This window comes from Juglans microcarpa x Juglans regia, chromosome 6D (assembly GCF_004785595.1).
Source record: "Juglans microcarpa x Juglans regia isolate MS1-56 chromosome 6D, Jm3101_v1.0, whole genome shotgun sequence".
In the NCBI taxonomy this organism is placed as follows: domain Eukaryota; kingdom Viridiplantae; phylum Streptophyta; class Magnoliopsida; order Fagales; family Juglandaceae; genus Juglans; species Juglans microcarpa x Juglans regia.
The window spans coordinates 9,181,670-9,253,758 of record NC_054604.1 but is presented as its reverse complement, the minus strand read 5'-3'; the positions used below and the strand labels follow the sequence as shown (position 1 = coordinate 9,253,758).

General features: G+C 35.0%; 3 protein-coding genes across 7 annotated transcripts; all 3 read left to right on the top strand.

Moving 5' to 3' along the window:
* Positions 1-10,003: 10,003 nt before the first annotated feature.
* On the top strand, positions 10,004-21,941 carry LOC121235172. 3 transcript variants are annotated; one of them, XM_041131454.1, is made up of 11 exons: positions 10,004-10,448; positions 11,021-11,170; positions 11,428-11,595; positions 12,054-12,206; positions 12,332-12,484; positions 12,992-13,156; positions 13,335-13,520; positions 17,076-17,262; positions 17,371-17,569; positions 19,170-19,365; positions 21,646-21,941. In XM_041131454.1, exons 1-11 carry the CDS (start codon positions 10,244-10,246, stop codon positions 21,681-21,683), a joined length of 1,800 nt encoding a protein of 599 aa, XP_040987388.1. In that variant the 5' UTR covers positions 10,004-10,243; the 3' UTR covers positions 21,684-21,941. The 3 variants fall into 3 exon arrangements, with proteins under 3 accessions (XP_040987388.1, XP_040987389.1, XP_040987391.1); XM_041131455.1 differs by having other exon boundaries at positions 10,005-10,448; positions 13,335-13,505; XM_041131457.1 differs by lacking the exon at positions 10,004-10,448 and adding an exon at positions 10,569-10,735.
* Positions 21,942-36,741: 14,800 nt separating this feature from the next.
* On the top strand, positions 36,742-47,240 carry LOC121235985. 2 transcript variants are annotated; one of them, XM_041132456.1, is made up of 7 exons: positions 36,742-36,958; positions 37,649-39,014; positions 41,327-41,536; positions 42,440-43,319; positions 43,495-44,144; positions 44,223-46,114; positions 46,793-47,240. In XM_041132456.1, the coding sequence occupies exons 2-7, from the start codon at positions 37,763-37,765 to the stop codon at positions 46,820-46,822; spliced, it is 4,914 nt and encodes a 1,637-aa protein (XP_040988390.1). In that variant the 5' UTR covers positions 36,742-36,958; positions 37,649-37,762; the 3' UTR covers positions 46,823-47,240. The 2 variants fall into 2 exon arrangements, with proteins under 2 accessions (XP_040988390.1, XP_040988391.1); XM_041132457.1 differs by having other exon boundaries at positions 36,743-36,958; positions 41,327-41,530.
* Positions 47,241-51,547: 4,307 nt separating this feature from the next.
* On the top strand, positions 51,548-62,723 carry LOC121234709. Of its 2 annotated transcripts, none has more exons than XM_041130769.1 (7): positions 51,548-51,679; positions 58,524-60,140; positions 60,233-60,314; positions 60,470-60,536; positions 61,288-61,473; positions 61,586-61,646; positions 61,939-62,723. In XM_041130769.1, exons 2-7 carry the CDS (start codon positions 58,913-58,915, stop codon positions 62,172-62,174), a joined length of 1,860 nt encoding a protein of 619 aa, XP_040986703.1. In that variant the 5' UTR covers positions 51,548-51,679; positions 58,524-58,912; the 3' UTR covers positions 62,175-62,723. The 2 variants fall into 2 exon arrangements, with proteins under 2 accessions (XP_040986703.1, XP_040986704.1); XM_041130770.1 differs by having other exon boundaries at positions 51,554-51,679; positions 61,294-61,473.
* The last annotated feature ends 9,366 nt before the right edge of the window (positions 62,724-72,089 follow it).

The following is a 72,089-nucleotide window of genomic DNA, read 5'->3' as shown; positions in this document are numbered from 1 at the left end:
CAGTCAACATCTGGTCAGAACCGTGGATTCCTTCTATGGAAAATTTCAAACCAAAGCCATTTCAAGGTATGGACCAAATCCACCCTTCCCTCACAATTTTGGATATAATTATAAACAATCCACAATCGTGGGACACGCCAAAAATATAAAATCTCTTTGACTAGGAAAGCATCACAAAATTCTAAAAAATTCCGCTGCCAACAATCTTTCAAGGGCAAGACAAGATCATTTGGACACCAAACCATTGTGGAAAATTTTCGGTTAAAATAGCCTAGCATGTAACAATCAACTACCAAGATTCAGTGTAACAAAATACCATGATGGCGCTTTTCAAGCCTCTTTGGGGTCTAAGAATCTATGACCGTCACAAGCTGCAACTCTAGAAGCTACTCTAGAACATCCTCCCCACCAAATCAAGGCTCAATACAATTGTTCCTCAACTTGAATCAACAAAATGTCTACTGTGCAATCAAGTGGAAGACACTTTGCTACATCTTTTTATAGAATGTCCAATAAACCGGTTACTATGGCAACAAAGCAATTGGCCATTAAATTTAACAAACTTGCCCATCAGCTCAATCTCAAATTGGATAAGGATGATCATACACCCTGAATAGGTCTTGGGATTTCGAGACAAGGAAAAACACCACTTCCAATTATTCATAGTAATTATCAAGGATTATATCTGGAGAAAGTGAAATGATATCGTCCATAATCAAACTATCATGTCCCTGGAAAAAGCAACTAGTCAACTGAGTCAGATTTATGAGGAATACAAGTAAGCATAGGAAAAGAAACAAAAAAGACAATAAGAAACTTGGAAGCCTCCATCTCCAAATTTTTACAATTTCTCCTTTGATACCGCAGTCAAAAATAATTTCTCAGTAGCATTAACGATTTGAAGGAACCACGATGGGGATATCCTAGAAATCCGAATGGAAAAAATTCAAACTTCAAATCTTCTGGTAGCTGAAGCCTCAGCGGCACTACTAGCTTCCAAAATGGCAACTCAATAAAATCTAGCAGTTATTGAAGGCGACGCCCAAAATGTCATCATAGCCATTGAAGCCTGGACTCATCCCTATTTTGGCAAATCGACCCTATCATTGCAGATATTCAACAAATATTTTGTCATCACCAAAGATAGAAACCATCAAAAATTCATCGACACCAAAATCAATGTGCACACTTAGTGGCGCAATGAGCAGCAATTAATCTCACTTTTGGATGCCTACCCTAGATAATCTCCCTAGATTTTTTTGTTTATTGACAGTGGGAAATATCCACCTTAAAATCTTGTAATTTTGCCTTTTATTCAATAATATGCTTGATTAGAAAAAAAGAAAAAAAAAAAGTAAAAGTAAAAGTAAAAGTACAAAGCTTAAAGAGATAAAGAAAGTGGCAGCAGGTAAAAAATGAAAAAATTGGATGTAGTTGCATCTATCCACAAACCATGTTCATGTGATGGATTACAGGTTTTCTCTTATCCATAAGCCTCCAAGTATCCTTCAGACTATGCATTAGCTCTGATACTCGAGACCCTAGCCTACAAAAATACAGCATGTCGATTATAATTTTAGAAAATATCTTCAAATTCATTAATCAATAATACTTTATCATAACCCACTTATTTTTTTTCTAGTATCACATTGGGCTTTTTAACCCTCTTTGACCATACTCTTTTGTTTGGGGTTTGAGGTTTTGAACACTTCCTACCATTATGCCCCTTTCCGCCACAGTTCCCACATGTCACTACAATTTTCTTGCACTTTATTTATACTTTTTCTTCTGACCTCTTTTGGTCTCCCACTCATGGCCTAACAATTTGAGTTAATATGGTCTTTTTCTTCAAAATGGGTCATATATCAGGTCATTGCATACATGCAACATCACGTGCATAGCTCTTCAAATACATATCCTTCAAGTACCATTGATGGACCAATAGCTTAGGACACCAATGTTTAGCGTAAATGGCCGCACAAGCATGTCTACATGGAATTCCATTTAGTTGCTAGTCTCCACAAATACATGTCTGCCTTATCCAATTAACAACCCTCTTCTCACCATATGAGTTCTCGAAGTCATTCTTACAATGACAAATCAAAATTCTCAACTTCGCCTTATTTCTCTCCAACTTCTTCATTATTTTCGGACAAATGGGATTATTCACATCTTGTGCCCCCACCCTCTTCATTTTTATGCGGTTCATGAATGCATGTTTTGACTATAGATTTAGATTGATCGCATCCAAGTAATCAAATGCTCTCACGTTCATGTTTTTGATGACATCTATATAGTAATCAAATTGTGTTTTATTTGTTGGCTAAGTTGCATTCCACAATGCATCTTTGAAGGCCTTGCCCATAAATCCCCTCATCTTGAAATTAGAGTGAAGATGTTTAACGCAGTATCTATGGTCCATGACCAACAGTCTAGAGTCAAATCTCAACCAACCCCTACAACCATGACAAACAGTGGGCAAGTGTTTATTATATATCATGCATGTTAAAAAAATTAACATAATTAAAAGAGTCAATAATAAATGCATCTTTTGTCTTTCCGATTTAAATGTCCGCCCATGATCAACATTGTCAACATCATCCATAAACATGTTAAAAATCCTAGGACACATGAAGCCCTACCTTGCACATGGCAAATGCTATTGGGAACATGTCATTGTTCCCGGCCCATCTCTCCCTATCACAGCAATCAGATGGCCTCCAAATTGACCCTTCAAGAAATAAGCATCCAACGATATTATCAATCTACCACCATCCTTGACTCATCTTTTGCACGCAAAAAGACATACATATATCTACATGAAGAAATCCTAAAAAACTTGGTTTTGTTTTTAGTTCTTTGTGATTGTGTATATATTAATTATAATTAGGTATCATAAGCTAGTGTTTGGGGTCTGGATCTCTGTTCTGTTGGAGGTCATATCATGTGGCCTTTCGATCATGAAAAGAGATATAAGAAGTTCAAATCCTTAACCTTGGGACAAAGGAAAAGGATCATGCAGTAGAGAGAGACCAGTTGATCACCTCCTACGTCCACGTACTCAAGAAAACTGTGGAGGTTTATAAAAATCACATACAAACTCATTATTTGCTAAAAATAACAGGAGAGAATTTTGAGGCACTTCGCATTCACTTGCCTACATGATTGCTTCCTAAAAGAGATGTTCTCAAAAGTTCTCTCTATCATTATCAAGAGTGGGGCACAAAATTGACAGCTTTATATACTTGAAAAATAAATAAATAAAAACATACGAGAAGAAAGTTTCATTTGAAAATACTTAAAAAACCTCCTCTTTCACACGTGCACATTTTCTATTAATGTTTTTTAAATTGATTCTATAATATGAAAAGATTTCTAAAAAGATCAAATCTTTAACTTTGGGATAAAGGAAAAGAGCATGCAGATGCTGTCAAAGTAGAACAAATATTCAAATATTCAATAAAACGATTGGCCAGCCACTTAACAGAGGCTTTCTTGTTATAATAATGCTTGACACAATTTTGAACAACTTTACTCTTGTTTTTCAATGACACAACCAATCACCATCCACGTTTCAACTTACACAATGCGGTTACCCATCTTCTATCATTTTGCATAATTAAATCTTGTTGTATTGCAAATGTTCTTAATGAAGCTTTATAGACACTACAGTCCCTAAACTTCATCCCTACAGAAAAGGTGATGTTACTCCTCATGTCACGCTTCTTTTTAAACTCAAGGTACTTCTTCTGTAAACTATGATCATCGCTCCTCATCCAAACTAAGCAATTCCTCACTATCACCATATTATGATTCAACCATGCTAGGATCATCCTCCATAGCCTCATCACCATGCACTCGAATATGTGGGTCGGCACTAGCAGCAAATGGAAATCACTGAGTTCCGACTTCTCCAGAATTAATAGCCTCATCATCCCTAACCTCATTTTCTCCATCTTTCTGCCCCTCTGCAGCATATAAACTAAGATCATCATCGTCTTACTCGTTCAAATCACTCAATGGAAGCTCAGCCTCAAAGTCTTCCTTGTCATCCCCATCATGTTCTCATGTTTACTTTCGGTGTCCTCAATCTTTGGTAATGGTCCAATCATGTCATATGCTATGTCTGATGATGGTTTGACAATACAGGAATATCGGGCAATAATGTTAATGGTTCAACAATGCATGGTTTATCCACAACATGGTTGATGTATATATACATGCCATACATCCTTCCCTTCCACTGTAATTGCATGCAACATATCGTGAATATTAGTCTTTATACTGGCTAAATATCAACATCTTCATCTAATTAATAACGCATGCCACTCGACTATCTATAACCCAGTTATTACATTGTGCTTTGGCACATAGGTAGTCAGTATCCCAATTTTCAAGGTAGTCCATTGTACCTCCTATGTATGGCATGGATTGGCTTCTTAGAGATCCTTCGTGATGGAGATAAACTTTAACCATATTTATAGGTGGACATAAATGGTTGAAAGTTATAATTCAAATTATTTCTAAAATAGACGAATCATGTACCTAAACCATGCAAGGAAATGCACTAATGAGCTTGTCAAGATTGAATACAAATTCTGTGTAAGTATGTTGAGAATTGAGTTGCATAAAATGAACCAAATTGAGTCAAACTTTTGCAAATGCACATACAAAATGAACATAATTTTTATCACAATGGAGATAGACAATGATATTCAATTATGTTGACATATTATATGCTATGTTGATATATCACATGTTACTTTTATCACAATCTCAACCACTAAAAGTTATATGTACAGAGAACCCACACATATATATAATAATCTTTACATTATGTTATTATTACAACCTTAAAATTTTGAGAAAAACCTAGATTGTTGCCATCAGTGAAGGATTCTCAGCCATTATAATCGTTAGTGATGGAGGAATGGGGATAAGGAGATTAGTTTTCAAGAAGTTGGGGTTTGAGAGTGAGAATTAATTTGGGGGTTGAGGATGACTAGAGATATAATTTCGATTTGGTTTTGATCACTATAAATGTTGAAGATAGAGGAATAGGAAAAGGGATGGGTTTTCAGGAGGTGGGGGGTTTAGGCTGGTTGATGATTTTAAGAAGTTATGTTTAGGTAGGAGATGATTTATGAAGGTTATGCTTTAAATGATATGGGCATTTTCGTTTGTTTATCATTAGTGGGCACATATCTCAATCTTTAGTTGGTGATGACATGTCACACTTGACACATAAATAGTTAAATGCACGTGTTGAACCATGATTCATTCAAACGTGTTTGATTAGCACTTAGCAGTTTAGTCCGTTAATAGACTTATGTGAAGATTGATAGACGTGGCTAATTGCAAAATTGAACTTTGTTACGCATTAATATTGCGAGTCATTAAAATCAATGTGACTTTTTGCACACTGATGAAAAAGAAATGTATTGAATTTGTAATTAATCTTTAGAAATGAGTGAATCTAACATTTCCTTCAAAGCCTTCCCCCACGAAGTAATGCTACTCACCATTTTAATTTTTATCATTTTTTCATCATCATATGATGTGGTATTAGATAATTAGAAACTATTTATTATATTTTACTTGTGAACCTATCATCTAATGATACACAATGAAATGATGAGAAAATAAATAATGAATAGATTTTTTCTCCCCTACGTTTTGGATCTCCATCCAAAATATCTGATGTAAGAAATATAATCTTGATTTGTCTTCTACAAGATATAATAACCCAAATTTTTATTGTATGATTTGGACTATACATAAACAGTTGAGTTCAAAAATTTACTTGGGAAGTCTTCAAATGTTTGATATGATCTTTTTTTTTTCTTTTTAATTTCATTTTTTTTTTTTGACAAATGACAAGTTGAGAATATTCTAGACAAGTGATTGGTCCAAAGCTCAACTAGAAAAACCATGATTTGTTTGAAGTTTACTTTTCTTTTTGACATTAGTCAAGGCACAAAGTTTTTCTTCAATTCCATAACAATACATTTGTTGCATGTCCCTTGATTGAAAGAAAATAATGTGTTTCTCATATGTTTAATTGAGACATGAAAATTTTTTAAATTAGACTTTCAAAAATCTATGTCCTTATCACACGCTCAATGAACACTATCATTTTTATAAATAGATGTTAAATCCTATTAGTTAGGCCCGCTATTAGAAATAATTGAAGGAATAATTGAAATTAAATAAAAAAAATTGCTAGACAATAAATGATTTGGAAAGGAGTTAATGAAATTAAATCTATAAATTTTATAGGTTAAACGGCTACTCTTCATTAAAACAATGGTCAAACTTTACATAAAAAGTAAAATAAGCTATTAACTCATTATAATTGCTTGTCTAGCCATTTCGCATATTAAAGCAACATTTCTGTCAAACTAAATTATGTTTTCATATCACGTAATGATTCACTTAGGTGAGTTTTGAATACTGATTTGAGATGAAAATTGAAAATTAAATAAAATATTATTAAAATATTATTTTTTAATATTATTATTATTTTGAGATTGTAAAAAGTTGAATTGTTTATTATATTTTATATGAAAATTTAAAAAAATTGTAATGATTAGATGATATGAGATGAGTTGAGATCAACTCTGAATCCAAACGGGACATTAATTTTACAACGCATTTACTACTAGTCAATACAATCATGCCATTTCATCAAAAATATATTTTTAATTTTCTAAAACTACACAACATTTCATATAAAGTGAGTAACATATAAGTTGTATAAAAGTTATAACTTAATAATTTTCCCTCTCTTCATTAAAATATATAACTCCCACCAAATGCAATTTAAAATAAGAAAAATGCTACAAAATATGAAGGATTTTTGCACAATGAACGTGTGCTCTATATTGAATTTTCACTTTGTGAAACAACAATCTTTACCTTAGTGTTAGTAAAAATCTCAAGTTTGATATATAATTTCATGAGGAAAATAAAGAATTACTCCTTACAATAACAATCTATGTTAACAACTTAACATGAACTTTATTAGATAACATATTATGACTTTATCTACTCCCCATTTTCATTAGGGTATTTGAGAAGAGTTGTGCTACATATAAACCCCACACTCTGCACACCATTTAAAAAATATGTGATTTTACTCTTTTATTCTCATGTTTCCATGAAACATGAGGGTAAAAGAATAAATTCACATATTTTTAAGTGGTGTGCATAAAAGTTTAAGTGGTGTGCATGAGTGTGATGCTTATGTATAGAATTTTTCATTTGAGAATAAACTAACTTCTAATAGGGATTAGCGCCACTCCAATACTCACATAGATGAAATCTTTCAAGCATGTTCTTGGAATTCTAGCATTCTCTCTAAGAGTTACAAATTTTCATTAAAAAGTTTTTAAAGGATTCATTTTATCAAATATTATAGGATAAATACCAATGTTTTGAATACCGTACCGGACACCGTACCGGTCAAAGCACTGGAACGAAATATTTCGGTACCGGTACCGTTTCGGGATAGCGTTTCGGGATAACGTTTCGGGATAGTCGATCTATAAATAAATTATATATATAAATATATATAAAAATTATATTCTAAAATAATAGTCTATATATAAATAAATTATATACAAATACATATATATATATAAATTATAAATAGTCTAGTCTGAATTGAGAGTTAAAAAATAAGTTTGTAGTTTGAAAAAACGAAAAAAAAAAAAAAACACAGGCCGAAATATCGGTCGGTACAGGCCGAAATTTAGGCCGGTATGACCGGTACCGGCCGGTACGGCCGGTATTTTGGCCGGTACGGAACAGGTATAGTATCTGTACCGGCCGGACGGCCGAAACGAAAAATTTCGGCCGTACCGGCCGGTACGGTACGAAATTTAAAACTGTGATAAATATACTCACACCATAAAAATGGGAGAAGATAAGTAAATAAAAAAAAAAAAAGTGATTTTCTTACAAGTGCTACATGATTTGCTCTTCTCATGAAAGTTGATTCTCCGGATCTTTAGTCCACAAGTTGGTATCCTTATAAAAAAAAAAAAAAAAGAAATTCTTATTTAGTAAATCTCTTAATCAATTTGTCTCCTCACTCGCTGAAGTAAAGCTATAAACTTAGCTTTCATGTCTGAGTTAGCAAAAATGTTTTTTTTTTCCTTCAGATTTTCAATACATAATCAATGGTAGAAAGATAATTACCTAACAAGTATTCCAATTAATTTGACTAAAACCTTCAAGTACAATTTACCTCCTCACTCACTCAATTGCATAAAGCCTCATAAATGGCTTAATAGCCACTTCATATACAAGGCGTAACGCCTGCCATAATGACTAGGCGTTACAACCTTAAGTAGATGGTGCGAGAGTATGCCTACATAGATGTTTCTCTTTATTACACTTTCAATAAACAATCTCTCACATATCTATCATAGAAAGAGTGGTTTTTTTTGTTGGGTTGTATTAATGAGGATTAACTTTTAAATTATTTAGGTATTTCAATCACAAATTATCAAAATATCTTTTGTTTTTTCACATAGATTTTTAAAATAAAAACCTATGATGACACATAACATTCATATTCCTGACCAAATTGCCATTTCAATTTGGACTATTGGACCTAAATTAAACAAGGTGGTGTTTGGAAATTCCAATGTCTTACTCTTTCACCATAACTTGGTTTTTCTTCTTTTACCTGTTCTATTAGGCAATACTTGAAAAATATGAACTAATTTATAACTAAAAACTCTTAGCTTTCAAATAACATTATCACTTTTGTTGGATAACTGTAATTGAATGTTTTTAGGTTTACATTTCTGGTAAGAGTATTCATTAGGTTTTATCCAGGTTAGCATATAGATCAAATTAAACACCGGCCTATTGAATACAATATATGTTTATGAAGTTCTTATAAAATATGTAGTATGTTTTTAGTTTTTTAAAATGTAGGATATTGTATCAATCGAATATTATAGAAAAGTAAAAATAAATATAATCATAAGGTGTGTAAGTATCGTATACTTTATTTGAAAAAAGTTAGGTCTATTATTAAAGAAATAATATTTTCATATAGAGCTCATTTTAAAAAAAATAGTACCCGAGATTTACACACTTTAAAAATGTAAATATTAATTTTCATTATAGAAAGAACATATTTTATACGTAATGTTCTTTTAATTTTTAAGTTTTTGAAAAAAAGTTGAGATATGTTTTATATTAAAATTTATAAAAGTAGATAGATAGGATGAAAATTTATAATTTATTAGGATGCTTTATTTTTTATATGCTTTTTTTTTATTATTATTTTAACTTGTGAAAGGGGAAAGTATAATTGTTTATTAGTTGTTTAGATATATTCTTTGTAAGATATATTTTTTTGTGGTTATTGTTTTGAATAATACTAGTTGTCCCAAGTATACTTATCCATAATAAGTTTCCATACAATTTTTTTTTATTTAGTAATTAAGAAAATATTTTTTAATGATGTAAATTTTTTTAAAAAAATATTAAAGAGTATAAAAAAAAAAAAAAAAAAAGCTTATCAGGAGAATTTGTCACACAATTGTTTATTCCCCATAAAAAACACTTAAATATTAGATATTTTTAAAGATGTGATATTTTTTATATTTAAAACATAATTATATTAAAATTAAAAATTTTTCTAGAGAAACCAAACGTGAATATCTAAATTTACGGGATAAACATCTGAATTCTGAAGTAAGAAAAAAAAAATATTAATAAATTAGGCAATTATTAATATTTTTTTCAACGTGACAGAAATTTTTCATCTTCATCTGCCACGTACCAAAAATATACTGACTGTCCTCGTGATGGTCCATCTAAGATGAACCCTACATCGGACCACTGTCTAAAGAACACGTGGCCGAGCTTTTATCTGATTTGAAACACACTCTCTCCCCCCTTTCTCTGACACTTCACTCCATCGTTGATATGAACTTAAATAAATATATCTAATGTCCTTTACAGATTTCCAAAATAAATATTTATTTTGCCTCGTCCCGACACTTGTTTTGGCCGTTTTTTTCTTTTTTTGGTTTATTTTTTTTCCCTTTGCATGAGCTGAAAAACACACCTCCAAATCCACTCAAATCCCCAAAATCTTCTCTCTCTCCATTCCTTTCTCTCTCTCTGATTGCGTTTTTCCTTGAAAATTTTTCACTTTCTCGTGTCTTCTCCCCAACTGGGTCTCTCTCTCTATTTGGCTGTTGATTCACACAAGGAAATGAGGTGGGAAAGGGTCGGGCTCCACCCCAAACAGAGCCTAGAAGGAGCTCAACAGCAACAACAAGAAGTGGGTGACATATCTGGGCCAGGAAAGAGGTGGGGTCACACCTGCAACTCCATTAAAGGAGGCAGGTTTCTCTATGTCTTCGGGGGCTATGGCAGAAATAACTGCCAGACCAACCAAGTACATGTATATGACACTGGTGGGTCTTCCAAATTTTGGCCCCATGATTGTTGGGTTTCTCTTACACTATCTTCATTTTCACCGTTTGCTTATTACAGGCTTTGTGAAATACTGGGTTCAACATTGTTGTTATGATTGGTTTCTGGACAAAGTTTGAACCTTTTTGATATACCCAGGTGTTTTTTCTTTGTGGGGATGGCCTTAGCCTAGTTTGTTAGGGTTTCTTTTTGGTTTATTGTAGCTCATTTTGTTTCGGATCTGTGTTTGCTATTAGACTTGATTTTGCCAGGACCTTTTGGTGGTAAGGTTCGTATTTTTGTTGGGAGGTGGCTTTCTTTTGAGTCATTCAATGTCCTAGTATGCCCACGCCTTTAGTATAGTTTATTAAAACTCCATTCCATCACAGCAATTTAATAATTACTACTTTCTATGTACTTTATTTATTTATTTATTTGGGGGTGGGGTAGGGTTATAGTGATTGGATTTACCCTTGATTTGTATTTCAATTTGTTTTATTTTAATTCTACCATTTGATTTGATGTCCTTCCATGTTGTTATAAATATTTCTCTCATCTAGTAGCTGATTTGCAGCTAATCAGACATGGAGCCAGCCTATGATTAAAGGCTCACCGCCCACCCCGAGGGATAGCCACAGCTGCACCACAGTTGCTGATAATCTTTTTGTATTTGGGGGTACAGATGGGATGAATCCTCTCAAAGATTTGCATATACTAGATACTTGTAAGCTTTCTCTTTTGATATTAACCTTTTCGCGCTAGCAGTTATTTTGCTGCCTAAGTTCTGACGACTAAACATTTCTATCAACTAGTGAAATTTCATTTTGCATTTGTGGTTAGGACAGGAAGCTAGAGAGTCCTGTTATTGTGATATATAGGTGCTGATGATTCTGAAGCGTATTACTGAATTGTATTTTCTTGATTTCTTAATTTGCAAATACCCATGGTTTCATGCTTGTTAATGCATTAGCATATTCACAGCTTCACATACATGGATTTCTCCAAGTATAAGGGGTGATGGACCGGAGGCACGGGAAGGTCATAGTGCAGCCCTTGTTGGTAAACGGCTTTTTATATTTGGTGGCTGCGGGAAATCAGCAGATACTAATGATGAAATATATTATAATGATCTTTACATTTTGAATACGGGTAAGTTTTCTACCTAGACAGGCATTGACTCTGGCAGAAATTGTTTTACCTACTCCAGTCACTAGCTCACCATACAATCTCAAAGGGTGCACCATACGGGTTCACTTATAGATGGTTACTATAAAATTGAATTGTCTAGGGTTTGTTATCTTCCACAAATATTTTTTTTTGGGATCAGGTGCTGGAAGCATTTAGGGTGTGAAAATAACAGCCAACTTGATTACGAAAGTCTGTAGGGTTTTTTTTTTAGATATCTATGATTCAGTCCCACTTTCATTTTTTCCACTTTATTTTCCTTTGTTTTTTTTTTTTTTTTTCTGAGTTGTGGGGCAGGGAGTGCTTAAGTCATAGGACCAGTCAGTCATATACTGTTATGGAGCTACTTTGGAATCTACACACTATATTGTTTGACGGTAGATAAAAAAAAAAGATACCCATCCTTCTTTTTTCTCTTGTAGAGACGTTTGTATGGAAACGAGCTGCAACATCAGGCACTCCGCCATCTCCACGTGATAGCCATACTTGCTCATCTTGGAAGAACAATGTCATTGTGATTGGTGGTGAAGATGGAAATGATTATTATTTGTCTGATGTGCATGTTCTTGATACAGGTCTTATAGTTTTTCCCAGTTTAGTTTAAAACTGTCATCAAAATTTTGGTGTGCCTAGCTGAGGACTTATCAATTCTACATTGCATGTCCTTATTGGTGTTGTATTCTTGCGTTTATTTAATTAGATACTCTAGTTTGGAGGGAACTGAACACTTCAGGCCATCTGCTGCCCCCTCGAGCTGGTCACGCGACTGTTGCATTTGGCAAGAACTTGTTTGTTTTTGGGGGATTTACAGATGCTCAAAATCTATACAATGACCTTTATGCACTTGATGTCGGTATGTATCTAAATTATTGTATTTGCATGTTTAAGAAACTATTCAGTTTTCTTCCAAGATATTTTACTGTACAAATCTTCTTCTAGATATCCATTGTGATCATTGTGGGGACAGACTTACAATCAATGTTGAGAGTTCTCCTGGGTCAATGGTGAATCTAAAGAATGGCCATAACTGACATTTTCACTGCATTCTAATTTACAGTCCCAAGTTTGGTAAATACTTGAAAAGAAAAATGTGTCTTTAGATAGCTGAAACAAAATAATTAGTTGACATCAAATTTTAGATCTTTGTTATTTGGCAAAATACACACTCACACAGCTGTATGAATTGCTTGATGCTCTGATAACTGTTCTTGTTTGCTTACTTTGGAATAGGTAACAATAAACTGACTATTTTCAACCCAGTGGCTTATTTAGGAGAGAGCCAGTAATGGTTTCTGCATGCTGCTTTATATGTTTTATATATATGCTCCATATGACCCATCACCTTCTGTAATTGGTGCAGATACTGGTGTATGGTCCAAGGTAATTACAAGTGATGATGGGCCTTCTGCCAGATTCTCAGTGGCTGGCGACTGTTTGGATCCAGTGAAGAGTGGTGTCCTTGTATTTGTAGGTGGTTGCAATAAGAGTCTTGAGGCTCTCGATGACATGTATTACTTATACACAGGTCCAGCATATTCTTTCCTTTTAGCTAAGAACTAACATTTTTTCCTACTTCTAGAAATGTATGGGTCTGGGATTAACTTAAAAAAATAAAAATAAAGGTTCAGAGAATTAAATAAACCCCTCCAAGGAAAATGAAATCTAAATCCTGTAACTGATCTTGTATAATTTCTAATTTTTAGGACTTATCAGGGAAAAAGAATGGAGGCTAGATAAGTTATCTCTGAGGAAGCAATTGAAACTAAAGTGTCAAGAGCAAAATTTCATTCATGCTCATGATAAAGCTCTGGTTAGGATTGGGACGGGCTCTGATTTATACCAACCTATCGTTGTGCCTAGTTTTGGCCAACCAGGTAAACATACCTCTTGTAAGTATTTTTTTTATAGGTCTAGCTCTTATAAGTATTTCTCATAATATCCATCCGTAAAATTTAACTTCTATATATTTCCTTAGAACTTTGCTGACTTTTTTAGAATAAATAGTCAAAGATTTTATTAGTAAATATGCCAAATAAACTGGAGTAGATCTTGGCTAAATTTTACAATGTGGAATTATCCACTACTATTTTAATCCAGAGTAATCTGTGAATATAGAGGAACTCAAATCTTTGAGGACCGTGAATGATGTTGGAAGAACTCAAAACCTTTTTTTCTCCATACTCATTTCTCTTGGACTGCTTACATAAGACTTAAATGGCTAAATCTACATGAATTGTTTGTTTGCTGGGTGGACCAACCAATGTGTGCAGCTAAAGTGAGAGAAATATGACTTTCTGTGATACTAATTCGTGCAGATTAGTGTTGGTGATAGTGTGCTTAAGCACAAAAACACGATGTCACAAAAGCTGAAGCGCTTCACTTTCCAAAAGTGAATGCATTTACAAAAGTGCATTTTTGGAAACTTTTTGAGTGAGCTTAAAGGGCAGAAAAGCATGTTTTTGCAATTTTTTTGGGAAAAGATATAAAATATCGGTTGAAGAACTAGTAAATGATGTAAACAAAAATTCTCAAGGACTTAGTTGATCTTGAAGATCATTTACATACCATGGTACCATGTTTTACTTTGTTTTGAAGCTGTGTCAGGCCTCAAGGTAAATTTGGGTAAGTCGGAGATGGTTGCGGTGGGAGAGGTGAGGAATATTAACTGTTAGGCGGAGTTTTTGGGGTGTAAGATGGCTGCTCTACCTATGAAATATCTTGGCCTTCCACTGGGGGCGTTTTTCAAGGCTAAGACTGGATAGTGAAATTATTTCATCTCATCTCATCATTACAATTTTTCTAAATTTTCACACAAAATATAATAATCAATTCAATTTTTTCAAATTTCAAAACAATAATAATATTAAAAAATAATATTCTAACAATATTTTATTCAACTTTCATCTAAAATCATTTCATCTCATCTCATCATCCAAATTGCACCTAAGTCTATTTGGGATGGTGTAGTTAAGAAGATGAGTTGGAAGAGGTTATATCTATCAAAAGGGGGTAGAATACTCTTATTAAAAGTACTATTTTGAATCTCCCAACTTATTACCTCTCTTCATTTCCTTTGCCTGTAGGGGTGGGAAACCGAATTGAAAAATTATTTCGTACATTTTTGTGAGGAGGAATGGGTGAAGGGACTAAAATCTACCTTGTTAGTTGGAATAGAGTTTGTTCTCCTATTTCAAATGGTGGTTTGGGGGTCTGAAATTTGAGTAGTTTTAACAAGGCCTTGTTGAGAAAATGGTTGTGGAGGCATCAATTGGAAGGGGAGTTGTTGCGGAGGGAGATTATAGATCGGAAATATGGATGTGATTTTTTTTTTTTTTTTTTTTGGGGGGGGGGGGGGGGGGGGGGGGGGGGGGGGTTATGCTTCTATTTCTGATGTGTTAGTCCATTCTAATGGAATCTTGTAGTAGGATGTTGGTTTTACTAGAGCTGTACAGGACTGGGAACTCATCTGATTTTTTCAGCTTCCTATATTCCCTGCGGGTTGGGGGTAGTGAGAGGGATAAATTGACAGGGAAGCATACAGGTAGTAAAAAGTTCTCGGTATGGTCTTATTACAAGGTTTTGACTGTTCAACATTGTTCTCCTTTTCCATGGAAGCGTATTTGGAGGTCTAATCTGCCTTCCAAAGTAGTGTTTTTCATATGGACAGCATCACTTGGAAAATTTTTGACGATCGATAACTTGAGAAAGTGGGGTTATGTTATTATGGAGTGGTGCTTTATGTGTAAGAAACACGGGAAATCTGTGGATCATTTACTTTTGCACGGTGAGGTGGCAAAGGCATTGTGGGATGGTGTGTTCAGTAGAGTTGGGCTGGTTTGGGTGATGCCGATGAAACTAGTGGATTTGCTTGAGTGCTGGATGAGGCTTTGTAGTTCTAAACAAGTGGTTGCGGGGTGGGAGATGGTTCCTTTGTGTCTCATGTAGTGTATTTGGTGGGAAAGGAACGAGCAATGCTTTAATAATAAGGAGAGCACTATGGAGGAAATCTGGAAATTCTTTGTATTTTCTTTATTGCAATGGTTTTCTGCTTTAGGGCTTGATGGAGCTTCAACTCATGATTTTCCGTCTTCTTTTTCCCCTTCTTAGAATGTAATTAGGTATTTTCTTTTATATACTTCCCATGTACATGGGGTTTGCCTATTACATTTGTTGAATAAAATTCCCTTATAAAAAAAAAAAGGTTTTCATATGTGATGTATATGCTTTGAATCAAATGTATAGTCCAAGTTGGCTTTCTAAATGGATTGATATTTGATTGCTTATGTGCATATGTGCATAGGAGTCAATACTAGAAATCGTGAGCTTTTTTGGTAATGGCCTTTTTGGTATATTTTTATTCAAACCTGTACTATGAGTTGATTATGGCTATCAAATATCATAGATGTGTATACACTAGTAAAGCACGAGAGAATTCTATAAAATGCTGTTTAAAGTGTGTGATTAGATGATCAATTGATTCTCATTTTACATTATACTCTAATAAATTGAGTTAATAGGCTAAACATTTTACCATCTTGCTTTTTAAACCTTTTTTTTTAATTGTGTTTTATGGATTTTTTCATGAGTAATGCTACATGCAGTCGTTGAGTGTGCAAGCACCGTACTGTCGCTTTGAAAAAGAGTGGAGTCCACTATTAAAAAATTATTATTTTTTTCATGTGAGTTCTTTATTTATTCACCTTTTTCAAAATGATTGTGCAACGTTTGTACACTCACGACTGCAAGTATTATTTCTCTTTTTTCATTATTGTAATGTTTTAGAAAAAAAAAATTTGCTTTGATTTAATCAGATGTGTGCTCGTGCTTTGCACCTAGGCTCTATACCGCATTTGCTTATAGGTGCACCTAGCACTTTCAGCAACACTAGTGCAGCTAAAGTTTTGGGAGGCCATCCATCACGGTTGGACGTCAAGGTGGTTGTGCGAGATGGCCAACGCATAAAAAAAAGGGTGGGGGGGAAGGAGGGAGAGAGAGAGAGAGAGAGAGAAGAATGAGGCAGTGGGAATAGGAAGCTTGGGGAATTAGAAAGGAATAGTGAAACGTGCCAATTCTCTCTTGTTTCTTTCTTTCTTTCTCTTTTCCATGGGCTTGGGTTTGGGTTCTCATAGGATCTTTTTATCATGCTTCAATCATCGGCATGCATTTTGTCTGCTACAAGTGTGCACGCATGAGCTGCTGGGATTATCCAGAAATTGGAAGAGGTGTGGGCTGTGAATTGAAATTTAGGTCCTGAAATTTCATCAGAGTTCTACTTGTATGTATTTTCATCTGTGCAAGTTCATGTTTGTGAATAGGACTTTGGCACTTGTAATGAAATACACATGCTTTTCTATTTATGGTTACTTGATGAAACTGGTTAACTATTCAAGATGTGAATTGTGGCATGAAGCTGTGTACCTAAACTTCTGGTTCTTTAATTTTAGGGAAACAAAATTCCCCAAGGAAAGAGTCCCAACCTCTTCAAGGGAAGAAAATGTTTCAAGCAAAGGTTACTGAAAACATCCCAGTTGGATATACTATTGAAACTATCATTGATGGAAAGCCACTTCGTGGAATTTTGTTTTCCAACAAGTCAAACTCTTACCTCACGGCTAATCATGATTACAGTAGGTGAGGATATTGTCATTTTGTATTCACGTTATTTTAGTGTTAATAGCTATGACCCTTTTTTTCTTAAGCTATCTTGGTTTTAAGTTTTGATACTGATTCTCAAAACAGGAAGAGAGCTTCTGGGGAAGTTGGTGTGTCAAATGGAGATTATAACAGAAAATCGAAAATGCCCAGAATTCCAAAGCAGGACACAATTGATCGCAGACAGGTAGATGGCGTTCAAGAAAAGTCCACATCGCATGAGCCCAGGACAGATGCTCCTGCTGCTCTTGTTTTAAAGAATCTAGCATCTTCTGATGCATTGAAGGTGTGATCTTCTTTCCATCATGTTAGACAAAGACTCTTAGAAGCTACTATAAACAGAACTTGAAAGAAAAATGTTTGGAAAGCAACTTTACAAACACCAACATCTGGTTAAAACTTTTTTCAAAAAATGCACTCGCATTACATACTCTGACTTGATAACTTGAGATCATTGGAAACAGAAAGTTTGACAGAAATATAGCTGCAAATTTGACTATGATAAATTATATTGTGGTTCTTGTTTTTTTTTAATTAGTAAAAGAATATTGTGCTTCTTTGTTATATAACTTATTCTGATAACTTAATGTGCACTGCTCATTTATATAAAAATAAAAAATAATCTGTACTGCTTACTTTAAAGGGATGGTTCATTCTTATATGTTTTATTTAATCAATTAAAAATTTGAGATACTTTTGGGTAAATTGAAAATGGTTTTTTTTCTTCCACTGAGGATCGATCCCATTCAATTATTCTTGTTATGTGACATATTTATGCCTTTCCCAACTTCATAGTTTGTTTTATCTAGGCTTCTGTTTTATTTATTTATTTATTTTGGGGGGTGGGAGGGGAACTTGCTGCTCTGGGTATCGTGTTGAGGTCAACTGTGACTGAAGATGGGAAAAAGATGAGAGGCAAAAATTAAACAAAAAGAAATATCAAAAACAGGTTTCAGACGATATAAGCTTGCTTCTTTTTTCCATGTATCACTCGTGAAATGTTGTTGTGCATGCATGACAACACTTGAATCATACATAGGTTCATAGCTGTTATTCAGGATGAGATGACTGGTTGACCATGCATTTTGGTACAAGATGTTTTGGACAATATAAGCTTGTTTGTTTCCTTATCACTCATGACATCTTGTGCATGCATGGCAACACGTGAATTCTACTTAGGTTTGTATCTGCCACACCAGATGCGATGACTAGTTGTCCATGCATTTGCTATGCACACTAGGTTTGGCCTGATGTGGGATACCCTAACTAAGGGTATAAACCGACCCCCTTGTTTCAGTGAGGGGGTTGGGTTAAGGGTATAAACTGACCCTTACTTGAGAGGCAGTTACCCCTACTGGTGATATGAAAATGAGGGACAAACCAATGTAGATGAAGATTGGGTGAGACATTGCTTGCAGCAGCAGAAGGCAAGGCATTAGTTGGTGCTTGGCGGAAGCAATGACTGGTCGCAGCAATCACATCAGTGAAGAAGGAAAAGAAAGAAAAATAGGGCTCCAATGAAAAAGAAGACTAAAAGTGGCCTGGGTGGTTCGGGCTACTGTAGTTTCTTTAAAATCTCGGCTGATTGGCATGGCCAAGTTAATAAGTAGTTTTTTTTAAAGCCCAAAGGCCAGGTGGTATAGCCCATTTGTAATACATATAATATTAAATAGCTATGAGCCGGTTTGGTTCGGTCTTGGTGAACTGGTCTCCTCAGTCCGAGAACTGAACCAAAGTGATCTGTTCAAAGGAAAAAAAGACTGGAGACTGACTGGTTCCAGTGAAGAACCAGCCGGTTCCGGTCGGTCTGTTCGTTCCTTTTGTTTTTTTGTACATCCCTAACCCTAACTTCATCTCAGCAAAAATTTGCATCTCACTTTCTGCAGGTCAACTCAAACCCAGAAGAGTCAGTGCCTCCATCTTTGCAAATGGAAGATGATCTGCAAAATGATGCACCCAGATCCAACAGTGAAGCTCAAATAGAGGATACGACAACTAATGATCCAAATTGCAATCCTGAAGTTCCAAAAGAGAACACATTTGCGGCAGACAAGGACCTTGTCACTTCTTTCTCCTGCCAGGGTATGCATGCTATGAGCAATCAGTTTCTTCTATGACGGGTTACCTTCAATTCATGCATGTTACACAGATTTCTTTCATTAAATTTATCAATCTAGCTAGCTTGAATCTTAAACTGATGATGAGCCTCTTGTACACAGTAGTTGCACTCCAAGATTTCACCACTTTGTGGATCTGATAGTAAAAAATTGTCAGTCACTTGTTTAATAAGTAACCTGGTGATGTTACTCACTCTTATATTCAATTGATTATTTCCAGTTAAGCGATTTCATTTTGACAATCATATGATTTCAAATATTGGTCATGTGATAACTATAAAAAAAAATATTGGTCATGTAACGAGAAATTTGTTTTCGATTAGTAATTAAGAAGTTTTATTCATAGAAATAGGCAAAGCCAAGTACATAGGGAGTATACATGAGAAGTACCTAACTAGAGTTTACAACAACAGTAAAAAGTCATCAACATTTAGTATGTTACAAACATGGCCCTCACCCATAAGAACAATGCTTTAAAGAAGAAAACTTTCAGCTCCTCCATTGGCTCTCTCGCAATTTTCGAAGCTTCTATCATTTCGTTCCCACCAAATATACCAACACATACATATAGGAACCATTTTCTAGATTGCTGCAACTTGTGAATTATCTCGGAGGCCTCTCCAGCTTGCTTAAAATTCCACCAATCTAAGAGGCATGACCCATGATAATCCAATTCCTGCAAAAAAAATCATCCCACATGGTCATGGCCACCTTGCAATATAAAAGCAAATGATCTACTGATTCACCATTCTTCTTACACATGCAACACTAGTCCAACACAATTACTCGATGTTTCCTTAAATTATCTGTAGTGAGAATTTTGTCCAATGATGCTGTTCAAACAAAAAAAACTGCTTTTGAAGGAGCTTTCGTTTGCCAAATACTCTTCTATGGGAATGTGGGCATGCCTGGGCTCGTTAAAACTTCGTGAAATGATCTGACAGTGAATTTACCTTTCTTGAAGTGCTCCAGATCATCTTTTCTATGTTACCCTTTGTCATACTTACGGAATATAGTACTGCATAGAACTCTGTGATAGCCTCCAACTCCCAGTCTTGGGTTGCCCTAGTGAAATCAACATTCTATTGAGGGGAGCCACTAGAAAAGGCCAAGAGGTCTGCCATTGCTGCATCATTTGCTCGTGCGAGCTCGAATAAGGCAGGGAAAGTGTCTTGGAGGCTTCGTTCACCACACCATTTGTCATACCAAAATCTGACACAAGAGGTATGTTGGCTGGTAAACAAGATCCTAGTGTCGGCCATATGTATGGACAGACCAAGGGGTGTCATAGATCTCGGCCCGTTGTGACGAGAAATTAGAAACACCAAGGCATGCGATGATAACCTTATCATCATCTTATACATTGATAAAGGTTCAGAAATTTATTTCAAATACTATAGATAGTAGATAGCAATAAGGAGATGAAATTTAAGTACTTAAGTGTATCATATTATTAGGTAGTCTAAGAGTACAGACTCGTGGTATTCCATCCTATACAATATAGGATGTCATTAAAATTTAGTGCTCATGTAACCAATTTTGATAGCATGACATCTTGTGATAGGATGAAAGTACCAAGTCATTTCCGGGATTAGTTTGGACCTTGTTCTTGGACACCCGGTGCTAATAAAAAAAAAAAAAGTACCAAGTCATTTGTACTCCTGGACTATCAAATAAATTTTCGATCAAGAAAGATTTGATATTCTGTATGTAACTCAGTGAGTGCTTTCTACGAAGGGCTCGGCTTGGAAGAAGATACGAACCACCATGCTGGTCATAATAGATCGACTTTCATGCTAGTTCTTGCTCTAGTTTGAAAGTTCCAATTTCGGGGAAGGACGACGAACCATGATGCTTTCTATTTTTGATGGTTGCATGAAATGTATGCTTTATTTTTGTGTGCTTGCATATTACTTAAAAAAAAAAAAAAAAAAAAAATTGTGTGCTTGCATATTGTTATGAATCAATATTTTGCTACTCATAATCTCACACACCACACACCATATTTGTTTTTATTTTTTTAGTTTTTTTTAATTTTTTTTGTTTTATTCCTGCTAAATTAATTGAGTTATTCTACTCATCATCCCTACACTACATATTTGCTAAGGAAAAAAGATAAAAAATCACTTGTGGTGTGTGGTGTAGGGATAATGAGTAAAAATTTTCATTGTCTTTTTTTTTTTTTTTTTTTTGATCGGTAAAAGTTTTCATTGTCAACTGATAATTATTCCGTTTGTGATCGCAGATGGCAGGACAGCTACTTCTAGTGAACCCGCAAATTGAAATTGGACCCTGGTCAAGGTTCAGTTCTGAACATAACCTTAAAACACAAATCACCAGCCATTTGTACATTCCTCACTGCAAGGTATCATAGATGGATATGACAGGTGATGTACGGAAATTTCTAACTGGCTATTTTTTGATCTCAAGATACTGATTGACTGTAGTACATAGAAGCTCTTGTTCGAGACTGGTGAATACTCAATTAGTTACTACTTTTAAGTTACTTTGTGGCTAAAGAAAGAAGAAAATTGCTCATAACTTGGTAACTGCTATATGGGTATCTCTCTTTGCAGCAAAAGAATCAATGGGTTTGCAGCAATGCACATACTTCTGCTGGCTCATTTACCATGAGATGTCAAAATGCCTTCAATTACTCTAGATATTTTCATCTTGTCTCCTCTGAAATCTGTTAAAGAAATTAGTTCCTGGAAAATTTTCCGAAGAGTACCTTTCAAGGCTTCACTTTCTAAGAAATCTATCACATTTGAGATTCAGAAAAATTATGTTTTCAGTGACCCTCACAGGAAAATACATTTATGTTCCTGATTCATTATCATTCATTTTTTCTTCCTATGGTAGTTTTTTTTTTGTTTCCTATAAGTAATCAATGGTTTCAAATGGATCTGATATCTTCAATAGAGGATGGAAGTCAGATTAAAGATTGGCAGCTGAGGAAATTGATGTTGCTCGTTTGATTTAGCTGTAGTAGATTAGCATGTGGTGGAGTAACCTCCTCCCCATGATGATCTGAGTAAACGCTGGATTGAGTCATGATGTCCCTCCAACCCAGCAGTTATGTTGCCTAGGATTTGGTTTAGTCTGACTTTCATGATAATCTGAGCTCTGACAAACAGGAGATGATCGCACGTCGGCTCGGATGAGCATGGGAAGTCTAGTATCTGCAACCCAAAGAACCTAGCTTTACAGTTTGATAATCTTTGGGTGGCTCTACGGTCACCGTTTGGATTATTTTTTTTTCTTTTTTTTTCACATGTAGTTTTTCAACACTTTTAAATATTTTTTAAAAAATAAAAAATTTATAATATCATTAAAAAATACTTTCTTAATCATTAATCATTAAGTAAAAAAAAATTTAAAAATCCCAATCCATAATCTTTTGAGCCCTTACGAGAGGGGGAATTAGAATTTCCTGTTTCAGCTACGTTCTTGCTGATAAATGTTTCGATGAGGGTGGTTCATTGAAACGATCACATTTTATTTTATTTTATCTCATTTCATCATCATAATTTTTAAAAATTTTTATACAAAATATAATAAACAATTCAATTTTTTTAAATTTTAAAATAAGAATAGTATTAAAATATTTTAATAATATTTTATTTAACTCGTCTAAAATTATCTTATTTTATTTCTTTCTACGTATGATTTTCTCATTTTTTTGAGTTTTCTTCCAAACGTTTGATCGGTTCCCCTCCACAACATTATCGATTATCAATGGAACTCTATTTTTCGTTTAGCATTGCTTGGGTTTATAAATCAATAATGTAGATAGTGTAAACGAATCGAGTTTGAGTAAGTAATAGAGGATCAAATCATATTTGTTGACTTTTATTCGAGCACGAGTTGAGCTTGAGCTTTTCACCGAATTTTATTTTATGTTCACAACAAACTCATTTAATATTTAAGTGAGTACGAATTTGTTCACGAGATGATTCGATTTTTTTTTTAAAAAAAAAAATGATATTTATATTATATTTTATAACATTATCTACAAATTTTGACTCTTTGTTAATATATTTATAAAGTTTATATATACATATATTAATGATTATAAGATTCAAAGTAACATATTTAGTATTAGGGACATAATATGCTCGATTCTCTTTAAATGTTAAAAATATTATAATACTATAAAAATAATAAATATGAAATTATTCGAATTTATATGAATCCAGTTGAGTAGATTAATAATCGATCCATTAATTTTGTGTTCATGAATAGTTCATTTAATAAACGAATTGAGTCGAATTCGAATGTAATAGAGTTATGCCGTGTTTTGATAGTGGATCAGATCACTCAACTACTATTTATTATTTTATCATTACTTTTCACTAATTTTTACTACTATTTATTATTTTATTATTACTTTTACAACTATTCATAAATCATCTGAAATCACCTTACTATCTAAACGTAACCTTAATCTCGACCGGCTTGTCGAGTAGTGCTGTTTATTTATAGCCTTAAATACATTCATAAAGCAATAACATAATTAGAATTATAGATTTATGATACCCAACCAGAATAACAAAAATGTTGACATGTTGAATCGTTACAAGGGATTATTACTCATTTTGTACTTTGTTTCAATTATTTTTTTATTAAGAGAAGAAAAGAGAATGGAAAACAATAGAATAATAGAAATTCTCTTATCCCCTTTGGAAAGACATCATCTGTTAATTATCTATGATTGTATATATTTGTAGCATGACTACTTGATGAATATGGAGGGATGTGGCCACGCGGGACAGATGGGCTGATACTATTGGAAGGATTCTTCTTCAAGTTTTAATATTTGTATAGAATACTAACTTATTTTCTAGTTTATTATTGGTTTTATTTATTTATTATTTTTTTTTGTGTGGGGTTTTCTTTTTCTCTTTTTTTAATTGAAAATTCTTATTTTTAAATTAAAAGATAAGAGTTTCGTGTTAGTTGCATGAAAATTATATCAAAATAATGCACGTAGATAAATACTTTCTTTATCTTAAATTTTGTCATCATTAATTACAATTGCTAGGTGGTATATTATTAGTGGCTGCTATTAAGGTGATTGCTACATAAAATCACTTAAATTAATAAGTGTTAAGAATAGAATATAAATAATAAAATCTACTCATTCCAGTCAACTTAACATTTTGGGATAATTGGTGATTTCATATGGTATCAGAATAGAAGTCTTGAGTTTGAACCCGACTCTGCACTACTATTTTTAAAATAATAAAATCTATCTTTTTTCACCGACTTAAACTTTTGAGACAAGTGTGATTGAAAATTTTGGTATGCTGCAAGCCTGCCACACAAACCATCTCACTAAGTACCATTTTGGACTTACCACCAACTTCTACACATGTTGAAGCGCACATTGAATCAGATTGTACCACTTCAAGCATGGTCTCCAATGGCAGAACTAGAGTTTGGGATATGTGGGGGTGAACAAAGTAGTGTGTCGTATGGTTCCACATAAATAAGGTGCCTTTGCATGTGATTATATAAAAAAACAAAGATGTGGCTTAAGTTTAATCTGAAAATAACCTTACATTATATAAGTGTATACAAAAACACTTGATCTAAAAATTTCCTTTTCAAATGCAAAAAAAAACAAAGTCCTTATTTTGAAACAAAAAAGAGACTTAAGGTGTCATTTGGATTCGAAGATGAGTTGAGATAAGTTAAGATGAGTTGTGAATAATAGTGAGATGGATTGTGAATAGTAATGAGATTTATGAGTTAAAATTGCTGAATAGTAGTGAATAGTAGTGAGATGAATTGAGATGAGTTGAGATGAGTTGTGAATACAAACGAGACAATATAAATATCACATTTAATCAAGCTCGATCTCGGTTTTTTACAGAATAAATTCATCAATTTTTATTTTTGAAGTAAAATTCTTGACAATTTCTTTCTTAATACAATCTAGCAAATAAGTTAAACCCATCTTCTATTTGTGCATGCAATTTAGATTTTTTAAGTTTCGTGATAGAAAATACTCGCTCGACAGTAGTGATTATTGCAATAAGAGGAACTCAAAACATTTGGCTCGCTGGTTCAATTCTTATCAGCCCAACATATAACATCTTAACCATAGGCAACGCTTATTTATATAAATGTAATTGAATCAAAATATGTTATGATCTTGATATCCTAGTACAAAAAAATTCCATTGATGTTTCCAGAAATCGGCATATAAATACACATGAGAACTTCTATTTCTAGAGCTTCCACGTTCCTAGTTCTACTAACATTTTTCTTTGTACCAACACATGAAGTGGATATAAATATTCTAAAAAAATAACCATTAAAATGAAATTGTTATAATATAACTAATTTTCTCTTGCCCCTTTTAACCTCTATTTCTAGTCTATGTCATGTAGTTTGGATATCCATTGCTGCTTATATTTTCAATTTTAGTTTTTGATTTATCAATTGATTGTTGTAATCGTTTGATTGTCTTTTGGTCATATATTGATATTTTAGGATCAAAGAAAAATCCGCAAGAATGCCCAGTCTATAAAATCGACGGGTACACATTAGCAAGCAATACTACCAACTCATATGAAATAGGGGTAAGAATACAAAATTTTACCATATAGTTTTGGCATAAAAATCTACGTCCCTAATTTTTTACCGTATGGACAATTCTTTGACATGCTTTAATACTATAATAACATATTGGGTACTCAACTCTTGGATTTTCTGAGCTTGATGTAGAATTTTATAGAACAAAAATGATAGAGTTTCAGCAATATGGTGACAATCCCATGAGGATATTTGTCCCACAAGTTGGTGATAAACAAAGAGAAAGTCAAGTGTATTAATTGTACACAAATGATCCCTATTTATAGATAATGAGGCACTAGTTGGCAAGGGATACAACTATTGGTAAGTGACACAACCTTTTGCCACAACCTTTTGACTAAATTAAAAGGTTGTGTCTCTTGACACTTTCTCAACCATCATCCCCTATAGGAACGATCACCATGGAGAGGATGTCATTGCAAGAGGTACACTATTTGGTGATCGTATTCATTAGAATTACACCTCCCACTTGATCACACAAAACGGTGATGATCTAGTTGAGTATTTTACCTTGGTATCAATATAAGCTTTTCATTACTCAATTCTCATCTGCAGACTACTATAGATCAATGTCAGAGTATGGCAAACCTTTACGTGAGCATGCTTTTGTCATTACCTTATCTGAGCACACCATTTACCGTATGTGCTCTTACTAATCACATATAAAGGGTGGCTTCATTTCACAAAAAAAAATAGTGAACCGTATCAATTCTCTTTGATTGGATTAACAATCAATATCCTTGTCACGATTGACAACTTCAATCGAAACATAAAACATGTATCGATCTGCGCTAAATTTTCGTTAAGTACTTCCTCTAGAGGCTATTCTTGAGATTTTCCCTAATCACCCTACCGGCGACTTTATAAATGATTAACCAATTATTTGGTTAATCAACATGCGTTAAAATTTTATCAAGTACTCACCCTAATACCATCCCTAATGTTTTCCTTAATCACCTTATCAGAGACTTTATAAATGATCAAAATTTTCATTTGAGTAAATCACCATAACTCCATTTATCTAGACATTCACAAAATTTTCTGAATTATGCTTGTTGATCATGAGGTTACCTCACCTAGGTATTTCTCAACCTCATTCTAGTCACATGTTCTTTGAATCTCTCTAGAAATAATCCATTGGTCATTGGATTTGCTATCATCTCGGTTAAGAAAATAAAATTAACATTGACCTCACATCTTTCCATTTTATCCAAAATCTAGTGATAATACACATTAATGTGTTTTCTCTTAAAACTTTATGTTCCACTTTTTTCAATTAGATGGCAGACTGATTATCACAAAATACATTGATTGGTTATGTGGATGTACCCAAATTTAAGTTTTCAATAAAACATTTCATCCACACCGCATTACTCATTGCAGTAGTACAAACAATATATTCTGCTTCCATTGTAGACTTAGCAATACAATCATGTTTCTTACTCAACCAAGAAACTGTTGTTCTATCAAATAGAAATATATATCCACTTGTAGATTTTCTATCATCTACCTTACTTCCAAAATCAACATCACAATAGCCGATTAATTTAGATCATTGATTCCAAAGCACAATTTCATATTTTTTGGTACTTTGTAAATATCTTAATACATGTTTTATTGTTTGCCAATGTTCCTTATCTGGATTGGATTGATATATGCTTACCAGTCCTATTGCATGACAAATGTCTAGTCTAGTACTTGTCATTGCATACATGAGGCTTGCCACAATTTGAGCATAGCGAACTTTAAGTATTTCGCTTATTTCTTCCTCATCTTTTGGGCGCATATTTTATTTAAAGCATGACCTTTGCAAACATATGTACTTAAGAATTTACAATTTTTCTTACCAAATCTTTTAAATATTTTTTATATATGTTTTTCTTGATCTAAATATAAAATCTTTGAATTTCTATCTCTCAAAATTCTTATACTAAGAACATAGGCGGTTTCACCCATGTCTTTCATTTTAAATTTAGATTTCAAGAATTATATTGTTTTATTCATCATATCTAGACAATTACTTGCTAGTAATATATCATCAACATATAATGATAATAATGTTACTTTATTATCATTTTTCCATATGTATACACAATGATCTAGTTGACTCATTTCATATCTCATTTCTAAAATGGTTTGGTGAAACTTCAAATCTCACTATCTTGAATATTGCTTAAGTCCATACAATGATTTCTTCAACTTATAGACTTTTTTTCTTCATGTTCTTTAATTTGGAATCTGTCTACCTGATTCATAAAGATTTCTTCTTTTAATTCACTATTAAAAAAATTTGTCTTTACATATAACTGACGTAATTCTAAATTCATCCTGACAATATTAGACATGATAATTCTTACGGATGTGAACTTTGTCACAGGCAAATACGTGTTCACAAAGTCTATACTTAGTTGTTGGGTATATCTCTTGGCTACTAACCTTACTTTATATATTTCCAAACTATCATCAAATTTAAATTTTCTACTGAGAACCCATTTTGACCCAATAACTATTCTATTTTTTGGAAGATCTATTAACTCTCAAACAAGCCATTTATCTGAATCAACACTATTGATTGTCTCAAAAAAATTTCAGGATCATTATTTAAATTTTCCATACTTATATTTAGGGTATAATGATCTTGAGATAATATTGATTGTCATCTTGTTTTTTTACTCCCACTATCTCTAATATCAATATCTGAAAATTGATTTTTATCTAATTTTCTTTTAATTCCATTACTTTGTATTTAAGTAATGTTAAGATTTTCATTTTCAGATTCTATAGAAATTTGTTGATTTTCAAGATCATTTAATAAATTTATTTGATCAACTGAAGTAACAATTCTGTTTTCTACATACCCAATAAACCTGCATTCTCAAGTTTTACTTTTCAATTTGTCCCTTAGTGGCATTAGGATGAGCACTTGTATCTCACAATCCTACACTTTGAATTTACTTGAGTCTGGTTTATGTCCCGTTCATATCTCATAAGGTGTTAGAGGTTTCGTTGGTTTCAACTCTATTAATATATATGTAACCGTCAATAATGCTTCTCTTAAAAAATGTGATGGTATATTAGCATATGTCATCATTGATCTCGTCATATCCAATAGAGTTTTATTTATTTTTTTTGCAATGACATTCTATTGAAGCTTATATGGCATAGTATAAATATGTCTTATACCATTCAATTAATAGAAATTATTCAAAATTTCAAATTCATCTCATCTGTCACTATTCAAACTTTTAATGGACCTGCCCAACTAGATTTCTACTTCTGTTTTATATTCTTTAAATTTCTCAATTGCCTCAGATTTATGTTTGAGTAAGTAGATATATCCATATCTTGAATAGTCATCAGTGAAAATAATAAAATACTTCATTTTTCTATGGATTTTTGCTTTAAAAGATCCACAAATATCAGAATGTATCATTTCAAGTAATTAAATATGTAAATTTTGAACTTTTAGAAAAAAACTTACTACTCATTTTTTCTTTGATATATGGTTCACATATATCAAAATTATCAAAGTTTATTTGTGGTATTAATCAACTTTATATATTCTAATCATCTTATTTTTATTTATATGGTCTAATCTTAAATGCCATAAACATGCACAATCAGTAGACACATTTAAATAATCAGAATCGATACTTTATTAATATCAATATTTAGTTCATACATATCGTGATTTCTCATACATTTCACCAATACATCATCCTTACTTATAATGACAGTTCCAGACTTAAACTCAACTGTGTAACCTACATGATCTAGTACAGGTATTGATACTAAATTCCTACGAATACTAGATACATATAATACATCATTAAGTAAAAGAAAGGAACTATTAACTTTAAATTTACATGTAGATTGCTCAAAGACATCGCAGTATGTATTGTTGGCCACATACACTTTGTGCTCACCTGTTTGCTTCTCTTCAAGTTTGACAAATAATTTTTTGTTCTTGTATATATGTTGCTGCAGAGTCAACCCACCTTGAATTTAACGCTGGTTTCATGAGTATTACTTCTGAGACTGTCATCACAATTTTCTTAATTTCTTATGCTTTTTCCTTATTAGGACATTATGATTTGTAATGCCCATTCTTCCCACATTTAAAACAATTTCTAGTAAACGGTTTGCTTTGCATCTTTTTTCCACCATTTTTTTTTCTTAAACTATTTTGACTTTATTTAATTTTGTGTAGAGCATTTATCCCGAGGCATCGATAGATTAGATGATTTACTATTTTTATTCTTCATCTTTATTATTTCTCCTTCAAGTACTACAAGTATTGGAAATGATGTCATTATTATTTCATAATGTTAAAGAAATAACAATATGATCCCAAGATGAAGGAATACTATTCAGTATGGTTGTAACTTGCATTTTATCAGTGAGAGGATGACTAGCATCATATAATTCTTTTGCAATCAATTCCATTTGGAGCACATGATCGCATATGTCATCCTTATTTTCCATGCTAGTTCGGTTATATTTATCTAATAATAATTGTATATAAGTATTCGATCTTAAACCATACTTTGTCTTAACTGTATCCATAACCTCTTTGGTAGTTTCATAGTCTTCAAATGGAGGAATGATATGATCATTCATACAATGAAAAATTAAAGTTTTTGCCCATGCATTTTGTTCTTCCCACTTATCTCTGGTTCGTACGCTACTTCCACTTCCATTCGACTAATTTTCTACATTTTTTAATGGATTTATTGTTGTCAATGTGTAAAGGTCTTTTCATGAGTTAGAAGAAAAGTTATATACATTTTCCAGACTTGAAAATTTATTCTATTCAATTTTTCTATCCCTAAGGGATTAATACTTTTCTTCGGCGTCATAAATAATAAACCTTAAAAATTAACAACAAAAAAGTATATGTTATATTGTGGATAAACTAAAAACAATAGTTCAACTATGAGAAAATAAGATTATTACAAAATTAATAATAATAATAATAATAATAATAATAATAATAATAATAATAATAATAATAATAGTCCTTAGATTTAATCCAAGATGGTACCCTAGAAATTCTCCAATTATATTTTAAATAAGGAGAATAATGGAAGTGACGCCCTTATCGAGTATTCCCACAAACTTTTCTTGAAGTTTCTCTCATTTCAAGGAATTTCTACCTATAATTTCGATCGACAAGTGCCCTATAATAATTTGGCACGAACTTTAGAGTACAACGACTTTTGAATCGACCAAATCGGGCTTGTAATGACCCAAAACGGCCAAAAATACAAAAGTTGGCCCTCAACAATTAAAAAATTTGAGTTAGCCGGTTCAAGTCGGGTCTAGGAGAAGAAAACCGGTGGTTAGCGGCGTGGTCAATGGCTCAAGAAGTAGCTTATTTCTTCTCTTTACTCGTGGCTTGGCTTAAGGTGCAGCTTGCGGCTGCAGGTGGTGGGTCAGCTCGTGGGCTGGAATCTTGGGCTTGGGCTTACTTCTGAGTCCAGCTCGTTACAAGTCCACGGGGTTCAACGAAGTAGGTTGGAGGCTTGGCCTGAATTTGTGCCATTTGGAGTAAGCCTGTTCTAAATAAAAGAATGTCGTTCGGTTTGGCAGAAATACTATCGTGTTGTTTTTTTACGGGCGGCTTCCAACTGGCCCTTATTCGGAACGACATCGTCTGATGCAACGTTTGGGTCCCCAGACGTAGCCAAAATGACAATGTTGTTTTGTTCATTTTCATTTCCACTCGATTGAACGGCATTGTCATTTAACATAAGATTATTTGAATCTTTGGTACCATTGGTCGAGACCAAAGGTATTGTTTTTTTCCTCGTTCCTAATACTTCCCGTTTCTATAAAACTCCAAGTGGTTTCTTCCTTCGGCGTACTTGATTATGGCAACCCAATATCCGACACTCTCAAATCCTGGTGGTGGTGAGAAATTCCAGTGACCGGCCGAAATAGTTTTTGAAAAATTTTCACTTTTCTCTATTTCGGGGAGTACTTTTTTTATTATTGATTGAAAATATTCCAATAGTTTTCTTCAAAATAATAACTACTTATCAGATTTTGAAGATTCTCAGTATACTCTAGGCCTCCCACCGTAATTTAGAAAAGTTTTTTCTTTGGATTCGAGAGTCTGCAAAGATGATTGTAATATGCAAATGTGATTATCAAACGAAGCACTTGCTTATTAATAGTCTTCTCAATGCACGAAAATAACTTCTTTGTCATGACTAGGCTCTTGATACCACTGTAGAATTTTATAGAATGAAAATAGATAGAGTTTCAACAATATAGTGACACTCTCGTGAGGGTATTTTGGTGATGAATAAAGGGGAATTCAAGTGTATTAATTGTATACAAATGGTCTCTATTTATAGACCATGAGGCACTGATTGGCAAGGTTGTCATTGATTGGTAAGTGACAACCTTTTGACTAAATTAAAATGTTGTGTTTCTTGACACTCCCTCAACCATCACCCCCATAGAAACCATCACTATAGAGAGGGTGTCATTCCAAGAGATACACTGTTTATTGTTCACACTCCTTAAAATTACACTTGAGCTATTGCCACTATGTGACTAGATATTGCTAGTCATAAACAAACGGAACAATTAATTAATCAGAAATAATAGAAAGAAAATAATAATATAAATTAAAATTGAAGGACACCTTAATGACTCTTCCTTTATTTTTTGATTGGGGAGGGGAGTTGCGTGAATTTCTTAGTTTCTTCTATCTTTTCATTTGTTGTTGTGGTGTATGTATTAGAGAGAGAGAGAGAGAGATGAAATATTGGACTTGGGACTGAAAATGAGCTATAAGGTGCTGGTTTTCCCCATCTCACAATGTTATAGTAGGTCAATTGGGTGTGAATTATAGGTACAACCAGTTTGGTCTTTTGCTTTCAGGTATATTGATAAATTCATGTTCTATAATCAATCCATTAAATACAAAAATATTTCCATCATCAACCCATTGCTTTCAGGTATATCTTTGCATTTCTCCTACCTTCTAGACTTTTGTGTCACAGACATTGTCCTACATGCCTGCCTAGCCTCTAGAAAAAGGTGGAAAAAAGATTACAAATTACACAACCTCTTAAAAGTAATGTTGGGGCTAAGTTAAGGGAGTTGAGATCCTACCACTTCAAGAACCATTACCATCCTTATTCCTTAAAAAAGAAGGTGAAAGTTCCATTGACAAATGATTACATAACAGTTGCTGGTATTCCAAAATTTTCCATTGTATTTTCAAAATAAGTAGTTTTCTATGCTACTTTACCCATAATATATATTATTTTGACCAAAATGAAAACACAAACTTTACCCACGGTCATTTTATTTTTGAAAATTAAAACCTTTACTCACAATTCTAAAAAAAAAAAAAAAAAGACTATCATATATCTAGCGCACACATATATGTTGTGTTGTTTTCTTAGGGAATAACTACCTCAAAATAAGAATGGGTCAGTTGATGACTATTTCCTATTACCACCTCAAAAGAACTTCATCAATAGTCAAAAGGGCAAAGTCCTCCCAAGCCCTCCTTCCAAAATTGAATACTAATGCTTGGTTTGGATGGCAAAGTCATCACATCCCATCTCAATATCTAAACACTACAAATAGAAACACTTTTCAATTTCAAATTTTCTAATTTTTTATTTAATCATTACCTAATCATTATAACTTTTCTAAATTTTTAAATAAAATACAAAAAGTAATTTAACTTTTTCAAATTTCAAAATAAAAATAATATTAAAAAATAATATTCTAATAATATTTTAAATTTATAATATTGTTATTCAATTTTTTCTCTGTCTTTTTTCAAAATCTCATAAAACATAATAACTCAATCATTTCACTATTATTCACATATCATCTCATTTGATCTCACCATCCAAACGGTTTGGGGGGTGAGACAAAACACAAAATTCTCATATCATCTCATCTCATCATTACACATTTTTCAAATCCTCATATAAAATATAATAAACAATTTAATTTTTTCAAATCCTAATTCAACTTTTTCAAATCCCAAAACAATAACAAATATGCATAACAAGAAGCTAGCACTCGAATTGGATTATCTAAATGTCAGTGAAATGTAAATTTTAACACATTTTATATAAAATTGCCTGCATTTGGTTATCCCAATGCAAAATTATATGACTTTTAGATACAGTATAAATCATCCCATGGTCATATTTGGGTCTTCACTAGTGTAGAAGAGTTTAATAAAAAAGTTAATAAAAAATTTTATTGTCTCTAGAGTAGAAGAGTAGTTTTGTTTGGTTATATAGTTTGTCTCTACCAATCATTTGATTGGTAGAATTGTAAAATTATATGAAAAAAATAAATTAAAAAAAATAAGAATAATATTAAATTATTAATATTTAATTATTATTTTGGCTAATAGATGGATAATCTAATGTTAGAATCTCTCTTTAATGGAATAGACAAAAGACAAAACATGCCATATTATCTAGAATATGACTTTACATTTGCATAATCTAATGCTAATAATGCTCTAAAAACATATATACATACACACACATACTCATGCAAAAGAGCTAACTTGCTCACCAGTGGGGACAAGAACTTCTCATAAATGAAAATGGGGCCTCCGGACGTTGGATATACAATGGAACATGCAACTTTTGAATGATGGGTACATTGCAGGAAACTAGGGCCTCTGAATGTTGGGGTTGTTCTCTTGGAGGGCTTTAGAAATTTATGGTTGCTCGGGTTGTCCTCTTCTAGAGTTTTAAAGCCCCACCATTTGGTTTTGTAAGTTGATTGGGGTTTTAACTTCTTTGGTGATAGGGTTTAAAAGAAATGGGATGCCGGTAACTCAAATGGCCGGAAATGGTGGGAAGAGGGATGGTTGCTTGGATGCGTGTTGCTGTGAGAGATAGTTGGTTGGGCTTGGATTTTCACATGCTTGGAAACAATCACTGGTTGCTTGGACGGAGTGGGAAGGAGGAATTACAAAATGAGGCTCTAGGGTTTCAAAAATGGGTGATTTGGTTTCAAATGTTTTGGGGTTTGGATTTGATAGCTTAGGGAGGAGGGCTTCCGTTTTTTTAGTTTTATTTTTTAGAATAACTTAACCATGTAGCAGGACCACGTCAACCAGTAAGATGAGCGAAAAGAATGAGGTGGCCCAATGGTAGGGGTGTGCAATTGGCCCGATTTTTTTTTTTTTCAGTTTGGCCCAAAACTTGGAAATCCGGGTGAATCCAAACGATTATTCGTCCGGATTGGACCTGTGTTAGTAAGATGAAACTGAATCCGATATGGACCTGGTTACGAATTTAGTTATGTAACTGGGTCTTATCTAAGAAAAAAAAATACAAAAAATAATTCAGCTTTTTCAAATTTCAAAACAAAAATAATATAAAAAATTATACTCTAATAATATTTTAATTTTATAATATTTTTATTCAGTTTTTTATCTCTCATCTCTCAAGACTCCATAAAACATATTAATTTATATCATTTATTATTATTAACAAATTATTTTACTACTTTTAGCAAATCATCTTATCTCATTTTACTATCAAAACCAGGTAATCTCATTTGAACATCCAAAACGATGACTTAAGAGAAATGTTTTGCTAAAATCTTAACACTAATCATGCTTGCATGCAATACTTTTATGTTTCTTCTTTTTCTTTGAAAGCGCCTTAGATTTAACCTATTTGTTACGCAAATATACTTTCTTTAGAAGGCGCATTTTCACAAACTTCTTGAGTACTTATTTTGACACATTGAAGTCGTATATATACTAACATTAATTAACATGCATGCATGAGTGATTGTCCTGTATACTTATTCTAATATGCTCTTGTATACTTCTTATGTACTTGGACTATACCTATTTACTTGGAATAAAATCTTTTAATACCTATAAAAAAAAAAAAAAAAAAACATGCATACATGAGTGATTGTCTCATGCAAGACTATTAGAAATTTTTGGCATATTTTTCACTAGTTTTGTGATAAATTAATGCTTGGAGTAACATTCTCCATCAGAGTTAATCTTAATTTCTAGTTTCTGATATACATATTCTTAATTTATCACCGACTAAGTAAATTGAAACAATAAGTTTGGATATTGGGGCAGATAGTATCAAGTGTTACAATTTGATATTATTGTAAAGTATTATTATTTATTTTGTTCTTCGTAAATTGATGTTTTGCATTGTGATGTAAACAACAATGTAATATGTAATATGTATGCATTGTGTGTGTTGATGTATTATTATTTATTTTGTATAAAAAATAAAAAATAGAAAGGCCTATAAAAAAAGCCTCTTAAATTGTTAAAAAGATTGTTAAAAAAAAAAAACCTTTTAAAAAGTGTTTAAAATATTTTTACAAAAAAAATCTGGAAATTAAACATGATATCCGAATTTTAAAAAAAGTACTATAAAAACATTTTAAAAATTTTTCAAAAATATTTTTAAAAGAAAAAAAAAATTGTAATAAATTCGGTTATCGGTTGGATTTTTTCAAGACTTATTCGGATAGATAACCACCCATTTTTAAAACCTTAATCTAAATTCGATTATGGACGGATATTCGGATCCGTACTAGGTTTTACACCCATTGTGTCTTCCTTTCTTTATTCTCACGCCATCGCTGAGTTAGGACTAGGGAATCAAAACATAGCTTACCCAAAAGTTAAAACAAAAACAAAATGAGACCTTTTCTGTTTTCTTTATTTTTTGGGGGGTGGGTTTATAAAGCCCCCAACATGCTCACACATTCACTCCAACTGTTGAAAAACAAATAAAAATAAAAAACAACCGAACCTTTCAATTGCCCAGGTTCTAGGGTTTTTACTTTATAGTCTCAGCTCTTCGAAGTTCCCTAAAGCTACGTCGTTTTCAAAAATTCTCTCGCACTTATAATCCTTTGAATCGCGTGGACTGGTCATTTCCTTTCCGTGAATTTGGATTTTAGAGGTAAGGTTTCGGCCTAGTTCTGAATTAGTTTTCAATGAATTTCTGCTTTATTCTCTGTTTGGTTGCTGGGAATATAAGGAAGACGACGGAAAACGGTCTTTTGAGATTGACACAATCTGCTTATTGCCAAATGATACTTCAATGGAGTTAGACTTAACACGGGGGATACTTTTAGGTCTTTTTCTTTTCGCTTCTTATCTTAGGTTTTCTGGGCACTGAAAGGGAAGATCAGCGGTCGCTTTTCCTATTGTGTTTGTAAAAAATTATATCGTTTATGATGGGGATGATACATTTCCAGTGAGAGGATTTTGCTTCGGATAATTTCGACTTCCGAAATGGTTTTCTTTTGCAGTTGAATTTGGTTATTGAGGCATATTCGGTATGATTTGTAGTTTTCTGAATTTTTTTATTTATTTATTTTTTAATATAAGCATGACGTATAAATGTGAAGGAATTACTTTAGGTGCTAAGATTGAAATGATAAACAAAAATGCTAATTTCATTTATGGGTTTCCAAAAGTTGTATATTTGTGCATTGGGTCCCAATTAAATTTTGAAATTGTTTGAAAGTGTTTTTGGCTTTATTAATTGTAGCTTTGTAGTACTCATACATAAATGTTGTAGCATTGCAGTATTTACTGGTTTTTTCACACAATGAATTCATTCAGCTTTTTTATGTTGTTGAACCAGAAATTGTGCTATGAGTTGTGTCAGCATCTGAGATGGGCAAAAATTGGGTTTTGGCTGTGAAAATCTGAGTGACCGAATTGTTACCAGATTGACAGTGAAGCCGTAACACATTAGATGTATGGTCAAGGGAATTATGGTCCTCATTTTGGGCAGGGTCCTAATACACCCATGTCAACTGCGTACCCACAGCGACCTCTGGCTCCACCACCTCCTCCCCCGCATTCTCATCAAGGGCACTCAGTCCCGCCACCTCCTTTGAATCAACAAACTCCTCCTGCTGTTCCACCTCATGTAGGTCATCCAGGTCCTCATATCTATCATCAGCATGTTCCTCCTGTTCCATCCCTCTCAGTTCACCAAGGTCCACCCATTCAAGTCCCAGCTGTTGGGATGCCAAACACAGGTCAATCTTATTTACAAATTCATGGAAGTGCCCAGTTGCCTCTTACATACTCTAATAGTCAACAGAATTCACAATATCATTCGCATATAGGGACACAAAATATGCATCACCTTCCACCACCAGTACCTCCACCACTTGGTCCTCACTCGGAAGTGTTACAGGCCCCACCTCCTCCCAGGGTGTTACCTCCTCCTCCTCCTCCTCCTCCGCAACAAACATTGTATAGATCTCCTGTTCATCCACGTCCACAGCAGCCTGGTTCTGTGCAGGGTCTTCAACATATCCCACCTCGCCCTCCCACTTATAGTTTATCTGGTCCTGCTCAAGTAGGAGGTTTTGTACCTTCAACTGTTGGAGAGTCTCATATGCCTTCCATGGTTCTGCCGCCGCCACCGTCACCACCACCACCACCACCACCACCTTCTTCTCCACCTCCTGGTCTGCCTTCTCCACCACCACCCACGTCTTCATTTACATCATCTTCTGCCCCCAATCAGGTTAGACATAATGCCCCTACCCATGTTGCCTATCTAAATCAGGAAGGTGGAAGTGACTCTGAGGTGGGTCCTCTAGCTGGAGATGGTACATCAGATGGAAGTGCCATATCGGATCTTCCTCCACCTCCACCTAAGCCATCAGAAAAAAAAGTTGTTCAGAACATTGAAGATTTGTGCCATCTTATTTCTAAGAATGGGAATAATGTTGAAGATATGGCTCACATAAATGAATCCAAGAATCCAGAATTTGCATTTTTATATGGTGGTGAGCCAGGAAGTGAAGCTGCAATTGCTCATGAGTATTTCCTGTGGATGAGGAAGAAATGCATCTTGGCATATAAGACGTGTGAATTGCAAAGTGGTTCATCATTGAGGCCTTTAAAAAATGAGTCTTCAACACAACCTGACCATCTAATTGTTGGATCTGGACGTTATTCACCTACAGATTCTGACATGGAGATGGAAGGTAAGTATGACCTATTGTAGTTGTTCTTCCCAGTATTAGTAATATGGCATTTTTTTATCTAGTGTGCTTGTACTGCATGCTTGATTGCTTCCCTTTTCCTTAGATGAAGGCTTGACCTCACTGGCTTTCATGTCATGTGTTATAAGATACTTGTCACTTTCTTAGAATTTCGTTATCTGTTTGTCATGTAGTTATGATGATCTACAAATTTATTTTTAAGGTTCAACAGGTTTTTGTTATGAACTTCTGGAGTTCACCACGCACTAGTAAAAGTTACTGTTTAAAAAATCACGTGAATGTTGTTGAGAAAGCGTTTGGATTTTTCTCCTTTTAAAGAGTTAATTTTTTATTATTAAAAAAACTGTGCTTACTAGTTATTTACTGCAGAAATCCTCTAGTAGGATACAATACTACAACAGTAGAAATGAATTTTTGGAGATCATTCAGTACTTTGTCAAGCAAAGTAGATAATAAACTTGGGAGTCTACCAACCACGTCATTGAATGGCTATGAAATTTTTTCTGAGTTTTTTCAATACTGATAAGAGTTACTGACTTACAATGCAGCATTGGAGGTTCTCTCTCTTTCCCTCTCTACTATTGCTAAATTTTTCTCGCGTAAATCTAATGGTTTCGTGTGAATAATAAAATCTTAGGCTGTCTGGATTTCTGAAATTTATTACTGCTGATAATTAATGTCGTCATCAAAATTTCAAGTTTCTAGTTTTTGATTGTGCATAATGAACAAATGATATGCAGGAGTTCACTGAATAAGGACCTAGAAGATTATACCCTTATGGGGTGTTTTGTTTGCGAAATCTAACATTCCCTTGGCATATAAATTCCTCAGAATATGATGTCTGTGAATTTGAATTCTTGGGAATATGACTAAATTCAATTTTGGGAATGCTGGGAATATGATATGATTCACTGTAATATGAGGTTCTTATGTATGGTTTATTTCTAAGAATTCTATTGGAACTATTTGTTCTTTCCAAAATATCCCAATATTTTCTCTGAAGTGTATCGGGCTTTTTGAAGTATTTCTTCTATTTTTTTATTTCAACAAATGGAAACAATAAATAACAAAATTGTAACATAAAATTCTTTGATCAAATAGTAGCATAAAAGTTGATCAAACAAATAGTATCAAACAAAAACAGCATACAATTAAAAAAAACACTTTTATGCAAATGTTAAAAAGTTTATCGACCATAGATCAATGCCACTCATATATAATCGACTCGCAGTCGCATCTGCAAGAACTTGAATCACTTAGTCATATTTATAGTCATTAGGCAAAGTTAAAAAATAATCAGACTAATGTTGATCAGCTGTAAGTAGATTATATAAATAAAACTATATAACTAATTAAAAAAAGTTAAAAGGATATTCTTTTCCATTTTAAAAAAGGACATTCCAAGTGAGGTGGGACTTTAGAATAGAATTAATAATTCGTTAAAAAAGGTGCTTGGGATGGGTTCCAAATTCCCATAGCCATCTGGATTCTCCCCACTTAAGTCTATCCAAATGGGGTAATTGTTTAAGATTCTCAAGAATCTTAAAAGATTACCTCCATCCAAATGCCCCATTAATGAAAACCTATAGCTCGATGTAGAAAACTTAATACCACAAAGCCATTAAAACTGACCTTTCGGCTCTCACATCCAAAGCAACCAGTGATAAACCATCTCAATGAACACAATCGTGCAACCTTTTTTTTTTTTTTTTTTTTTTTTTTTTTTTTTTATAATTTTGTTAATTGGTTTTCTTGGTGAAAAAATACAATCTACCAAGGATGTTGATTTACATTTCACTTGTCATCACTGGCTATGAGATTCTTTTCCATTAGAGTTTTGGATTCTGGCCTTTTTGTAAGCCATGATATAGGTTATCGTATCTTTCTAATGTCTAGTTTTTTTCCCATTAGAGTATTGGATTCTGGCCTTCTTTTAAGCCAAAATATAGGTCATCATATCTTTCTAATGTCTAGCCTTTTTTGGTTTAGTTTTTCTTTATTCCAATTAATTTCATATAATATCTAAGTTGAAGTGAATTTATCTCACGTTGATCTTGTTCAGGCTGTCCAATTCCCTTATTAATTTATATATGGATTGTAAGTCATTTCTTCTGATGATGTTTAAGTGTCGAATTTTGTTGGTTAGAGGCCTTAGGGGAAAACAAGAATTGTTAAAAGTGCTTATTTATATTTCTCCTGGTCTATATAGTCTTTGATTGAGCACCTTTTTTTGACAAGTATGAAGCTGATTTTTTTTTTTTTTTTTTTTTTGTCCTTTAATGGGTGGTTTTAAGATGATTTCACCCAGTCTGACAATGATCAGGGATTCAATCACTCAATTGAAATACCAAACAATGGGTGTGATTTGGTCCCTAAGAAGCTTGATGCAAATGAGCATTGTTTACATGCACTGCATAGTTTAGCGGAAGGTAGCCTAATGAAGGAAGCCTCATCTGAAAAAGGGACTTGCTCTGGGCCCTCCAAAATAGGCGAAGAAGGTAAAGGTTGTACTTGAATATCTCTTTTCTGTGTTTTCTCTTCATTATCAATTTTAGCATAGATTTTCTTCTGATCTTTTCCCTCCAAAGTGAATCACTTTTCAAAGTCTCTAAGCATGCACCTTGAAACTTTTGCTTTAAGTTATGCCTCAAACCATGAGCCTTGCTCGAGCTTTAGAGTTGTTTTTAATAATGTAATTTATTTGTTTAATGTTCACAGATTTGTTGAAGTGACTTTATACTCTGACTAGGGTCATATCAACTTCATGAGTATTAGTGATATTTCTCCTCTTCGTATATTTCCGATTTTTGTTTATTCACACACGGTTTACATTGAAAGTGAAGTTCTTCTAGAGGATTCTTGTCGTTGAATTATTAATAGAGTTTGCAGTAAACAAGATTCATCTTTACATTGCAGCTTTCTCAATTTCTAATTGTAACTTATAATTTTAGTATTAACTTCTCATTGAAAAATAAGGCATTTACCTATTCTAGGAGTTGGAGATCATGCTCATAGTACCTTGCTCCAAAGGGACTCGATTGGTTTGGATCTTTCAGTTCCTGATGCAGCTGTAGGGTTGTTTAATTTCAATCTTGATAAACTACCCTCCCAACAATACACCAATTGATGGAGGCAGTGGATTATAACCTTATTAGACCTGTGTAATTTTTGTTAAAGTTTAATTATAACCTTATTTGACCTGTGTAATTTTTGTTAAAGTTTAATTATAACCTTATTAGACCTGTGTAACTTTTGTTAAAGTTTATCTCATGTCAACTGTGTATTCATAATCTCTCTTTTTTGTTCATTTCTCATCTAGCTTGTTCTTTTTCATTGATATGGAATGAGCTTTCATTGGGTTGCACCTCCTCTAAGTTCAGACTTTATTATTATTATATTTTATTCAGGGCTTCATCTTGACAACTCAACATTCAGAAAGCCAATTTATGATGTTCATATCCCAATTGTGAGTTCAGCTGGAGCTTCAGAGCATACCATTGCCAGAAATTTAGAGAAATCTAGTGCTCCTCTATCTAATGAGATTATTCGTCCGTCCAAGACTTTTGCTCCAGCTGAAACCATCCCTACTGATAAGTGTTTCGGTGAACCGATCCAAAATGGCAGCCCATTCAGACTTCTACAAGGCTATGCTTCCGATGACAGTTCAGAAAATGATGATAAGCCCCACCGTGAAGATGGTTGTCCCCTAACGCTTTCACCATCAATTACACCTCTTGCTATAAATTCCAATAGAGATTCTGGTTATAATCTAGGGACAGATGTAGTATCCAAGGGTTTCTACAGGAGGACTGAAAAGGGGTTTGGACTGCACTCTGAATCTAGCATTGTCCATAAGGTTCCAGAAGTTACCTCAGATTCACAAAAGGTGGTGAAGGATACCGGTACAGTATCTATCTCAAGTGGGACAACTGACGAACACGTTGATTATAACCATGAAAATCAAGTGGCTATTAGCCATGCTGCTTCCCGTGAGGCTCTCTTGGAAAAAGATGACTTGGGAGGCACTGGTATTGATGTTTCTAAGAGTGCCATGTCTCAAAAGAAAAATAAAGAAAAAAACATGAAACTTGAATCGACACCTTTAAAAGTTGATGAATTTGGGAGATTGGTGAAGGATGATGCTACTGACAGTGACACTGATGATTCCCGCCACACTCGGAGGCGTAGTAAGAGGGGAAGAAGTAGGAGCCGTAGCCAATCTCCTATAGACAGGGGTAGAAGGAGTCGTCCCCGGAAAAGAAGGGAGAGGCGAAGCCGATCTCGCAGGTATTTTGTGCATTTTATATACAACTTGATCACTGTAATTGGCTGATTACTTGCTATTTGGTGTTTAGAATAGGCCTTTTACTTTGCTTGTGACCTCATACTTTGTACTTATGTCATAACTTTCTGGGGCATAGAAGCTGTCAAAACTTTAATGTCAATACTTCCCGTGTTTCAGCTGGTCTCCAAGGAATCGAAGAAGCAGGAGCAGGTCTCCCCTATCCTGGCGTGCAGGTGAGGTCAGCGTTGAAAATGCGAGGCGGCAGAAGGGTCATCTTCCAGAATGCTTTGACTTCCGTAGAGGAAGGTGTTACCGTGGAGCATCCTGTCGGTATATGCACCATGAATCTGACAGGAGCAGTGGATCAAGGTACCAGAAGAGCAAACGACAGTATCCAGAAGATCCTCCTAGTTTGAGGAACTCTAATACTCGTGAAGACATCCATAAAACCTCAGCAAATGTATCTAATAATGAGCGCGAAGCATCGAAGAGCCAGGAGCTGCATCCCTATCAAGATGTGCATGGTGCTACGAAAGATGGGAACATCAGTTGGAAAAGGGAGGATATTCTTAATGATGCTGGGAAATCTGGTATTTCAGATAGTGATGGCCCAATTTTTAATTCTAATATCATTAACCATGAGAGTTCTAGAGATGTAGCTGCCGATTTGTGGGAAATGCAAGTTGTTCAAGAAAAGCAAGAGCAGCAAACTACTAATATTCATGATGCTGAGAACAGTCGGTTAACAGTGGACTCTCAACAGCCATTGTCAGTGGATGGTTTTCTCTCTCAAGCTGCAAGTGATGCTGATATCCCAAAGTTACAAGGTAATATTTCTCCAGATGCACATTCATTTATTAAAAATATATTCACTCAGCAATGTCAATACAATCTTTCTATTACAGGGGTTCAAAATGCTGATCGCCCATCTCAGCTGATACATGACTCTTCTATATCTGATTCATCACCTGGTCATACATCCCTGGCTTCTAATAAATTCTCAACAAGTGAACCTTTACCAAATGTGAAATCATCAACTCAGCCATGGCCTGACTCAAGCTCTACCAGCAGGCCGCTTTCGTCTGAACGATCTTCATTGCAATCTCTGGCTCCCAAAGAGTCATCTCATAGCATTTCTGGTATGGGGTTTTCTCATCATCCTTCTGAGTTGCACCCTCCTCCTGTCTCACAAGGTGTAAATGCTGGCCATACGGTGCAGCTGCTGAAGGACGACTTGACACCACAGGGTGCATCCTTTCCATTTGAATCTGTTCCTGGGGACAGTTTTCTTCATTATCAAGTTCCACTACCCAAACAACATTCCCAATATTCTGTACCCCCAAATTCTTCTTGGACCTCCTTGCCGCCACCCCCTCCACGACCACTGTATGATTCAACTGGTGATGCAGGAACTGCCACTCCAGGTGTTTCTTCACAGTTTCAGCAGAGCTCCTCGCTCCCTTATAGTTCTCAGGCTTCTGTAAGGATCTACCCTAGCGATAGGGCTGCTTATATACGAGTTAGTGAATTTCCTCTTCAAGCCTGTCCTCCAGGGCAGGGGCCTAATCAACCACTCCCTTATGTAGAAGATTTGGGATCAAACCCTCTGCCAAAGAGCAACCACCCTAGTCAGCCTTTTAGTGGCATTAATCTTATGAGAGAGAATCACTTTCCACAGCTTCCAGCCCAGGATTTAATCTCTTCAAGCTCCTTTGCTGCTGGCAACATGCTGCCCTCTGCACGAGAATTATTTAAAGACAAAATGCATTCTTTTTCTGGTGACAGTTTGCCTCCAGGTGAACTTATAAAGTCATCTTCTCAGAGCCTTCCTTATTCACAGAGCCAACAGCCACCATATGGTTTGAAATACCCTGCAACTGATATCATTTTGGGTGAGCCTGGAAAGACTGGCTCGGTGTCCAGATACCCTTCAGATCTTCTGGGTGGGCATCAGTCGTCTCAACTTCCTGATTTTGGGGGTTCAAGAATTTCTGCTCATCATAATCCTTATGCATCTACTTTTGAGCAGCCACTGAGCTCCAAATTTAGTTCTGGTGTATTCAAGCAAGAAAAGGACGCACCTTACTCTAGTAAATTTGATAGTTCTTTCAAGCCGAGCCATGTTCCTGTTGATGGGCTAGGTGTAGGCCATGTCAGATCAAGCCAGATGACTTTCTCACCAAGTTCCACTAAGGCAATTGGGCAGCTTTTGCCTAGGTCAGGTGGCGACCAGTATGACCCACTTTTTGACAGCATTGAACCGGCATTGAATTCATTCAGGAGAGATGATCATGGTCAAAAGCCAGAACTTACTGGTGAGTCTGACTCCTTATTAAGGTTCAGTGGGACCTGCAAGCTGCCTGATGTGGAAGAGAAGCATAAGGAGATTGGGGCTGTTGCTTCAACTACATCTCTGGACAATGATGAATATGGTGAGACTGCAGATGCAGAAGTGGGTGCTGTCGAGAATGAGAGCCCAAGTACTCCTGTTAATGTAGCAAACGTAACTGGGGGTGACATTGAGATTGATCAGATTAAGTCCTCGGGGAAAAGCAAAAAGAGCAAAGATTCTCGATCGATGAAACTTTTCAAGATTGCTGTTGCTGATTTTGTAAAAGAGGTTCTTAAGCCTTCGTGGCGACAAGGTAATATGAGCAAGGAGGCATTTAAGACCATTGTAAAGAAGACTGTTGATAAGGTGTCTGGAGCCATGAAGAGCCACAAAGTACCCAAGTCTCAGGCAAAGATAGATCAATATATTGATTCGTCACAGCGGAAACTGACCAAACTTGTGATGGTAAATTCTTTTTTCTGGCTTCTACATGCCCACCCATACTCGTGTTGTTTTTATGGATTTTATTTCTCTTTAGATGTATGAAGCATTTGTTGTTGAAAAGAAAATAGATGCTACGAACTCAGCCCAATCCTTGTGTTCTTAAATATGATGATGGGTCTTCACTCTTCACATGGCATGACGTTAGTGGATGGCCTGCCCCTTTTTATCATCTCATGAGGTTATCAATAACTTGTCGCTGTAAAAGGTTGGTGAAGTGATTTTGAACCATTTGATCCTAAACCTTCTCCTAGCAATGGCTAAACTTCAAACTAGGAAGAGATGGCCTAGTAGGCTATTATAAATAATAGCAAACATACTAACACAAGTTGCTAATTGCTCCCAGTAATATTCAATTCCCCAACGTTCTCTATCTTTCTGTCTAGAAAAAGAAGAAATTGTATATGAACTGCTTCATGGCCATTCTATTTTTTTTCTGGGATCTGTGAGAATGTAGTTGATCAAGACGTTTATATAAAATTGGAGGGGTTCTATGTAGAAACTGTGTGCAGAAATTTTCTTAAGGGGGTGGTGGGGGGTTTGAGCCTGCAAACAGTGGCTTATGCATAACCATGTACTTCTATGATACTTTGAAGTTGTATCTTTCAGACTTCTCAGTCACTCTCCCAACATATTTTTCAGGGCTATGTGGATAAGTACGTCAAGGTGTAGAAGATGATGTAAGCTGCGATTCCAGCTTATTACTGTAGAAGATTTGCAAATTGAGCTCTATGATAGTTTTGTCAACATTGTAGGGTTCTGTGAATAGATGGAGTTTTCTGCCGGCATCTTGAAGTCTGTACTTTTGGCGGTTTGCAATTTCAAGTGCAAGAAAAATATTACAGCATTTGGGAGGATGAACTTGAGGACAAAGGTTACTTGGGATCCCAACCTCAGCAGAGTTGTGAGTCAGCTGCGAAGGGTGCATGTATGGTTTTCTTGGAATATAGCTGTTGTGTTTTGTTCTAGACTCCTCTGTAAATGATTCCGTCCATAAAATTACTGTTCTTGCAATATCTCGGTAAATATCTTCCATTTTTTACTTATTATGACAAAAATTTGATGTGGAAATGGGAATCATGTATTGTTTAGGAAAAAAAACCTATCTCAGAAATAATGAGGGAAGTTCTCTATATTTTGAAACAGGCCCGTTTGGAGAGTTAGATGAGATGAGATGAGAATTTTGTAAATAGTAGTGAGATAGTTTGTGAATAGTAGTGAAATAGTTTGAGTGGAGTATTTTTTGGGTTTTGAAAAAAGAGAGAAAAAGTTGAATAAAAAATACTATAAAGTTAAAAATATTGTTAGAATATAGTTTTATAATATTATTTTTATTTAGAAATTTAAAAAAATTGAATTATTTTTTCTTTGAAAGTTTGAGAAAATTGTAATGATTAGTTTGTATTTGAAAATGGAAAAAAAAAAAAAAAAATGATGCACTGGCGTAAGGGCTGGTCTTTGGTCTTTTAATTAGTGGATTTGTGGGAAAAAGATCTTAAATTGTTGCCCAAACTAGATGGTCTCAAGAGCGAGGGAGATGGAAACCTCAGGCTCGTCCCTATGATATTTATTTTGTTTATTTAATGTTGTAGACTTGCATTGTTCAATAAAAACTTACATGATTAACTCTTAAGAGTGATTCTCTAATTTGAGTAAGAGAACACCTCATCTTTTCAAATATTCTCTTTGATTATTCCATTCATAACGAACTAGTCTTTTAATAGACTAATGGAATAAGTCGTGTTACATTCTAATTTTAAAATTAATTTATTCTTAATCTTCAATAGACTAGTACTAATAATATATTAAAATTATCCCTATCAGTTCTTTTATGGCTTTGGAGCTTCTTGCGAAACGTTGACACGTGCTTCACACAAAAAGGAGAATATCTTGTGGGGATTGTGGTAGAACGGTGTCGTACTTGGCCTCACTTGATAGTTGGGATGTAGGATCCCTTGACGTATACATGGAGGTGTCCTCGAGTTGGTAGGCCAGGTAGAAACATTCGTGGTGCAACAAGTATCTTTGTGTGAGAAGTCTGTATGATGAATATCTATGTTATAAGCACTTGTGTGGTAAAAAAATATCTATATGATGAGCATCTGTGTGGTGGAAGAATGTTATTGGAGCAACTGTAGAGATAGAATTGGTGTAAAATAAAACAATCTCACAACTCCCTCACCCAAGCTCATCGTGCTCACGTGCTCACGTTATCGAAGCTAGGGTTCACTGTTGCTCACCTCGCCACAACTTCCGGTTGCAAACAAAGACATCGTTACTTCAGCTTCCATATTACAATTTTTTTCAACTTCATAGTGTTATAAGTTTTAAAATAAAGTGCATTTTATTTTATGAAATGGAGTATTTTGTAACCTAGCACTTCATTAAGAATAAAAGACTTATTTTTAAAGGCGAGTGACATACCAGTCTCTATATTTTCTGAAATTCATACTATACTGTGACCCTAGGGACTGTGTTATAGTTGTGACCTTCCAATAAACATTCTAGGTAGTTGCTCTCTTTATCAAACAGTGCCTCCCACAATTGTGCTTTGGGCTGAATGTCCGTTTGGATGATAAACTCATTTCAACTCATCATTAAAACTTTTTCAAATTCTAACATAAAATATAATAAACAATTCAATTTTTTTAAAATTTTAAAATAATAATAATAATAATAAATAATATTCTAACAATATTTTATCATCTCAACTAAACTCAACTCAGTTCAACATCCAAATGCAGCCTTAAATCTACATCCTTTATAAATATTATACTCATACATCAAATATTAGAGCATTTAATTCAAAATGCATTATCTTGGAAAGCTTTGATTTTTCTCTCTTAGCTCAAGGATTTGAGTAAAATCTTTGTATGATCTTTTAAATTAATTTTTCAAAATTAGATTTATAATTTTTTTTTTTATATTGTTTGATTTTTGATACTATACAAAATTTATGTCTAAATATTTAATAACATTTATTGCAAGAGTGTTCAAGCAATTCAGTAATGAAAAATTTTACAAACAACGCCACTATCCCACTCTTTATCCCATTATAATGAAGTGATATTATTCATCAATTTTTAAAATTCTTTTAGAAAAATTAAGAGATAATTCAAGAGTGATAAAAAGTATCACATTTATAAAAATGATTTGTATTATGGAATAACAATGAATAAAACCTATTGATTCGACTTGTTTGGGAACTAGAAGATGGGCACTCCTATCAATAAGCAAGACAAGCCCATTCCAGTGTAACTTTGGGTAAACGGTTAGCCCATCCGTCACTGTTGCAAATCCACGAGCACAAGAAGTTAAAGCATTAAAAAAAAAAAAAAAAACAAAAAAAAAAAAAAAAACAAAAAAAAAAAAAAAAAAAAAAAAAAAAAAAAACAAAAAAACAAAAAATGAGGAGTTTGGATAATAGAGTCAAAAGATACACTGTATTGAATTATGCAAATGTAAAAGAAAATGACTTCTAGCTATAGTAAATTAATGTTGTGGGTCATATTTAGATTTTACACTGCAGCTAGACCAAATGGAATAAAAAAAACTCTCTCTCTCTCTCCTGATTCTCCCTCTCCCCAACTCATTTCTCTCCCACGGTATTTTTTCTCCATTTCTCTCTTGTTCATTTCTTTCTTTCTATTAGGTTTCTTTCATTTCTCATGACCAATTAAAATCACTGTCTTTTCATCTTCAAGTGTGTCTTTAGCATAAATTTTTTTCGATCACCTCCTAGGGCTTTTGTCTGTCGATAGCAGTTTCATTATGTTAATATCATGTTTCGCATGCCTTTAAGCTAAGCTTCGATAACTCAGGTCTTCGAAGACGGGCCTGCAAAAGGTGGAAAAGACTGCGACTTTGAGAGGACAACCTAGGGGCTGGGTAACTTTTGATGCCAAAGTTAATAAATATTTTTGGAAGTTTGTAAATAAGTGAAGGAGTCTATGGATCAGAGAGATATTATCGTACTTGTGATCTGCTATTTATACTACATGTCTGAAGAGCAGATAGTGCTTGCTCCCATGAAGTCCGTGTCCCTTGTATTGTTCCTTGTGTCAGAGTCTTTAAATGCTGCATGACTCTGCGACGGCGTCGTAATGTGGCGTGTTGCTTGGGTGGTGGGGTCGTTAATGCGACATGGTTCTCAGACATTTTTTCTCTCAATCTATATCCCCTCTAGTCTGTTCATACATTCTCTGTCAGTAGATCAATGGCTTCCCGTATATCACTCTTGCTGTGCGGGCGAGTACTTGAAGACTGGACATTACTCAAGGGGTCCTCAGATCGGCGAGTCTCATTTCCTGCAACACCATCCCTCCTGTAGGTTGTGTTTAGAGGAGCTTTCCCATGGGCCGGGTTAGGGACTCTCTTCCTTGAGCTAGGCTTTTCATCTTGCTTAAAATTCCCCATACACATCGAGTCTTACATTTTTTTTTTTTGGATCCCCCTCCTTTCTTCTTTTTTGCCTTTTTATTTGTGAGTTGGGGTTTTGGGGTTCTTGCGATCGGAATTTTTTTTTTTGATACCCTCCTAGACTTGGGTTTCATTGTAGCAGCTTCTGTCCGTCGATAGTAGTAGCCTATCCTAACAGCACCAGCACATCCTACCGTAAGTTTTGAAAAATAGGTAAATATGTTTGAAATTTGTTTTATTGTAATGTTGACTTAGAAGTGGTGTGATGATTTTATTGTGGATTGAGGGTCTAGGATTTTATTATTAGGGATTTTCTTGTAAGATAGGGTGCAAAAGAAATCAATATTAAGGATTTTCTTGCATCAGTATTGTTCTTGTAAGATAAATCCGTATTTTCTTGCATCATCGTCCTTGTAAGACTCATATATGGAGTCTCTTATCGTATAATATTAATATTTCTATGTAACTCTTAATTTAGAACAAAAATTGAAAAAAAATTATTAAATTGATAATATTTTATTATTATTTTGATTAATAAATGAATAATTAATGTAAAAATAAATTTTGAGTGAAATAACCAAATATAAAATCATGTGATATTATGACATTTGCATTTGCATAAGGACAATGAGCCATCGCTTGGGGCTCCTGCTGGCTATAACATGTGTTTTTTGTGTTTTTTTAAGTTATTTTTTACATAGATTTTTTTAACACTTTTAAATATTTTAAAAAAATAAAATAAATGTAGAACATCATTAAAAAACACTTCTTTAATCAGAAAATAAAAAAAATATTAAAAAATACTTTCTTAATCACGAAGTAAAAAAAGAAATTATTAATGATGTTGTGAATTTTTTTATTTTTTAAAAATATTTAAAATTGCTAAAAAAATTCATATAAAATAAAAAAATTAAAAAAACACATGCTAGAAGCTAGCGGGAGCCCCGTCGCTCTAGCATTATTCTTTGCATAAGTGCAAATCCATAATCCAACGAGGATGCTGTTTCAACTGAACAAGCAATTCACGTCAAAGAAAAGTTGTCGAATTTTCCGACCTCTCTCTGTCCCATTTCATCTTACGATCCCTGCGACTCAAATCCCCATAACAAGGTGCTCTCTCTCTCTCTCTCTCTCGCTCTCTCTGTTCCTTTAACGTTGTCGCTCTAGTTTTATCTGTTGTTGGATCTGTCTTCAATTTGTTTCAAAGTTGCCAAATTTTTACGAAATGGGTATTGGTAGAGATTCTTTCTAACAGAATTAAGCGTTATAAGTGTTGATTTCATCATTGGCAATGTTTATTTTTCTTGGTTTTACTTGTTTTCTTCTATTCTTAACATTCTCATTGATACTCTGTTTGATTGCTGAGACGAACTGAAGCAGATTAAAACTAAGTAAAATTAAAATAGGAAAAAGTTTGGCGGTTACGCGTCTCGGCAGATCCGATATTCAAAATTTTTGTGCTGTTTTCCTGATAAGTATAAGACTTTGCTCTGATTAATGCGGCAAGTGCTGAGAAATTCCCAGAAAAGAAACTTGGAAAGTTAGTTGATAAAGGCTAGTTATGACTAGGAATTAGCCTGTCCTTGATGATTTGTTTCCCCTTGTTATGTTACAAATTTACCGGTCAATTGCTATTTAGTAGTCAAAAGATGAACTTGGGATGAGCTTAGATTCGGACGTTCTGGTTTGATTTCACACCAGGGGTTACTTAACACCAAAACTTGGTGGGTGAGGTATGGCATCATGGTTTACTCCCCAGCCCTGGAGTTTTTTTCAAAGGGCTCTTCTTTCTTGAGGTTCCACTCTATAGAGAGAAAAAAAGAAGAAGCAATTTGTGTTTCGTTTTGAGGTCAAATCCTTCTATGATGTGCTCAACCCTCAAGTCGGAGGTTCATTTCCTTGAAAAAGCATACAGAGGAACAAGGCTCCTTCAAGTGTAGCATTCTTTGGTTGGACGGCAACCATTGGGAAGATTCTTATGGTGGATAATTTGACAAAGAGACAGGTTAAAAAGTTGGTTGACGTTATATGTGGATCCAGAGTGGCGGATACATCGATCACCTTCTGCTTCACTTTGAGCTAGATAGGGAGTTGAAACTATTGATCTTTCATCTTTTTGGGTTTGAGTGGATTAATGTCTCAGTAGGTACTGGAGTTGTTAGCGAAACCCTTTGGGTAGATCGTTTCTTTATGCTTAGGGTTGTGTATTTCACAAGAGTGGAATGCTAGAACCTTTGAAGATGGCAAGAGGACAGTATTAGAGTTAAAAGCCATTAGACTCGGCTTCCGTTGTAGTTGGATGGCTGCTTGCAACAACTCTTGATTTGCTAGTTTTCTAGATTTTATGGACTCTTATTGTTTCTCCTATTCTATTTAGTAGGGTGTGTTCTCTTATATACTTCCTTTGTACGTGGGTTGCACACCTCTATGCTATTAAAACAATTGACTTATAAAAAATATTTTGTTTTGAAATAATTTTTTGCTCTATGATTCCTTACTTTTAATATCCCTGTATCAAACCCCTAGGGCTGGCTCAAGTGGTAACGACCCTTGTCTTAGGAGTATGCTCCTCCTAGGTCTAAGGTCTGAACCCTTAGGTGCAAACAACTTCTTGGGGCCACATCCCATCGGTGAAAGGCTGATGATTTACCTAACCCATGTGCTGTGGACGTGTCACACGGTCATGGGTTTAACAAATAAAAGATACGTTTCATTTGCATGCTGAGATTCCTTGTCATCAAGGAATATCTTTGCATCATTTGAAGTGATTGAATCCGTTGAGTCATGGTGGATTTGTTGACTTGGTGATCTAGCTGATTGCTATAATTTCTTTACCATACTGCATGCAAATACTTGTTACCCTTGAATATTAATTTCTTTTAGGATGATCATTGTTTATTAGATAGCACCTGTCTCGAAGTAGACGAGGTGCTTTCCTTTATAGGCTGTCTTAAAATATTTTATTTTTCATTCTATTTCTCTTCAGATTTAGGAAGATTAATTTATATATATATATATAAATTTTGTCTCATTAATATGCTTGCTATTTATAAGCTCCCATCTAGTTGGAGACAGAGGTTATATGTTTCTTCCAATGCTCACCTTCCTCTCTGCACTTAATGAAAAGAAATAGGATTGGCTTCTTGTTGTTATTCAAAATAGTTGGAAGAAGTATAGTCATTGAAAGATAATCAAGGACCCCATAGGTACATTAGCATGTTGGAAATATCCCTGTCCACCCTAGTGTTTGAAAGAGACCCAAAGATTCTCATTTGTGGTGTACGTAGCTATAATTATTCAATTGGGTCTAGTGATTTTGTTTGTGGTTGATTGATTGATTGATTTATTTGCAACCAACTGTGATAGTTAGTAATTTTATTGAAGAAAAAAGACCAAGGATGTACAACCCTATAACGTTCAATTATATGAGAGAAGCACCTACACTAGTTGAAGAGAGATAAAATGAAAAAGAAGAATATTTCAAATTTAACTTGTCAAAAAAATTTAAATATGTGCTTCAAGGTGCTTTGTTCAAGCTATTAAGACCAGTGATATATTTACAAAGTTGTTTAATTTTCAACAGGGTTAATTACAGAAGATAATGATTTGTCTTCTAAAAGTTGCAGAATCAGTCCTGAAAGTTGTGATCATGATCGTGAGTTCCTATATAGGTTCATAAATATTTTGTCCAATTTGATAACTTTTCAGAATTTTATATAGACTACTGGTTTTTAAAAGAGATGGGCTTTGATCAGGATGCGGTGCAAAACCTTATTTTACACCTTGTAATGGGAAGATGGCATGTCAGCTTCCCAGTATTTTCAGAAAAATGAGTTGAACTGAATTGATTCCCAAATTCGTATAAATCTCATTCTTAGAGATATTTTCCAGCCTCTGAGTTTAGCTTTGATCCCTTCAATCTCTGCTACACATCTCGCCCTGGTCTGCTGGCTGCAGATGAAAACAGTAGCTGATGCTTGCCACCTACTCTGATTAATTTTTACTAGAGGTTACATCATGTTTTCATGTTCAGTTTCCACAAAGAGATTTTAGCTCCATCACCTTGGTCGATAAAAGAGTGAAAGCAATATCTTAACACATGTCACAATATTTTCCCAGAATGACCTTGCAGTGTCCACAAGCTCACAACTACTTTGCAGAATGACCTTGTGATTTTTTTATGCATTTTTTTTTCTAGAAACTTTTCAAGGCATGCATATTTCCTAATACATGACACAATATTTTCCCAGAATCTCATTTTGTTGGAGTGCATCTTTAAAGTTCATTTTGCTTGAATCTGTCAAAACTGGCAGTTTAATCTTCATAAAATTTCTCTCTCCATTTATCCTCTCTTGCATAAAAAAGGATCCTTTGACGCTACTAAGTTTGCTCAACTATCACTTCAACACTTACTACCATTGAAGTTTCTGCCATAAACAGAGCATCTACTTGAGCCTTGGGAATATGTAACAACATAACCATCCTTGTACCCATTTTTATTTACCCTATCTTCTTTCTCGTATTGAACTTTCGGAGAATTCATGAATCCTAATAGAAAATAAAACTTCATAAAAACTTAGAAATTGAAAACGAGAACAAATCACAAAACCAACATCTCCACCGTCAAGGGCTTCATTTTCGATCCAAATACCCAACTAACTAAGAAGAAGAGTGAGTGGGTCAAACTTGGGGTGGCTATTAAAACAGGGAGCTGATGGGAGTGGGTGATAAGATGTGACAGTTGGAGATGGAAATGCTCAACAACCAAAGACTAAACTTAAAGAGGATTGAAAATTTCTCTGGTTTTTTTTTTTTTTTTGGGAAATGATCTGGTGCATTTCACTTTTTTTTTATTATAAACTAATGGGAAGTTGATCTGTCAACTTCTTATTTGATGGTGTAAAGAGAGCTTTTGCACCACATCCCTGATGGAAGATGACCTCTTTTCAATATGATATTGTTCCATGGCCCCAATGGTCACCTGTACGAGTCTCCTTAGGGCCACTGGAAGTTTACTTGGTCGTTGACTTTAGGGCCCCATGGGATTAGTCGAGGTGCGCGCAAGCTGGCCCGGATACCCACTGTTATAAAAAAAGAAAAAAGAAAAAAAAATGATATTGTTCCATGGCATCTGTCGTAATTCAGTCTCATGGTTTTTCTTTATTTGATTATGGCACTTTTTCCTTGCTTATTTTGTATGTGAGGCTTTGGTTTAGTGTTTCTATCGAGTAATTCCTTTTCCTTTGTTTGGAATTGCCGCAACCAGTGTTTTCATTTCTGTTCCGGCCGGAACGGCTTAGAGGGATGTTCCATACCAGCTGAAATTCCGGTCATTTCGGCATGTTCCAGCCCATTCCGGTCGGATTCCGGTATTCCGGCCGAAATTAGCATTCCGGTCCGAAACATTGATGAAGAAAAGTCTGTAATAGAGAGTGATGGGGGAGGATGGGGAAGAAATACTCTGTACGAATTCTCTAGAATCATGATTAACAAAACAGAAGGCATCCAAGATTAAAAACTGTGATGAAGATTGAGTTTTTATATTTTGAAAAGAAATTCTTACAGCTCCTCGTGAAGAACCGAATTACAAGACAAAAAGACGTCATAGAAAGACAGAGGGCTCAAACCTGTTGAAATATGAAGTTTTAGGAACTAACTCCATGTAAACAAACAAGAATTACAGACAAAAGACATAACCATTAAGAAGTGAAACCCTATTGGGAAGCAATAATCAAAGAGAAAAAGGAGTCACCCCCCACCTTCTAAAATTCAAAAACAGCCCCGAATTCACACCCAGCTTCCTCCGATGCTAAAAACATGGCCACCTACAAAGAAGCAGTCACTTCTCTCTCTCTCTCTCTCTCTCTCTCAAATTTCTCTCAAGAAAGAATTTTCTCTAATTCTCTCTCTTAGCTTTCAGGAGCAACGAGAAAACTCTCTTAACTTTTTTTTTTTGGAATAAACACTCTTAGCTTTCTGGAACAAGTACTCCTGAAAATAAAGATATCCATTACTCTCTCTTAACTTTCTCGAGCAATGTATACTCCTATAAATAAAAAAACCTCTTGTACAAATGAAAAACCCACTGACAATCTGTCAATCTCTTTGCTTTTTACTATGCTTCATTTTCAAACAGCTTTGAGTAACTTTTCACTTTTTATTATATTTTTAATATTTATATTGATATTTTTAAGATTTATAATGTAATTTTTATATATATATATATATTTATTTATATAACGACTATCTCGAAACGGTACACCAAAGCGTACTGGTACCAAAATATTTCGTACTAGTACCTTAACTGGAATGATCACCAGAACCGAATTCAAAACTTTGGTTGCAACACAAGCATTCATAAATTGGAAGTATGGAAGGTGGATAATCCCTAGTATGGCTTAGAAAGCATTATGGAGTTTTAGAATTTCAAGATTTAGCCAATGCTTAGCTCAGAACTCCTCCAGCAATCTTATTGGCTTGGTATTGCTGCTGCATTAGTTTGTAAGTTTAAATGTTGCTCAGACTTGTGCACCCAACAGATTATGAGCATTGGTGGTTGTATTTATCAACTATTATGTGTAATTATGTAAGAATTCAGAGGCCTGGAAAGTTACTTTTGCTTAATAGTTTGACAATTTCTTACAGATAATGTAATAATGATTTCCAACTTTCTCAAGTCTGGTTATTTAAAAATCCTGTACACTTCTATTATGAATAAGCCTGTATTTTACTTCTTAAGAAGAAAAAGAAAAAAAAAAAAAAAAGGTTGTGGCTTATCTTTCTATGAATAAAACGTGTCATTTATTAGGAAGCTATTCCATTCTGATCTCTATATTGCATTAGCTTATGTAATCTATTGTCAAATAGTAGCAAGATGTATTAGAAATCTGCTTTATAGTAATTTGGTGATTGTATTTGGTTTGATGTATTTCAGGAGATTACTACTACAAGTTTAGAATGGTAATTGTTTGAATTATGGACTAGGAGGAGGATAGGAGGACATCGTAACGACCCAAGCATTCACCACTTTCCTATATACAATTCAGGGTGTTACAATCTTCCCCTTTAATCCTTGATGTCCTCGTCAGGCCATTCTATCATAGGTGGCACGACTCAAATCTCACACTTCTAGTGTTTTTTTTTTTAAATTAAAAAAAAAATAGACCCAAAGCACCTGTCCATGAGTGACCCGGCCCTAAGTTTATTAAAGAGCCTTCACTTATGACGGATGAATACCATGGTAACAATCATCCCACACTTCTAGTTGGAATTGATTCATATACCATTTGTAATGACCCAAGGAAGGCCGAAGCCACATTTGGGGTCTTACTCCAAAAGGACCGGTCAATGTTATAATTCGAGCCCCTTGGAATCCATTATAAAAGGCAGCTACTTCTTCCCAAACAATGTCAAATCCCATTCACCACCTTCTAATATACGATCCAAGGTATTATAACATCTGTGTAACTTCCCTTCTATTTGTGAATGGGAAGTATGTATTTTATGATGATGAGACTTATGTAGATCTGTCTTTTCTACTCTTCTTTGACAATCTCTTGCCTTCTTCTTCTTCTCAAATAAGAAATTACAATAAAATTGTGTATAACATCCTCTTTTGGACTGTATGTGTCATTTACCAGAAGATAGCTTTCATATTTTTCTTGTTATTGGTGTCCTTGTGTAAATTTATGCATTATTAAGAACAAGTGCTCCCATTGATTATAAATTCATCACAAGAAACCAGCTCAGGTCTTGAGGGTTAATGCCTTCCTCCACTTATTTCCTTTATCAGTCTATTATGAGACCCTAGTCTTTTCTACAAGAAATATTGAGCTCTGCTCTTGGATCTTTTACTTGTGTTTTTAATTATATATTTGACAAGCAGGACTTCTGTATAAGATTTCTTTTATACCATATGATGCTTACTTATTGTTTATATTAACAACTGTTGCAGGGAATTGTAAAGAAAGGGACTAAAAAGAATCAAACAAACAAGATTGTACACGTATTTAAACTATGGGGAAGAGGCCCGCAAGGAGACATTGATTGGAGATTGTTTGGAGTAAAAGTGGATAATGGGAGGAAGAATGCTATGATATCTGGTAGTGGAAGGTCTTCAATGCGGAGATTGATACATATGGCTTCCAATTATATTAGCTAAAGATGGATGTGGTGAGTACAGTAAGTGATGCAGAATGGAGTTTGTGGCTTAAGAGGAGCGTGGAGCATATTTAAGAAGCACAGTCATTGTGTGAAGATTAGTGATACATTAGCTCGTTACTTCTTGAATGCAAACTAGTCCTGAAAGTGGTTTATGTAGATTCTTTGGATACCGTTGGTGGAATGACAGGATCGGGAATGCCCCAAAGTAATTTAGAATCAAAGAAAAGAAGAAAGGAGAGGGGATTGCCTACTGCCCTTGAAGTAGATCAATCTCTACAGTCTCCAGTCAAATCGTGCTTAATGTTGGAACGAGAAATGGCAGGGTCTCATGTAGAAGTAAGTTGTTCTCAAGTGAAGGTTGAGGGAAAGGAGCAGAATGAGAGGCATATTAGGTCAGAAGTTAAGGGTATGGACTGTGATCTTCAAGAAGTTGCCACTAATGTCAAGCATTTTGGGAAAGATGAGAAGAACACTGTTTCTGAAGTTTCAGAGATGAACTCGGCAGATGTAAAGCATAAACCCCTCATCCTTGGAGAGCATATTGGATTTATTGAGAGTGCAAATACTGGTTTGACAGAGAAATGTGATGATGACCTAGAGAACAAATGTATTTTATTTGACCAGAAGAATCTGAAAACTTATAGTAGGGGGAAAAGAGGTAGAACTGTTAATGAGAGAAGTGAAGTGTCCTCTACATCCTTTCAAAATAGTTTAGAATCCATAAAGGATGATATGCAAGGGCTTATGAACCAATTTTTGGGTGAATTACCAACAGCCGAGTTAATGGAGAAGTTAGATACCTCGCTCTCAGGAGAGCATGTTGCCATAAAACAGGTTATGGAAGATAAATTGATCGAGGATGCCTCATTTAACTGCATGAATAGTGAACTTGCATCTAAGGACTGCAAGGAGAGAAGCAAAATGACGAATTTGGCAAATAATTTATGTGAAATTAGTTTTGTGAATGATGCTTCTGTGCCAGATGTCCCTAAAGACCACAAAGACCATAAATATGGGGGAAAGCTTCGTATGAACCATATCACAGGACAGTATACATCTCATGTAAATGAAGAGCTTGATAAACCTGCATCTTATGGTAATGGTATGACTACTACTAATTTATCTGGATGTGATCCTTCATACAAGCACCGAGAGCAGATGGATGTTGAGATAGCCGAGATGAAAGTCAGTCCATCACACTTAGGTGTAGTAGAAGATGACACTGATTCAGGCATTGTTGTCAAAGAGCACAATTTTTCAGAAATATTGAAGTCTCCAACAGAAAAATCTCTTTTGGATTCTTCTAAGAAAAAGCTTCTCATCCTTGATTTGAATGGGCTTCTTGCTGATATTGTTCCTTATGTTCCTAATGGGTATAATGCAGACATAATGATATCAGGCAAAGCAGGTGAAACTCGACACTGAGCATGAATATAGAGTTTGGCATTCAAAGACTCAATTCTAACTTGACTGTCTCTCTTTCTGTTCTTTTTTCCCCAGTTTTTAAGAGGCCTTTTTGTGACGATTTTCTACAGTTTTGTTTTGACAGATTTGTCGTGGGTGTTTGGTCATCAAGAACCAAGTAATAATCAATCTGTCTGATTACTCTTTTTCCTCTTTAGTTTGAATGATTCTTTTTTTATTTAATTTTTTTAAAAGATGTGTAGTCTATCGCGATCCAATCAGCTTCACTTTTTCTGATTGATGAATTTGTGCCTTAACTGTAACATTTTGTAGGAGGAACATGGACAGGCTGATTGATATACTTATGGGAGATTCCAGACACAAGTTACTCTTCTGCTGGGTAATTGTGTTTTAAATCTTCATTTGTTGTTACTAAATTTCATGTTTTTGTATCAATTTCTGGGTATGAAGTGTGCTTGGCATTTTATGTTTGCCTTTCTAGTTCATCCTTGACCAGTCACCACCACTCACAGTTTTAATGTGGTACTAAAAGAGGTGAAGTGATGGCTGTCGTATTTGATTAAACTTTCCTTTGTTGTAATCAGTTGCCTCATAAAGTTCCAGTACCTACTCTCTGAACTTTGTTTTTGTCAAGATTGTAAACTTATATCTTTAAGGAGTGTCCACTTTCTGCTTGTCCACTTCCCTCACTTTGCCTATGATCAGGCGCTGCAGCAAATTCATAGTAACATTTCAGAGTTGCTACCATTCTAAAATGCTCCCGATTTGTGAACTTGTGATTTGCTTTAATAAGTTGGAATTTTTAAAAAGCATAATGTCATCAAACATTTATTGTGTATTTTTTGTTCTTTCTGTCATTGCAATCTTGTTTGGTGAATGATGCAACCAATTAAAACCATGGCTTTTTAATCCCTAGGGGTTGGCTCAAGTGGTAAGAGCCTTGGTCGTAGTGGTATGCTCCCTCTATGTCTAAGGTTCGACCCCGTGGGTGCAAACAATTTCTAGGGGCCATTGATGAAAAGCCAATGATTTATCTAATCCATATGATGTTGACAAAAACCATGGCTTTTACCAAGGCATCATATGGTGCAATATTTTCTAATGTTTTTTTTTTTTTTTTTTTTTGGCAGGATCAGTCACACTGTACCAGTACCGGATTCAGTACTGTTGAGAATAAAGAGAAGCCTATGATTTTGAAGGAACTTAGAAAACTATGGGAAAAGCTTGAGCCTAATCTTCCATGGGAAAAGGGGGAGTATAATGAAGCAAACACATTGTTGGTCGATGATTCACCGTACAAGGCTTTACTTAATCCAGTGAGCTAATCAACCCCACTGTCACTTGGGAAATATGGCCTGTTTTTTACACTCTGGATTATACTCCAATAATGATATATTTTTTCATCTTTGCATCTTCTTGTTGCTATAGGTGAACACAGCAATATTTCCACATACATATCGATATTGGAATGTTGAAGATATGTCGTTAGGTGAGACACTTTGGGTTAATGGAAAGTGAAAGTTCTCTCTCCTAATATAAATCTCTTCTCCAATCACTTAACAAAAATTTATAAATGAATCACTTGGTATTGTTGCTTATTTTTAATCCCAACCTGTGTTCTTTACATTTTTGCCACTGGAACTTGTTATACTGTTGGCTATGTAATTCGAACTGCAGGTATGTCATTTTGGTAATTTTGGAATGTAAAGTGTTGCACCATCTTACTTTTGCTCTGATTATTTAACAATAAGCCACAATTTTTGCACTTGCTCTCACCACAGGACCTGGCGGTGATCTTCGATTTTATATGGAAGGGTTAGCTATGGCCAAGAATGTTCAGAAATATGTTGAGGAGAATCCATTTGGTCAACGTGCCATTACTGAATCAAACCTATCATGGGGTTTCTACCGTAAGGTTATTGAGATCACCAATGCACACCCACCTCAAGATGATTCCAATACTACCAATGCACACCAACCTCAAGATGATGCCAATACATGCTTTGCTTACCAGTAGTACTGATGCACTTCATATAATCACTCACCCAAGACAGAAAGTTCCAAATTGAATTTTGTTCAAATCAACACAAATGGAGAGTACTCAGGGATGGTTGAGATGCTGGTGGGTGTACTTCTTGTGTTGTCAGTTGTTCAAATGTGAATGGATTTTGTATGATAACCTTACATACTTCAACCTAGTTCAACTGTAAGTGGCTCCCACCTTGATATTAAGGGCCTTTTGTATCGTGACCCTTGACCTTTTGTTGTTCCCTAACCACATAACGTTTCAAGATTATTGTAGTAAAAATCATCAGCTGAAGGCTTTCTTTTGTTCTGTTCAGCTTTAGCTGTAACATGATGTACCAAGCATAGGACAGTATTCATTCAGAAAATCCTTTTTGATATGCAGTTTTTTTTGGTTCATGTGACAATTGGCAGTGCAATGTATATCTTGAAGTTGAGTTTATTCCCTGTATGTTTTAGTAGGAAACATGAGTTGGATCTTATGTAATAGTTCAAATGATTTCTGATATGTAATAATAGTGTAGTTAGACTTGAACCCAAATATGGAGAGAGGTAAAGAGTTCTCCAATTAGTCTGTTCGATCTGTTTCAGTTGACATTCTCCAATTAGTCGTCAGAATCTGGTCGTTGACAGCCACCATTAATTTTTTAGAAAAAATAAAAATAAAAATAATTATAAAATTTTGAATGTGTGGGTACTGATATTTTAGTTATGATGAAAAAGTTAATGTGAGTGTTCTTGTTTGGAAGGTGTAAAAACCCATTTGACACCTCATCCTGATTTTATATATATATATTTTTTCATTTAATTATAAGGAATAGAAGCTACACTAGCGCTCGATATTGGGAGTATTTCATAATTCTGTGAATGGTAGTAAAATAATTTGTGAATAATAGTTAAATGATTTGAGTTAAGATATTTTATTGAGTTTTGGAAAAGGAAAAAGAAAAAATTGAATAAAAAATATTATAAAATTAAAAATTTGTTTGAATATAATTTTTTTACATTATTTTTGTTTTGAAGTTTGAAAAAGTTGTATTGATTTTTGTATTTTGCTTTGAAATTTATAAAAAATGTAATAATTAGGTAATTATTGGATAAAAAATTTAATGATTTGAAATTGAAAAATATATTGTGTTTGAGTGATGTTTGGGAATGAAATGGTGAGAATTTTAAGAATTTCTCATCTTATTTGATTTACCAGGTGTAGCCTAAATTTCTCTCTATTGTGGCAAGTCCGATGTGGGTGTGATTTTGAAGCAATTATTTTAAAAGATTTTCAATTATAAAGGATCAAAACATCATTTTGTGGGTCTGTTTCCAAGAGTTAGAGTAGTCGTATGTGGTTATGTGGTGTAGAGGTCTTAAACTAACAGTGTATGGTGTAGAGAGTCTAGAGACCTTACAATAGTACTCAAATGAGTTTTCCAAAGAGAATAACTTCAGACCGGAGACACCTATAAATTGAGAAAAACAGAGACCAGTAGCGCGCTGACACGTAAGGAGCACATGACCAAATTATACCCCGCATAAACAGCAGATCTCACTTGCTTCCCTCACTCTCTCTGCCTCTCGATTCTCCCCTCCCCCTCTCTCTCTGCTCTCTCACTCTCTCTATCGAAGGAGAAAAACCATGCTCCCTCTCTCTCTACTCTCTCAATCTCCATCTCCGAAAGACAAAACTAAATTCGAAAGGCATCATCCCATCTCCGTCTCTCACTTCCCTCCATCCCCATCTCCAAAAATCTACTCCCTCTCTCTCTGCTCTCTCATTCGATCCGAAAGACAATACCTCCATCTCCATCTCTCACTTCCCTCCATCTCCATCGCCAAAAATCCAAAACATCCTACAGCAAAACGCACATCATTAGAAAATAGGGATTACAAAAAATTAGGGATTATAAAAAAAAAAAGGGAAAAACACAGTACCGAAGGAGATCAAAGGGGACTGTTGTGAGTGTTTTCGTGAGGGAGATCGATGGAGACTGACTCGAAGGAGCGGGAGGGAATGAGAGAGAGAGAGAACCGACCGATTGATTTGGGGAGGAATTTCTTGTGAGAGATCGAAGGAGAGAGAGGGAGAGTCGAGAGATAGAGGGAAGAAGAGAGAGAGAGAGAGAGAGAGAGAGAGCCGCACAAATTCCAATCGATTCCTGCGAGAGGGAGAGTCGGTTTCTGCGAGAGGGAGAGTCGATCAAAGGAGAGAGAGGGAGAGTCGATCGAAGGAATTATCGAAGGAGAGAGAAAATCGATTTTGGGGAGAGAGAAAATTGACTTCGGGGGAGAGAGAGAAAGACGATTGGGCTGATTCGGGCTCATGTCTCTGTTGATACCCTGTATGCGTCTCCACATTAACAACAGAGGAAGGCTTACATGTCACCTCTCTATTTGTCTCCGTTATTCTCAATTTATAGGTGCCTCCGTCCAGCAGCGTTTCTACCTCCCAAATTGATCTCATTTATTTATTTCATTTTTTTTCCCTAGATTATTCCAAAAAATTGTGTCGTTTCCTTGCATTTTCAATACTAGTCTGAGTAAAAATCTATTTTTTCTTAAGATTTTGTTGAAGTTATTAAATATTGTGAGACTAATTTTGTTTTGATACTTTAATAGGGAAAAAATAATAGGTGACGGATCATCGAATTTAAATTTAAAAACAATACAAAGGTAGTTGTTGCTGCAACAGGGAAAAAAAAAAAAAAAAAGACCCAAAAGGCAATTTGGAAGAAGAGATTTGAGCAAGTGAGAGAGACTTGAGAGATAGAGAAATTAGAGAGATAGAGAGATAGAGAGAGAGAGAGAGAGAGAGAGAGAGAGACTTGAAGCAGAAGAAGATGATCGATATCCATAGCATCAACCCTAGAAGACGTGGATCAGATTAGGTACGCATCATTTTTTAATGCGGCCGACTCCCTGTCCAAACTCCATACCCAGGCCTTGAACCACCACAATTTCTCCTTCCAAGCAAGCGAACACCACGATCTTGTATGTACCACTCTTCTTCAGATTTATTTACACATATAATTTTGATCTTGATGGCGAAGAAGAGGATGCTCGAAGCATCGACCCTGGACGACGTGGATTGGACCAAGTACGCTGGAACAACTGGTCACTAAAATGGAATGTAAAGGTGTAATGAAGATGAAAGGAAACTATATTCAATCTAGAAAATAGAAATGATAACCGCTCTCTTCGAGGGGAGCTCCTCCACATGAACAGTAAACAGTAGAATATTCTAGATATTTCCCAAATTCCCCACATAGAGCGTATATAACTGCTAAAGGAGAAAGCGCTAAAATGTCCTTATTACACGCCGATCTCTCCAAGTCTTCCCCTTGTCGGCATGTAACAACTCCTTCCCCATTAGAAGACATTGCCCACAAGGTAAGGAAAGTCTAACCACAACTGGTGGTACGGCTCCTAGGAAGCATCCTCCACCGGTAGACCTTGTCATTGGACCAACAACTCCAATAAAGGTTTGTTCTTTACCTTCCTCTCATTTGGTTAAGTACTTCTTCCGGTTCATGTTTCCTAACACCATGAGCATCCATAGGTGGTAGCCTAGCTATAGGGTTTATGTGCTAAACCAATTTACGCTTCAACTGAGAGACATGGAAAACATTGTGGATCTAGGCAGTCTTTGGTATCCTTAGGAGATACGCCACCTCCCCGATTCGCTGTGCCACCTGAAAAGGGACACACAAATGAGGGGAAAGCTTGATGCTTTGACAATGGCTGATGGAAGATTGTCTATAGGGCTAAAGCCGCAAATAGACCCAATCACCTGTCTGGTGTTGTTCTTCCTTGCTTTTCTTGTCAGCTTATCTTTTCATTCTCTTGGGCTCTAGCCATATTCTGTTTCAACAGGTTCCATAGTTGATCTCGTTTTTGTAAGGTAAGTTCCACTTCCTCCACCCTAATTGTTCCAGAAACATAGCTTAATCGTGTAGGAGGTTTGTACCCATATAGTGCCTCAAAAAGTGTAACTTTCATTGATGCATGTTGGCTTGAATTATAACACAATTAAGCTAGGATTATCCACTATGACTGGTCCCTAGGTTACTCTCCCACATAACTCCTTATGTAATTTTAGACTCATCTGTTCACTACCTTTGTCTAGTCATCCGTTAAGGGATGGTAGATAGTGCTAAATGAAAACTGAACTCCTTATAAAGAGAAGAGCTCCTTCCAAAATTTAGTAGTGAATATAGGGTCCCTATTGAGATAATTGAGTGGGGCATTCTATGAAATTTGAATATATATTTTAGAAATAGCTGAGCTACCACCTTTGCTATGTAGGGATGAGAGATGGGCACAAAGTGTGCATATTTAGTGAATCTATCGACTGTAACCCATAGGGAGTTGAACCCACATGAAGTAGGCAATTCCTCAGCAAAATCCATCGTGATATTTGCCTAGGGTCGTGAGGGTATGGGGTAAGGGCTAGAGCAGACCACCGGGGAATGTATTATCCACCTTTAGCACCTGACAAATGTCACATCCCATGAGAAAGTTCTTAACATTAGATTTCTGCCCTAGCCAATAAAAATCCCTTTTCAATCTGTGGATAGTTTTATCAAAACCCAAATGTCCCCCCATAGAGCTACAATACACCAATTCTAAAAGTTTGCTGATAAAAGCTTGGCTATTAGGAATATATACTCTGTCCTTGTAGAAAAACACCTTAGTTTTGATTGAGTAAGGAAAATGCAAGTTTCCAACAAGATATTTTCCCCATAGGTCTCGTGCTTTAGCATCTGAGTTATACGAAGATTTAATCTTGGTCATCCATTTATAACTAGGTAGTGATATCATTGAAAAAGTAATTTCAACTGTCCTCTTTTGTTTAGGCAAGGTATCTGCTACTAGGTTCTCCCTCTCCTTTTTATACTCCACAATAAAATCATAGCCCATCAACTTAGATACCTACTTTTGCTGCATTGTAGTTGCCACCCTTTGGTCTAGTAGAAACTTAAGACTTTGATAGTCTGTTTTGACCACAAAGAGCTGTCCTAGCAAATAAGGAAGCCATTTCTATATTGCTGAGGCTAGTCCAAATAATTCTTTTTCATATGTTGACATCCCACGAGCCTTTCCCTTTAGAGCTTGACTGTAGTAGGCTAGGGGTCTACTTCCCTGCATCAATACAGCCCCAATGGCCCCACCCGAGGTATGGCATTTAATTACAAATGGGGATTGAAAATTGGGTAGGGTGAAGACTACAGGTTGGGTCATTTCTTTTTGACTCTATCAAATGCCTCTTGGGCTTCACTATCCCACTTAAAAATGTTCTTCCTTAGTAAGTTTGTTAGCTTAGCAACTATGGCTCTGTAACTCCTGATAAACCTCCTGTAATATCCTGTCAGGTCTAAGAAACCCTTTAAGGCCTTTATAGAGTGAGGTATGGGCCATTCCACCATGGCCCGTAGCTTGTTAGGCTCTGCTCGAACCCCCTGGGCAGAAATGAGATGGCCCAAATAGGAGACCTCTTCACAGCCAAACTTGCACTTGTTGAACTTAGCAAACAACTGGTTCTCCCTTAGTGTGTCAAAAGTAAGCCTCAAATGGGCCACATGTGCCTCTACATCCCTGCTGTATATTAGGATGTCATAAAAAAAATTCAAAACAAATTTTATAAGGTAAGGTTTAAAAACTTGGTTTATTAGGCTCTGAAAAGTCGAGGGTGCGTTAGTTAAGATAAATGACATAACTAGAAACTTGTAGTGTCCCTCATGTATCCTAAAGGCAGTTTTGGAGATGTCTTATGGTCTCACACGAATTTGATGGTAGCCCGACCTTAAGTCGAGCTTAGAGAACTCTTTAGCTCTATGTAATTTATCCAACAATTCTTCCACTACTGGGATAGGATATTTATCCTTAACAGTAGTACTGTTTAGAGCCCTGTAGTCCACGCATAACCTCCATATACAATCTGCTTTCCTCACCAACAACATTGGTGAGCAGTAGGGACTTAGACTAGGATGAATGACCCCTCAATCCAATAGCTCCTTCACTATCCTCTTAATTTTGTTCTTTTGGAAATAGGTAACGATAGGGCCTTATAGAAATTGGTTTAGTTCCTGGTTGGAGGGTAATGGGACAGTCATGGGTACGGGTAAAAGGCCAGTTGGAGAGGTAAAGATATCAGGGTATTGGTTTAGGATTTGTTGGATGGGTTTTAGAATATTTTGGTTTTGGTTTGCTGGCAGTTCTTTAACAAATTGTAGTAGCACTCATTTATTCTCCCTTTTTTGAGTTTGAGCCTTCCTTTATCCAGACATTAATACTAAGCCCCTTTAATTGAACAGTAGTCTATTTGTGTGTGAACAGCATTGTGAGCTCGCGAAAATTCCATAAAATTGGGCCCAACCCTTGTAACCAGTGCACCCCTAACACCATGTCACAACCTATCAAAACCAAGACATACATATTTACATTGAAGGTTTCTCCCTCAATGTTTGCATTCACACCCAACACCTTCCCTTCACCATCCACTTGATCTTCATTGGCCACTTTAACCACAACTTTTTCATCTTTAACCATGGTTAAGGAAACTCTAGAAACTATTGCGAGGTCCAGGAAGTTATGGGTACTTCCTGAGTCAATGAGAATTACCACTCCTTGACTGTCAGTCTTGCCTTTGATCCTTATAGTTCTTGGGTTTATGGAGCCAATAATGGCATATAATGAAATTTCTGGAGGTTTGTCAGACTTGAACATGCCTACACCATCCTTTTGGTCATCCAGATGATCAAAGTTAGTCCCAACCACCTAAGATTCTTCTTCCACTTCTACAATCAAATACAACTTAGGGCTTTAACACCTGTGCCTTGGATTCGATTTGGAATCACAATAATAGCATAAACACTTCTCCCTACTATCCCTCATTTGGTTATGGCTAATACTAGGACTATTTTCCATGGTTTTTGTTGGATTCAAGGTTATGATGGTTGTAGTTAAATTTAAGTGAAGCTGGTTCTGTATAGGGTGAGCTTGGGTGTCGGGAGCTTATTTTCTTATGGAGGGTGACATTTCTTCCTGGATTTTGGCAAGGCTATAGGCCGTAATGAGATTTGGGCGATTAAACATTTGAATATGTAGGCGTATTTCATCCCTTAAACCACTTAGAAAACAACTTAATTTGTGTTTTTATCAACAGTCCTCTTAGTCTGTTTGATAAGCCTTCGAAATAAGCTGTATATTCTTCCACTATTCCTACTTGTCTCAACCGAGTCAACTGTTCCATAGGGTCATCATAACTGCTTGGGCTAAATATGATTCACAATGCCTTCACAAATTCTTCCCAGTTGGTCAAGTAACCAGACTCATCCAAGTCTTGGAACCATACTAGGGCCTTGCCCTCCATATAAAATGACACAAGTTGCATATGGTACTATGGAAAATAAAAAAATTTGGTTCACCTTATATAACCATCCGAGGGGATCCTCACAATGAAACGTAAGGAAATCCAAATGTACTGCCCTGTGATGGACCTCTCCCCTGTGAGGTATCATTTGGCCATTTCTACTTGTTTCTTCATTATCAGGTGATCCATGTGACTGCTTGTTGTTTGCTTTGTGCAGATTTGATGCCACATAAGATAGCTGGTGCATCACAGCCTCCATCTGTCTCCTCACGGCTTGCATTTCTACCTCTATGGTCTTAAATTGGGATTTCGTGTTCTTAATGTGGGATTACGTAGATTTCTTGAAGGAGTTGAAATCATTCCTGTAATTCTGTGAAATAGGTTCCTTCTACCACGGGTTATAAGTTAAGGGATCGAGGTCTCTGGTACCAATTTGTAACATCTGGTAACTAAAATGGAATGTAAAGGTGTAATGAAGATGAAATGAAATTGTATTCAATCTCAAAAATGGAAATGATAACTGCTCTTTTCGAGGGGAGCTCCTCCACATGAATAGTGAACAATAGAATCTTCTGGATATTCCCCAAATTCCCCCCCCCCCAATAGAGCGTATATAATTGCTAAAGGAGAACTTACTAAAATGTCCTTATAACAACTAGGCCCACATGCCAGATTTAAAGTACATCTAAGACTCATTACATAAAGGAAATAGTAAAATAAAGAAGCCTGAAGTCTTTCCTTGCCCATAGCTCATGACCACAAACGCGTCTGTTTCCAAAGGCCCATACTCTTACCTATCTGGACTTTACCATGGACCCAACATCTTTATGAGCCCATAACTTGTCTTTAGTTTTTCAATCCAGGGCTTCCGCTCTTCAGAAAACACACACCGATCTCTCCAAGTCCTCCTCCCCTTGTCAGCATGTAACATACGCATCATTTCGCAGTGCCCCTATTCCATGTGTTGGATTGATCATTGCTTGCAATTTACCTTATGTGAGTTTTCTTGCTAGCATAAAAATAGAAACTGTCTTCTTAGATCATATTTGCGAGCAATACTGGCAGAGAGTACATACTGATGTCCAAACCCATTTAGAATGGAACAAGAAAATGTGACCTATAAGATATATGATGGTCTGATTTAAATAGGGGATTGAGGGAAAAGAACCTCACCATCCTTCATTCATTTGTTTTGAAATGGTACGAGATCTACTATCATAACAGATTCTCTCTATTGGCAACACATAAATGTATGTAGTAGTTTATGTATATGTGGGTTTAGTACTAATATAATGCATAATCAATATTTGCGTTTAAGCTCTAACCTTAAAGTATATACTACTAAAGAGGATTTTATGGTGAAAATAATTAGGAATAACTTCAATGTCCAAGATATTAATAAGAACAATCATTCCAAAAGTTATACCATATTGAAAGTGGATATAAGGCATGCAGTAATTGTTTGTGTATAAGTTGTTTCACTACTAATACAATGCATAATCATGTGTCTACCTTTAATGTCCCGACTTTTATGTATAAAGCTGTACTAATGTAGATAATTTTATAGGAAAAACCCTTGGGGATAAACATTACACTTGTTTTATTGAACATGCTAGAGCCTAGATTATTGTTGCATGTGAGTGATATATCATTGAGTTTAGCAAGCATCGACCGTGTGCTTGGATTCACACTCCACTTATACATTTGTACTCATCTTGACAAGTGTCCAATGGCTTTCCAAGTTGATGGCTAAGATTTTTTCATGTGTCTAAAAATGTTTTCTAGTGATTCTAAGTGGATTTGACATCTTTCATGGCGATTTGACAACTATTTGAATTAGGTGCCATGTGATACTCTCCTGAAGGGTTACTATTCACTTAAAAAATTTAAAATTTTTTATTGCACCATAAAATCCTTTATACGAGTCTAATGGTGTAATTAGTTTCGTAAAATTATACTTCTAAGTACCTCAATTAATAAAAAAGAAATTCGTCTCCATAGTGGATTGGGATCCGAATACGCTAGCTGATTAAAACCTAATCGATCGCTCGATTAAGGATTTCATGAAGTTTGTAAGGTCTAAAGAGATTCTTCTATCAAATTTCTTTCGAGATGGTACAATACACCATCCATGTGGCATAATAATTGAAAGAATTTTGCTACACATAAGCCGGTGTGTTAGCACATCACTTATAGTGAGATCTATTATAACTTTAAAAAAAACTAAACCACCAATTATTTTTTGGCATAATTGATATGGAAAGATTCCACATCAACGATGTGCTGGGTGTATAAAAAATAAGGTTTCTAAATAGATTTATGCAAAGAAACACCACTAGTTATCGGAAAAGTTAAATAAATTGAGACCAATTTTAGGAACCCATTTGGAAAATATATATTGAAAACAATTTTTAAAGCAAAATAAAAGGACTAAAAAGTAAGTTTTGGTATTTAACTAAAAAAAAAAAAAGAAAACTGTTTGAATAGGTGTTAGCTAGGTTTTTCTCTCATTTGATAATATAAAAAAACTTCTATCAATAT

Excerpts from the sequence above, each read along its gene's own strand:
- LOC121235985 (XM_041132456.1), top strand. The coding sequence starts at position 37,763 with ATGTATGGTCAAGGGAATTATGGTCCTCATTTTGGGCAGGGTCCTAAT. Across the intron at positions 43,320-43,494 it reads AGGCGAAGCCGATCTCGCAG|CTGGTCTCCAAGGAATCGAA; the intron begins GTATTTTGTGCA and ends CCCGTGTTTCAG. Across the intron at positions 44,145-44,222 it reads TGATATCCCAAAGTTACAAG|GGGTTCAAAATGCTGATCGC; the intron begins GTAATATTTCTC and ends TTTCTATTACAG.
- LOC121235172 (XM_041131454.1), top strand. The coding sequence starts at position 10,244 with ATGAGGTGGGAAAGGGTCGGGCTCCACCCCAAACAGAGCCTAGAAGGA. Across the intron at positions 10,449-11,020 it reads AGTACATGTATATGACACTG|CTAATCAGACATGGAGCCAG; the intron begins GTGGGTCTTCCA and ends GCTGATTTGCAG. Across the intron at positions 13,157-13,334 it reads CATGTATTACTTATACACAG|GACTTATCAGGGAAAAAGAA; the intron begins GTCCAGCATATT and ends TCTAATTTTTAG.
- LOC121234709 (XM_041130769.1), top strand. The coding sequence starts at position 58,913 with ATGACAGGATCGGGAATGCCCCAAAGTAATTTAGAATCAAAGAAAAGA. Across the intron at positions 60,141-60,232 it reads AATGATATCAGGCAAAGCAG|TTTTTAAGAGGCCTTTTTGT; the intron begins GTGAAACTCGAC and ends TTTTTTCCCCAG. Across the intron at positions 61,647-61,938 it reads TGTTGAAGATATGTCGTTAG|GACCTGGCGGTGATCTTCGA; the intron begins GTGAGACACTTT and ends CTCTCACCACAG.